This window comes from Schistocerca americana, chromosome 8 (assembly GCF_021461395.2).
Source record: "Schistocerca americana isolate TAMUIC-IGC-003095 chromosome 8, iqSchAmer2.1, whole genome shotgun sequence".
Classification (NCBI taxonomy): domain Eukaryota; kingdom Metazoa; phylum Arthropoda; class Insecta; order Orthoptera; family Acrididae; genus Schistocerca; species Schistocerca americana.
The window spans coordinates 347,677,873-347,749,961 of record NC_060126.1 but is presented as its reverse complement, the minus strand read 5'-3'; positions in this window follow the sequence as shown (position 1 = coordinate 347,749,961).

The window sequence follows — 72,089 nt, the reverse complement described above, 5'->3', positions numbered from 1 at the left end:
TCACGTATTATTCTGGCGATGTCATTGCCGTTCTGTATAGGTCTCACTTGTGCTAGCGTGTTGCACAGCAGTGTGAAATGTTCTGGTGTCCCAGTTTCTCCGCATACGCATACTTCATCGTTAGTTAGTCCCATACGGTTTAGATGTACCGGATAAGGCCCGTGGCCTGTCAGTAAATGGACCATCCCCCGGCTTGGGTCGACATGTTTCGGCTGTAGTGTTTCGTGTACATCAGGAAATGAAAAGTGTACTCGGTGACCGTTGTCGAATGCGTCTCGCTCTCTCCGCCATGTCTGAATCCACCATTGTTTCATTTGTGTTTTGTTCATAATGTTGGTTCCCGCAATCTCGGTGATTTTGTCGAGCCTGTCCCTCTTAAGCCAGTAAAGTGCAGCTCTATAACGTTATGTCTATAGGGCAGGTCCCCATCATAACGCAAAGTGCCTCTAGTGACGTGGTCTTGCAATTGTCTTGTTAGACCGAATGTTCAGTCTGTGAGCCCAAGCACTTGCGACGAATAGGCGCGCAGTCCGGAACCGCGCGACTGCTACGGTCGCAGGTTAGAATCCTGCCTCGGGCATGAATGTGTGTGATGTCGTTAGGTTAGTTAGGTTTAAGTAGTTCTAAGTTCTAGGGGACTGATGACCACAGATGTTAAGTTCCATAGTGCTCAGAGAAATTTGAACCATTTGAACTCGCGACGAAGCATGCGATGGATTCAAATATAGCAATGTGGCAGGTACTTATCGTCTTAATACAACTACCACAGCACTGATAAGAAATTTAGGAGCCCAGACATGTCAACGCGAACTGTTGTGAACAGGTTATTGTCAGTGAGACTATGGACACGCAAGTCTCTAACCCGACTTCCACGCACGCCACAGCATCGCGGCTCGACCCATGCGGTCAAAGGATCACTTGGAAGCTGGAATGGCGCGCCACGGTCTTCAGCGAGGAAAGCAGATTCTGCCTGCATGCAACTGATGGTCATTTGAGCGTATCACGTAGACCTGATGAGAACTGTCTCGTAGAGTGCATTCGTCCAAAACACACGGGCCTCATCTCATGCCTTATGGTCTGAGGTGCGATAAGCTACGACTATCGTTCACCTCTGGCGTTTCTGGAGATGACGTTAACCAGCACTCGGTACATCCAAAATGTTGTTACACACATTCTTTTGCCGTTCTTGGTACAGGATGTGTTGTACCAACAGGGTAATGATCTCCCACACGCTGCCGTGAAACTCAATGTGCTCTGAAAGATGTCAGCATCTTATCTGGACAGCACGATCTCGGGATTTTTCTCCACATGAGCACATGTGGGATGCGATCGGACGAGAAGTGACTCGTGCGACTCTTCAAACAACAACTCTTACAGAACTACGGCAACAGGTGGAGGAGGCGCGGCATGACGTATTACGCCATTTGTACGATCGACTGAGTGCCAGAGTTAGCGCCTCCATTGCTGCCCGTGGAGGCTACAACGGGTACTAGTATCGGTATTTCACCATGGGCCGATACCTGGTACCTCACAACTGCTTGAGCTATTGATCTGACATTGTAAAAATCGCATGTACTCCATATCCATTGTTGGAACAATAAATGTTGAGTGTACTGGAAAGCTCTAAAAGGGTGTACTATTTTTCCGTGAGTATATCTATACGCGGACATCAAAAATTGACCTACCGATTTTTAAAATTAATCAAACAAGGAGGCCAATGAAACTTAAATAATTCGAAATGTACATTACAATAGACATTCACAAAAAAATACGGCTGTGCTAGCCATTAAGAGAGGTAAAAGGAAGTAGACACACACACACACACACACACACACACACACACACACACACACACACACACACACGCACACACACAGACATATGAGGAAAGTTTTCCTCTCTTCCTCTCACACTGCTACTAACTTCTACTCCACCTACCAGTGAGGTGCTATCGTGGAAATGCTACACGAAAATAACGTTTCGTGAAATCGCATTCTAGTGACGTTTATGTTTAATTTTTGCAGATGGTTCATTTTGCAGTAACACACGCATACCGGGTAGCTAAAATGCCACGACGCTACCTCGTTAATGTTGTCAGCAGTGGAAAACAAAACATCTTAGTAACGAAACCCAAGGTCGCAAACACAGACAGCACTTAACGTTGTTTATTGGCGAAGTTTTTTTAGCTTACTTTTGTCTAAGAGGAAATGGAACTAGATTTGAATTCATTTGCCGCTGATACGAGAAACTTTGAAGTAAGTTCCTAGTATTCAGTTTCTTGCTTTATTACACGGAATTATATTTGTTTTAATCTTTGTCTCGAAGAAGAACACTAACGAGTAGGACTGAAAGACAAAGAGCTAGAGATAGAGACTTTTTGCATTGACACGCTAATAGGAATAACGTGCACACACTGGACGTAATTGTAAGTAATTTTAAGAGTTATAGTTGTGGTTTGATAAATTTACAGTGCAGATCTAAACGTTTCACATCTGAGGTTGCTTTAGGTGATACAACGGAATTCACATTCCACACACATCGAAAAAAGTTTTGCATCACCTCGGTTCCGAGAGTTCCGGACCTTTACAGAAAAGTGGAATAGAGATCAAGATAAACATCATTTCCGCCCGTTTCGTTGGTCATGAAAACCGCACACAGCATGTTGTACCACCATATAGCGAGACCTCCAGAGGTGGTGGTCCAGATTGCTGTGCACACCGATATCTTTAATACACAGTAGCACGTCCTCTTGCATTGATGCATGCCTGTATTCTCGTGGCATATTATCCACAAGTTCATCAAGGCACTGTTGGTCCAGATTGTCCCACTCCTCAACGGCGATTCGGCGTAGATCCCTGAGAGTGGTTGGTGGATCACGTCGTCCATTAAGAGCCCTTTTCAATCACTTCCAGGCATGTTTGATAGTGATCATGTCTGGAGAATATGCTGGCCTCTCTAGTCGAGCGATGTCGTTATCCTGAACTAAGTCATTCACAAGACGTGCACTATGGGGGCGCGGATTGTCGTCCATGAAGACGAATGCCTCACCAAAATGTTGTCGATATGTTTCCACTATCAGTCGGAGGATGAGATTCACGTATCGTACATCCGTTATGGCACCTACCATGACCACCAGCGGCGTATGTTGGCCCTACATAATGCCACCCCAAAACAGCTGTAACACTCCACCCGTCACTTATCTGGTTTTGGTGTGTGTCCATCCCAGTTAATTGACTAACAGATCAACAGAGAGTGCAAAACTGCCGCAATGTCGGATAACGTGAAGAAGGTAATAAGGCCCTGTCACTCCTGATTGAACTGTGGTGGCAGTGTTGACATTAACTGATACAGAATTGATTTCTTTTAATTAAAAAGGGGTGCACATTGATGTTATATTCAGCTATTGAACATCAGATGCAAATGTTGAACACAAAATTTATTAAGAAGGTGACTTGGGAATTCAACCACTTGATTGAAAACAGATGCAGTCGATTAGCACAGATTTATTTTAATTCACGGCCTTCAATCATCACATTACATGACTCTACTAACTGGCAGTGGTAATAAATTGCGTTTGCGTGGAGTAAAGCGCAATAAATCTAAAGTAATCCCTATTGACTGACACCAGGCGTAATGCGAAGTGCGAGAAGAACTCTACAACACACGGCCCATGAAACCCTCGTGGAAACTTTGCCGACGTGATGCAACAAATTAATCAGTGGCCGGAGCGGGCGCAATATCACCGATTTCAGCGTGGCGGCGCGGCGTCGTTATGCGGACGTCGGCCGACCTCGTGGTGCAGCAAGGCTGCGCTCGTCTATTCACTTCTAGCTATCTTGCTCAGTACATAGCTGAACGAAAACTTTCTAAGCTTAATCGTTCCGTTAGCTAAGTCCTAAACTGCAGAGATGCTCACTCTCTCTCAGGCAAGTTGAGTAAAGAACACCACGTCCGCACTCTAGGCAAGCTGGGAACGGAAGACCATTATAGGGACTTCTCCCAGTCCGCTCTTCGCCTCAGTTTCCCCTCCAGCAAAATCACTTACGCCAATTGCAGCGCAAGTCGCGTTAATTATGTGCCGCTTCCCAGCGCCGACCAATGCCTGCTCTGGGAAGTGAACAAATTCCCACAAAATTTCCCTTCCTCTCAACTTCTGCTATTTAGCTCCTCCCAGGCCACCCATCAAGGTTAGCGTCTGCACAAAATACCAAATTTTCCTCAATTCTGACTCCCAGGAGAGTACTTCAGATTCCTTGGTCCTATGTTCCCATCGGAGGCCAGCGTATTTCATTCTGTCGCTCTTCACCTGATTTACTTCAGACTCTGCAGACCGTGAATTCAGCGTGAAGTTCCTATAGTAATGAACACGCACATTTTGGCCTCTGTTGACCGCTCCACCATAGCTTTTCGTGGCTTACTCGCATGTTTCACTGAAAACGAGTCAACGGACATTTATCAACAGGCGCACAAGTTCTCCGTCTGCTTCCCGGTACACCAGCATGGGGTCAACCACCCACTCACTGTCACTCATCTTAAGGCAGCTGGAGGCCGCACCCCGTTACCGCTTTCTCAGAGCTTGAGCCGCCCTAAGCTGCCTATTGTCGCTTCCCATCGGCGCTCCCCAGCCGGCCACGGTCAACTCGAATACTTCCCTGTGATAAACTAGCCTCCAGTGAATCGATGCGTTTCCACAAAGTTTTCATGTTGTATGAATTACTTTAAAAGCATCACCTGACATTAATTATTCCAATGCGTCCATACTGTACCCTCTACAAGATGCATTGTGCCTTGTCAGTCATTTTTGTTCAGCCCTACTGTTCGCTCAACATGAGTTAGCATAGTTCTTGCCATCTTACACAGCAGCGAACCTCCATCTGGACAGTGCATCTAATTCGTTCAGCCTGATCGGATTGCCTCCAAACATGTCTCCAACGTTGAAGGCATATGTGACACTCATTGGTGAAGAGAACGTGATGCCTGAGTGGCCCATTCGGCATGTTGTTGGGCCCATCTGTAACGCACTGCATGGTGTCGTCACTGCAAAGAGGGACCTCGCCATGGCCGTCTGGAGTGAAATTGCTCCTCATGCAGCCTATTGAGCACAGATTGAGTCGTAACACGACGTCCTGTGGTTGCACAATAAGCATTATTCAACATGGTGGCATTGCTGTCAGGGTTCCTCCGAGCCAGTAGCGATCATCCAGCGCAGTAGTGGCCCTTGGGCAGCCTGAGCAGGGCATGTCATCGACAGCTCCTGTCTCTTTGTATCTCCTCCATGTCCAAACAACACCACCTTGGTTCACTCCGAGACGCCTGGACACTTCCGTTGTTGAGAGCCCTTCCTTGCACAAAGTTACAATGCGGACGCTATCAAACCGCGGTATTGACCGCCTAGGCATGGTTGAACTACAGATAACACGATCCGTGTACCTCCTACCCGGTGGAATGACTGGAACTGGTCGGCTGTCGGCCCCCTCCCTCTAATAGGCGCTGGTCATGCATGGTTGTTTACATCTTTGAGCGGGTCTGACATACAATGTTTACAGTTAACGTCTATCTTCAGGAGTTCTGAGAACTGAGATGATGATAAACCTTTTTCTGATGTATGTATTTTCATAAGGGAAAGGTTAATTTGCCACCATTAATGCCAAATTTACTTTTCGACGCACCATATTAAGGACTTACTTCAAATAATCGAACGACTGAAGATAAATCAACGAACAATTCTAACAATATTCATAGCTACAATGCAGCATTTGTTAAGTTAGTTCTGAGGCTAATCTGTGTTTTTAATCCCCTTCCGCTTCTCCCTTTCTTACTCTTTTCCTTAAAGCGTTCAGCTAAGAACTAATAATCTGCATTATGTTCAGGTAAGAACTAATAACATGCATACGACAAAATTCCAGGTAATCATACAAAAGAATTTAAATCCCATTACTTTATAAACAAAATGGGCCGAACTTCGACAACAGCTGATACTCTTACACATTACTACATCCAGCACAATACTACTTCCCATCGGCAAAAATAATTCGATCGTTTATAAAACCTACGCTTACTACAAAATCTAATCATGATGAAATGTCTCTGTAGAGTCGATTCGTAACATTTGTTATCTCATTTTATTGTTTACTTTATCCTCTGCACAGTTTGTTTGGAATATAATTCAATTAACTCGTCCAGAAGGACAGAGCAATGGTGTCGATGAAAATTCGACGTTCATCTGAGTTAAATGCAAGCAGTTGTTCTTCGAAACAGTATGTCAATTATTTGTGTCATACATTTATTTCCCGTATGCAGTCCACACCCATATTTATCATGTCCTTCCTTTACCTTACTTTTTGTGTGCTAGAATGTGAGTGAATGGGTGTTTTCATGTGTCTTTTCAGGTTTGTTTGTGCTTAGTAATTGAGTTGCTTTTCGTCTGCCGGGAGCACAGCTTAACCATCCTTGTATCTCTTACCTGGACAAAGAGGCCTATCTCTTTTGTTGTCTTTGAGGTTGGTGGCGCAAACGACCCCCTGGTTGCTTTCATTTCACGCGAGGGTCTTAGGATGCTCCGAGCGGAGCGTCACTCTGTTGCTAGGTTGTTGGTGAGTGCGGTTCTTAGTTCTTAAGTAAGCCTTATGCTACCAGTGATGAGATAGGTCGTAGCCTTAACCGCGTTATTCGTGTGTTGAGTCGTTGAGATCTAAGTTCTTCAGCCTAACCAGAGTGTTTCTATTAATACTGCAGGACGTGCTATGCATTGCCGATTTTGGGAAACCTTGAGTTCATAATTTTATCCAAAGTGGTCGTTTAGAACATTTGTGCTCCACGAAGTATGTTTAGGCAGAGGTAGGGCGCTTTCGATCTCATGTGAATGTGACAGTAATTGTGTCTTCGTATGTGTCTGACAATTCCTTTCATTTACTGTACCTATCTTCCACCTCTCATAGTGTCTGTTTTGTTATAATTTTCCCATGTGATCTTGATTCTGTGAGCCTTCAGCTCCGTTACCCCATCTCTACATGTTGTCCGTTCTCGTTTAATTGATCAATGCTGGGTGATTTAATTGAGACATTCCGATTTCGTATTTTGTAGGAACTTTTGGCAACTGTCTTTAATTATTGGGGACCATGTGTTTTTCTGAACCATTGGGGTATCAACTCGCGGTCATGCATGATCTCTTCTTTCTTGTAAGCGTGTTCCGTCATTGATTCTACACTTCTCGTGATTTTCCTTTTATTTCTGTTTGGAACGGTTAAATGCGTGACTAGTCCACCGCGTGGCCAGTTCGGTTCACTGTATGTTGTGTCCGTGAATCTCCCCGTCGTATATTTATGATAACAATATGTTTCAATCAGCATAAACCTCTTTGTACGTAGTGCATGCACTTATTGGTGGTGGTTTGTTTCTCTAAACTTGGTCTTTTTTCATGTGAATCTTGATTGGATGAATGAAATCGGGTGTTCCTTTTCCTGTTTTGCCCCTCACCTTTTTCTTTATTTCTTTTTTTATGCGGCCGGCCACGAATTCCTCTCCCATGTCAACCTCTTCATCTCAGAGTAGCCCTTGCAAACTACGTCCTCAATTATTTTCTCCATGTATTCCAGTCTCTGTCTTCCTCCACAGCTTTTGCCCTCTACAGCTCCCTCCAGTACCACGGAAGTCATTCCCTCATGTCTTAACAGATGTCCGATCATCCTGTCCCTTCTCTTGTCAGTGTTTTCCACATATTCCTTTCCTCACCGATTCTGCGCAGAACCTCCTAATTCCTTACCTTATCAGTCCACCTAATTTTCAACATTCGTCTGCAGCAGAACATCTCAAATGCCTCAATTCTCTTCTGTTCCGGCTTTTCCACAGTCCATGTCTCACTACCATATAATGGTGTACTCCAGACGTACTGTCCTAGAAATTTGTTCCCTAATTTAAGACCTATGTTTGATACTAGTAGACTTCTCTTGGACAGGAATACCCTTTTTGCCAGTACTCGTCTGCTTTCGATGTCCTGCTTGCTCCGTCCATCATTGGCTATTTTGCTGCCTAGGTAGCAGAATTCCTTAATTTCATCTGCTTCATGACCATCAGTCCTGATGTTAAGTTCCTCGCTGTTCTCATTTCTGCTACTTTTCATTCCTTTCGTCTTTCTTCGATTTACTTTCAATCCATATTTTGTACTCACTAGACTGTTCATTACATTCAGCAGATCATGTAATTCTTCTTCACTTTCACTCAGGATAGCAATGTCATCAGTGCATTCTATCACTGATAAACTTTCACCTTGAATTTTAATCCCAGTCCTGAAAATTTCTTTCATTTCCATCATTGCTTCTTCGATGTACAGATTGAACAGCAAGGAGGAAAAACTACATCCCTGATTTACACAATTTTTAATCCGAGCACTTCGTTCTTGGTCGGCCACTCTTATTATTCCCTTTTGGCTCTTGTACATATTGTGTATCACCCGTCTCTCCCAATATCTTACCCCTATTTTTCTCAGAATTTCGAAGACCTTGCATCATTTTACATTGTCTAACGCTTTTTCCAGGTCTTTATTTTTCTTTAGCCTTCCTTCCATTATCAACCGCAACATCAGAACTGCCACTGTGTGTCTTTACCTTTTTCTAGAGCCAAACGGATCATCTAACATATCCCCAAATTTCTTTTCCATTGTTCTGCATATTATTCTTGCCAGCAACTTGGATGCACGAGCTGTTAAGCTAATGGTGTGATAATTCTCGTACTTTTCATCTCCTACAGTCTTCGGAATTGTGTGGATAATATTTTTCCGGAAGGGAGATAATATATCCCCAGACCGATACATTCTTCACAGCAACTTGAATAGTCGTTTTGTTGCCACTTCCTCCAACGATTTTGGAAATTCTTATGAAATGTTATCTATCCCTTTTCCTTTATTTGATCTTACGTCCGCCAAAGATCTCTTAAATTCTGATTCTAATACTGGTTCCTCTGTCTCTTCTAAATCGACTTCTTCTATCAGATCAGACAAATCTCCCGCACACAGAGGCTTTCAATGTATTGTTTTCACCCATCTGCTCTCTCCTCTGCATTTAACAGCGGAATTCCCGTTGCACTCTTAATGTTGCCACCCTTGTTTTTAATGTCCCCGAAGGCTGTTTTGACTTTCCTGTATGCTGAGTCAATCCTTCCGACTATCATTCCTTTTTAATCGTAGATTTCCTCACATTTTTCATGCAGCCATTTTGTCTTAGGTTCCCGGCATTTCCTATCTATTTCATTCCTCAGATACTTATATTTGTGTTCACGAGTTTCCCAGAACATTTTTGTACTTCCACTTTCCATCGATCAACTCATCTACGACTAGTGAAATTCTACAAAATAATTCCATTTCCTCAAAGCAGATAAATTTATTTCATGTTCAGTTACCGGTTAAGAATGTTGATGTGATTTTCACTCTGTTTCTTTGTGGATATCTATGAATAAATGTGTTTAACAAAATCTCAAATCAAGTGTCCTGTTACCTCCTTTACAGATCATCAAATAACTAACTAATGTGCAAGTTAACGCTTTTAGTCACTTTGTTCTTTAAAACACTAACCTGGTTTCGCACGCTGCCAAAACACAAATTGTTGGTTAATTTTTGAGTTTATTTATCACTATTACGTTCTCTGTGTTTTTATCTGGTTTACTACAGTTGAATCGATTTCACCCTTTCTTTTGAACAAACGATCTAATAACTTCCAGTTCAGCCTTTCCTCGTATATGGCGAAGGGCTGGCTGGTGGCAACACTATGATGTAATTATGCCTTGTCCCTTGTAGGTGGCTTAACCACTGTTTGTGCGCAAATGTTAAGTGTGCATGCAAACTGGTACTTAACGCACATGATTTCAGTCAAGTACCAGCAGGATATTGACGCGTAGCTTTTAACGTCTGCTACTATTGCAATTGTAATAACATCGATTCTCGTCTGCCTCATTTTACGTTTCTAGCATTTGTAGACTTATAGAAAGCTTTTGACAATGTTAGCTGGAATATTCTCTTTCAAATTCTGAAGGTGGCAGTGGTCAAATAAAGATAACGAAAAGCTATTTACAATTTGTACAGAAACCAGACGGCAGTTATAAAAGTCGAGGGGCATGAAAGGGATGCAGTGGTTGTAAAGGAAGTGAAACAGGGTTGTAGTCTATCCCCAATGTTATTCAATTTGTATATTGAACAAGCAGTAAGTAAAACAAAAGAAAAATATGAAATAGGAATTAAAATCTTTGAGGTTTGCCTATGACACTGTACTCGTAATTCTGTCAAAAACAGTAAAGGACCTGGAAGAGCAGTTGAACGGAATCGACAGTGTCTTAAAAGGAAGGTATATGATGAACATCAACAAAAACAAAACGAGGATAATGGAATGTAGTCTTATTAAATCAGGTGATGCTGAGGTGATTAGATTAGGAAATGAGACACTTAAGATAGTAGAGGAGCAAAATAACTGATGATGATCGAAGTAGAGAGGATATAAAATGTAGACTGGCAAAGGCAAGAAAAGCGTTTCTGAAGAAGAGAACTTTGTTACATCGAGTATAGATTTAAGTTTCAGGAAGTCTTTTCTAAAAGTATTTATGTGGAGTGTAGCCATGCATGGACGTGAAACATGAACGATAAATAGTTTGTACAAGAAGAGAATAGAAGCTTTCGAAATGTGGTGCTACAAAAGAACGCTGAAGATTAGATGGGTAGATCAAGTAATGAGGAGGTACTGAATATAATTGGGGAGCAGAGGAATCTGTGGGACAGTTTGACTAGAGGAAGGGTTCGGTTGGTAGGACATGTTCTGGGTCATCAGGGGATCAGCAAGTTAGTATTCGAGGGCAGCATGGAGGCTAAAAATCGAAGAGGGAGACGAAGAGGAAGGGGTGATCAGTGCCCTTCTCTCAGGTCTTATAATGAAGGATTTTTTTTTTTTTTTTTTTTTTTTTTGAGAAATAAAGTATCTCTTAGGACAAGTTGTAGTCCTGTGTAAAATAAAAGGTCATACCTTTTCGTGTCTAGAATCAAAGAGTAACAGAGGATATCGTAATGAGACACATTACCTAAAAAAAAAAGCAGATTCAGAAGGATGTAGTTTGCATTTGTTACTTGGTGCTGAAGAAGCTTGCACAGGATAGAGTAGCATGGAGAGCTGTATTATACCAGTCTCTGAACTGAAGACCACAGCCACAACAACATCTTTATAATCTGTATAACATATAAATATATGTATGTGATATATAAAGTGGAATCATTGTAACAAAAACTGTTGAATAATTCTTGGCCGATTTACATTTATAAATATTCAGATGAACATTGGTCATAAATTTTTTAAACAAAAATGTTTGGGTTTTCCCTTAAAACTGACTGCGAGAAAGAAAATGGTGTGCTGTTATGTTAAAAATCGTTTTTTCGATTTCTTACTCGCAGTCAGTTTGATTACTATGACAGGAGGGCATGTAAACCATTACACATGTTGCTTATCCTATACATACTCTTTCTCCTTACATACGAATTACAAGCAAAAATTGTGTACACTACGGTGCGCAGTTTTCTTTTCTTCTTGGCTGTTGTTTATTTACAGTAAACAAGAAAGTTGATTAGACTACCACTATAGAATCCGGAACTTTGTAACCCGCCCTTTAGCTAATTAAAACAATGCAAAATACTGCTATTCAAGCTACTACCGCGTATACGAATTTCAGCGTCATCTTCTTCGTCTCCTTCCATGGATTACGTGTTGCAGTCACTTGTTCCGTTCTCTATCATCCATGCAGCGATCTCTGATGAAGTCTACCTAGTTCTCTCTTTCAAATCGGCCGATAATATATTATCTGATTCGGCAATCTGTTTACTGCCATTCTATTAACATGATCTTCCCATTTCATTCTAGTCTCTTATATCTTGCCATTAACTGAAAAGATTTTTAAATATGATCTTCCTGTTTCATTGTTTATTTTATCCATTTTATTACACACAGATGAACTTCATCTCTGCCGCTTGCATACATGATTTTTTTTTCTCATTACTGTACATGGTTCCCAACAGATTTACCCGCTCATTTTAATCGACTTCAATTCCTAATCATGATTTCGATTGCAATAACAATAAACAAGGCTTAAGTCCAGGGGGGTGGAATTGGAAACTAAGGGGAGGGGGGGGGGGGGGCGAGGAAATGGACAAATAGAGGGTCAGGAGAATATGGGCGTAGAGAAGGGAGGGAGAGTTTAGGATTTATATCCAATTCCCATTCATATTTAGCAATTGCGAAGCATTGCCAGGTTCGCTGGTGTAATACAAACGTGAACAGTCGTTTGAAGATGACGTATCGGTTCGAAACCTATAACGGCGTTATTTATATATATAACCAAACTTTTTTTTAAATTTTGTGTTCTGCCTGACGGCAGGTCTTGTCATGGGGGAGGCCTCGTCAGAGAGGTCCACCGCATGAGCGTCTAGGGAAGTTATTCCAGTGGTGGTTTCCCGCTGCCGTCCACTGTGATGATGAAATGATAATGAGGACAACACAACACCCAGTCTCCGGCACACCCGGGAATCGAACCCGGGCCCCTTGGCGTGACACAACCCCGCGCTGACCACTCAGCTATAGGGGCGGGCTATATATATATATATATGTTTCCCGAAAGTTTGGCCGTACCTTTTTGTAACACTCTATATATATATATATATATATATATATATATATATATATATATATATATATATAGGGTGAGTCACCTAACATTACCGCTGGATATATTTCGTAACCCAAATCAAATACTGACGAATCGATTCCACAGACCGAACGGGAGGAGAGGGGCTAGTGTAATTGGTTAATACAGACCATAAAAAAATGCACGGAAGTATGTTTTTTAACACAAACCTACGTTTTTTTTAAATGGAACCCCGTTAGTTTTGTTAGCACATCTGAACATATAAACAAATACGTAATCAGTGCCGTTTGTTGCATTGTAAAATAATAATTACATCCAGAGATATTGTAACCTAAGGTTGACGCTTGAGTACCGCTCCTCCGCTGTTCGATCGTGTGTATCGGAGAGCACCGAATTACGTAGGGATCCAAAGGGAACGGTGATGGACCTTAGGTACAGAAGACACTGTAACAGCACATTACGTCAACATGCTAACACCTTTTTATTGGTCTTTTTCACTGACGCACATGTACATTACCATGAGGGGTGAGGTACACGTACACACGTGGTTTCCGTTTTCAATTACGGAGTGGAATAGAGTGTGTCCCGACATGTCAGGCCAATAGATGTTCAATGTGGTGGCCATCATTTGCTGCACACAATTGCAATCTCTGGCATAATGAATGTCGTACACGCCGCAGTACATCTGATGTAATGTCGCCGCAGGCTGCCACAATACGTTGTTTCATATCCTCTGGGGTTGTAGGCACATCACGGTACACATTCTCTTTTAACGTACCCCACAGAAAGAAGTCCAGAGGTGTAAGATCAGGAGAACGGGTTGGCCAATTTATGCGTCCTCCACGTCCTATGAAACGCCCGTCGAACATCCTGTCAAGGTTCAGCCTAGTGTTAATTGCGGAATGTGCAGGTGCACCATCACGCTGATACCACATGCGTCGACGGGTTTCCAGAGTGACATTTTCTAGCAACGTTGGCAGATCACTCTGTAGAAACGCGATGTATGTTGCAGCTGTTTGGGCCCCTGCAATGAAGTGAGGACCAATGAGGTGGTCACCAATGATTCCGCACCATACATTTACAGTCCACGGTCGCTGTCGCTATACCTGTCTGAGCCAGGGAGGATTGTCCACGGACCAGTACTGCATGTTCCGTAGATTCACTGCCCCGTGGTTTGTGAAACCCATTTCATCGGTAAACAGGTAGAACTGCAACGCATTCTCTGTTAATGCCCATTGACAGAATTGCACTCGATGATTAAAGTCATCACCATGTAACTGCTGATGTGGCGACACATGAAACGGGTGAAAGCGGTGACGATGCAGTATGCGCATGACACTACTTTGACTCAGTCCACCGGCTCTCGCAATGTCCCGTGTATTCATGTGTGGGTTCATGGCAACAGCAGCTAACACACCAACTGCACCCGCTTCTCCTGTGACGGACCTGTTACGGACCCGTTTGCGTGCTACGACCATACCTGTTGCATACAGTTGGCGGTAGATGTTTTGCAATGTGCGGCACGTTAGATGCTCTCTGTCCGGGTACGGTTCTGCATACACCCTGCAGGCTTCAGCTGCATTTCGTCGACACTCGCCGTAGATGAGTATCATCTCCGCCTTTTCAGAGTTCGAATACACCATGGTCACAGTTCCTACAACACTACACTAACGCAGACGTCTGGTAACACGGTGTACTACAGTTGGTCTGCGTGCGGAGACGAATGCAGAATAACAATAGCAGCAAGCGCTACATGCGGACAAATGGTTCAAATGGCTCTGAGCACTATGGGACTTAACTGCTGTGGTGGTCAGTGCCATAGAACTTAGAACTACTTAAACCTAACTAACCTAAGAACATCACACACATCCATGCCCGAGGCAGGATTCGAACCTGCGACCGTAGCGGTCGCGCGGTTCCAGACTGTAGCGCCTAGAACCGCTCGGCCACTTCGGCCGGCTAAATGCGGACACTGCGACAGCTAGACCAAACCACAACAGTGCACTACAGCCACACTCCTAAACACGGTCGTCATCGTAAACATGTCCCTGCAGATGCTGCTCGCCGACCGTGGCCCGCGTTTGTTACAACACGCAACTGAACGTCGGAGGTTTCAAGCGTCAACTTTAGGTTACAATATCTCCGGATGTAATTAACATTTTACAATGCAACAAACGGCACTGATTACGTATTTGTTTATATGTTCAGATGTGCTAACAAAACTAACGGGTTTCCATTTAAAAAACGTAGGTTTGTGTTAAAAGACATACTTCCGTGCATTTTTGTATGGTTTGTATTAAACAATTACACTAGCCCCTCTCCTCACGTTCGGTCTGTGGAATCGATTCGTCAGTATTCGATGTGGTTTACGAAATATATCCAGCGGTAACGTTAGGTGACTCACCCTGTATATCAATATCATTGTTAAAAGTGGATGGTTACTAGAATGAGATTTTCACTCTGCAGCGGAGAGTGCGCTGATTTGAAACTTCTTGGCAGATTAAAACTGTGTGCCGGACCGAGACTCGAACTCGGGACCTTTGCCTTTCGCGGGCAAGTACTCTACCAACTGAGCTACCCAAGCACGACTCACGCCCCGTCCTCACAGCTTTACTTCTGCCAGTACCTCGTCTCCTACCTTCCAAACTTTACAGAAGCTCTCTTGCGAACCCTGCAGAACTAGCACTCCTGAAAGAAAGGATGTTGCGGAGACATGGCTTAGCCACAGCCTGGGGGATGTTTCCAGAATGAGATTTTCACTCTGCAGCGGAGTGTGCGCTGATATGAAACTTCTTGGCAGATTAAAACTGTGTGCCGGACCGAGACTCGAACTCGGGACCTTTGCATTTCGCGAGCAAGTGCTCTACCAACTGAGCTACCCAAGCGCGACTCACGCCCCGTCCTCACAGCTTTACTTCTGCCAGTATCTCGTCTCCTACCTTCCAAACTTTACAGAAGCTCTCCTGCGAACCTGGTAGAGCACTTGCCCGCGAAAGGCAAAGGTCCCGAGTTCGAGTCTCGGCCCGGCACACAGTGTTAATCTGCCAGGAAGTTGGATGGTTACTGTTTTCTTCTTTGTAAGAATCAACGTGGAAACAGTTTCTTACTAACACCTACAATGTGTCAGTTTCGTGGTAACGCACTCAGAACGTTCTTAATAAGGTACTCATTTTCTAATTTGTCTCATTTTTGGGATGCTGCGGTGAGAAGCGTGATTCTGTGGAATCGGAGAAGCCAGCCGATGTGGCCGTGCGGTTCTAGGCGTCTCAGTCCGGAACCGCGTGACCGCTACAGTCGCAGGTTCGAATCCTGCCTCAGGCATGGATGTGTGTGATGTCCTTAGGTTAGTTACGTTTAAGTAGCTCTAAGTTCTAGGGGAGTGATGACCCCAGATGTTAAGTCCCATAGTGCTCAGAGCCATTTTTTTGGACTCGGAGGACCTTTTCAGTTTTTTTGATTACAAATCAGTTTTGTAGAGAGATAATTTTTTTTCGCTCTCCTGACAAATGTAAAATTTGGCGTTTAAGCCTTTCAAATATCCATTCTGCAGTCTCTTCTGTAGCTTTCTGTGTTGTGGGGTTTATTGTAACCCTAGTTTCGTCTTCTGCGGTGGGAGACAGAAGATCGTTCCCAGAAGCCGACAGATAAGGGCCGTGCGGCAGGCTACTGTCCAGGGCCCGGCCGCGATGCACAGGTGTTGAGACAGCGGGTCTCCGCGTGTAGATTTGTGTCTCCGGCGTGTTGCCGCGCGGCCGAGGAATGCGGCGAGCCGGCGGGGAACACGGACGATAGGCCACCAGATAAGCACCCGCCTTGTCCACACAAACTGCCGCCGGAAAGCGCTGCCACAGGCGCCGCCCAGCGGCTCCAAACACCAGAAAAGTGGCAAAGCAGTGCGACAAGTGCCTACAGAAAGACGCGCGTGCCATTCAGACAACGCGACAACACTGGGGACTCTCTGCGACTCGCATCGTACGGACGTTAACCCATAGTCCAGAAATATGACAGTTGCACTCGAAAACTAATATTAATCTTGACCACTTATTTTATCCTGTCTTAGGTGTTCCGGCATTGCACCATTCTCAAAGGCTCTACAAGAGAGAAAACATGAATGGGTATCAGTAAAAATGCATTGGTACAATTACAGGCTCTACAAGAGAGAAAACATGAATGGGTATCAGTAAAAATACATTGGTACAGTTGCACAAAACGTAGTTCGTACATACGGAAGAAGTTAGCACTCAGTGAATAACACTGATAAAATACACGAACTACACATCGTAAGAAAGAGAGGTAGAACTCACCAGAATATCTATAACACATTCGCAAGTAAAATGACCCCCCTCCCCCATGAACCATACACCTTGCCGTTGGTGGGGAGGCTTGCGTGCCTCAGCGGTACAGATAGCCATAACATAGGTGCAACCACAACGGACGGGTATCTGTTGAGAGGCCAGACAAATGTGCGGTTCCTGAAGAGTGGCAACAACCTTTTCAGTAGTTGCAGGGGCAACAGTATGGATGATTGACGTAACACTAACCAAAACAGCCTTGCTGTGCTGGTACTGCGAACGGCTGAAAGCAAGGGGAAACTACAGCCGCAATTTTTCCCGAGGGCATACAGCTTCAGGTTCGCCGATGACATTGTAATTCTGTCAGAGACAGCAAAGGACCTGGAAGAGCAGCTGAACGGAATGGACAGTGTCCTGAAAGGAGCATATAAGATGAACATCAACAAAATCAAAAGGAGGATAATGGAATGTAGTCGAATTAAGTAGGGTGATGCTGAGGGAATTAGATTAGGAAATCACACACTTAAAGTAGTAAATGAGTTTTGCTATTTGGGGAGCAAAATAACTGATGATGGTCGATGTAGAGAGGATATAAAATGTAGACTGGCAATGGCAAGTAAAGCATTTCTGAGCAAGAGAAATTTGTTAACATCGAGTATAGATTTAAATGTCAGTAAGTCGTTTTTGAAAGTATTTCTATGGATTGTGGCCATGTATGGAAGTCAAACGTGGACGATAAGTAGTTTGGACAAGAAGAGAATAGAAGCTTTCGAAATGTGGTGCTACAGAAGAATGCTGAAGATTAGATGGGTAGATCACATAACTAATGAGGAGGTATTGAATAGAATTGGGGAGACAAGAAATTTGTGGCACAACTTGACTAGAAGAAGGGATCGGTTGGTAGGGCGTATTCTGAGGCATCAAGGGATCACAAATTTTGTATTTGACGGCAGCGTGGAGGGTAAAAATCGTGGAGGGAGACCAAGAGATGAATACACTAAGCAGATTCAGAAGGACGTAGGGTGCAGTACGTACTGGGAGATGAAGCAGCTTGGACAGGATAGAGTAGCATGGATAGCTGCATCAAACCAGACTCAGGACTGAAAACCACAACAACAACAACAGGTAAAATGAAACTGAATTTGTCAAACATGGGCACAAAGTATCTGGACTACATTCTTTGATGACAACTGAGTGAAAACTGTCTCACTGAACCAGTAAAACCACTGTTGGCTACTGTTATAACCATAAATAAATGTAGACTACGCTAGAAAATGTAGACTACACAGCCTTGGTCAGTTAAGGCTGTAACAGCGTTTCCTGCGCGTTACGTGTGTTGCATACCTATTATCATAAGTGTAACGTTAAAAATACCCCTGATACACTTTACAAGCAGTGGTCAACAAAGGGTCGCCAATTCGAATTCTACGAGAAATAGACCTTCATTTTTGAAAGCTGTTATGTTTTTAAATGGCTCGACCAGGCTACAGGCTCGCCGACAGTATGAATGGGTGCAATGTCTGCTAAGGCTGCATAATAAACAAGCATACCTATACAAATTCCATACAGCCGGAACACCGGAGCTATTCGCGTACAGCGTTTGGAAATACTTTGGGAGGCACTGAATGCTTCAAGGTCGCTACCACCGTCAACTAAAAACAGCGTCCAACACATCCATAGACGAACTCAAGCTCAGTTATACGTGTAGTTTCACCAATCGTCACCTCCCCATGTAACTTCTGGTTTCGTTGTTGTAGAAACCCTAAACATACTGCTGTCTGCTAGTTCGTATTAGCAGCAGCCAGACAGCAGCCAACATCCATCTATATGATTTGATTTCTATGTATTCAGCTACTCCTATCAGCCAGTACGTCGAGAGTGCGCATGGAATTAGCGGGTAGTACATCCTTACGGTGATACTAATAAACACTTTCTACTTACCGCTACATAATATTTATATTATCTCTCTGACTTTCAGCACTACGGTTTAAGGATGATAAATATCTCAAAATGTACAAAAATAATAATGGTAACGTTATTACCCATCGGATGGTCTAAATAATAGGTTTCAAAAAATGTTGGAAAACGACAATGGTGAACAAATTTTCTGATGATATGAATTTTTACACAAAGTATATTAAAAAATGGGGACAGAGAAACGTAGTAAGCATATTACATTGGTAAAATCGGTAGATGTGATGTACATGTACAGAAAAATAGATGATTACAATTTCAGAAAAATTAAATGATCCATTCAAGAGAAAGAGCTTCACAAACTGAGCAAGTCAATAACGCATTGGTCCGTTTCTGGCACTCAAGCAAGCAGTTATTCGCCTTGGCATTAATTGACAGACAAGCTGCGACATTGTCGCGAATAAAACAGTGACTCGTATATGCAATAAGTTTCTTTTAAGTTACGTCTATGGTCACAAACTTTATGTTAACAGATTACCGGTTTCGGTCTATAATGATCATCATCAGATCTGCAGCAAAAAATGGGAAAAAACATAAATACACTTGCAGATTCTCTACAGCTTAAAAACAATACAGAGACCATAATGAAAAGTACTACTGACAAATATGTGCATTTGTGTGCTGTAAGTATAAAGAGGGATACCTGTTTTATAAGAACAGTGTCCTAATGTCAAACGTCCCCTTAGAAAAATTATATATGACTGTGCTTAAACTGACACACAATATTTTTTTAGCGCAACGCAATCTGACTTTCAATAATCCCTACAAAAGAATGGCTCCGACTAACATTAACCTATACCTTTCACAAATCACTTACTTCACAAAAATCTTCGTTACTCGAACTACTGCAATACAGCGAGCGCCCTAAATAAAAGATGCAAACTACAGAAGGCACTAACTAGTGATAGCCATAGTTAGGAAATGAAAGATTTTAATAGAGAACAAACAATGTATTTACCTTAATAGTCATAATATATATAGCAATTCATGACATCCATTCTTACAAATGTACTGTTTCTGATGGACACACCTCCAGATTATCCATTCTCAAAAATCCGCCATCTCACTTCCCCACATCCACCACTGCTGGCGGCTCACCTCCAACTGCGCAACGCTACACGCTGTTAACATCCAGCTGCCCAACACTACAATGGCAGACAACAATGCAAACTAGCCACAGACTGCACACAGCACAGCCAGTGATTTTCATACAGAGCGCTACATGGCGTTACCAATAGAAAAAACCTAAACAGCCTACTTACATAGCTCCCATGCCCCCCACAAAAAATTTTACAAATTATTTTGGGCAGTGGCCAATAACAATGTGATAAAATTTTCATAATTACAATAACAAATATATCAAATGCACACACTTATTGACACAATGTTGGTTAAAAGCTAAAATTTTCTCACAGTCCATAAAGACAGTCCTGATCATTCATCACAGTAAAATTGCAGTGTTTTTTTTTTCTCAAAGTCTGTGCAGTAAAAGAGAATGCACACAGAAGTAGTGGAATTCCATGCAGTCTTGAAGAAGTAGTGTTGTCCTTGCAATGGAAAGACAGTGCTGACTCTTGACATGCAGACAGGAAATGGGCCACAACAGAGCAAACCCACAGCAGAGTCAGTCGAAGTTGAAGAATATTGGTAGGTAGGTCATCACAGAGCAGACCACTGTAGTCTTGTTAAAGATTACGGTATTGGTGGGCCACCAAAGGTGCAGACCCACTGCAGTCCTTGTAGAGATAATGGTACTGGTGGGCCATCAAAGATACAGACCCAATGTAGTGCTTGAAGAGACGGCCAGCAGACATCCGTTGCGACTGTGCAGGTGCACAATCACCATAGAAAAGTCTTGCGGAGAATATAGCAAGTCCATAAACCACCACTTGTGCACTCACAAAGTTTTTTTCTAATTGTCCTTAGAACCAGCAATGCTGTTAACCAGTCCCTTGCTGAATTATTAACACACGTCCAAACACTAACAGTCCCAACTGCTCACATACTGTGCATATATTATGACCAACAGAAACGTGTGCGGTGAAATGATACTTAATTTGAAGAACTGGTGTCCATACAATTATAAATTTACAACATAATAATACAACTACAAAGGTACGAAATACATCATTAAAGAACATAACAATACAGATAACATTTGTAGTAATAGGTGCTTTACAAAAGAATAGAAATAAGCATATCCGTCAGTATTACAGGAATTATGACATTAGTAAATATATAAAAGGTTGAATAACTTTCGAAACATCAACTTCACACGTGAGTATTGAAACAAAACAGAACAAATAATGTCTAAACATCTTTACAAAGTAAATAACATAGTATTAGAAAAATTCTACAACATAACCACATCAGCTAAACACATAAAGGCAGGAAGAAGAAAAATACACAAGGGTACACAAACACATAGCGAAATAATACAAAAGGGAAGGACAGGGTTTGTTTTACTGCAGAATTTTGCAAACGATACTTTCTTTACTTCTTGGAGATCTCCCTTCATTCATCATTATTCCCAAAAAGTCTTATCTATACCTGCTTTCTGTATTCTATTCATATTTCTTTCAAAATAATTATTTCTCAGTGTACAATACTCATTTTCGCCCAAATCTTTTTCATATAGCTTCCAATTCATCGCAACTCGTTCTCTTATATAGCCTACCCCATCTTAAGCTAACTTAAATCTACTGAGCTCAGATATATATACTAATGGACGAGGCAATGCAGCAGTACAAAACAATTAACACAAACAGTAATGACAAAAAAATGGAAATTTGCAAAGCAAGCAACAATATTACAACTAATATAAGGCAATGAGCAGCAAACAAGACAAATAAATCAGTAGTAAAACTGGCTTAACAGAGTAATGCAAAGTGAAATTGAGTAGCACTATGCCTGGCAAACAGCAGCAGCAAATGCAACAACTTATATCTAAACATGACAAGGCTCAAGCAGAAAAAAATATTACAGTAAAAATGGCCATGTTTAATACCAGTGTCACATCTTAACACTAGAGTGATGCATCACGATAACTTACTCTACCAAAAAAATTACCAAGTAGTTGAAAAGAAAATTATGTATCCAGTTACTGCTATTAATCCCTTCTTATTGTTCTTTCCATTCCAAGTGCTCCTTTTTCGAAGAATATGGATCATAAAATTATTATTAAATAGATCTATTGGCAGAAAGTGTTCACATTAGCAAATGCACTTAATTTAATTTTATAAAACCAATGCTGCAACACAGCTGGAAACCAGATACCAATGAAATAAGCAACTATGTACAAAGTAAAGCATAAAAATATCATTCAATAGTCATGTGGCATTTCATAAGTTGGTAGAAATGCTCTCAACTCTCATAGAAAGACGCTTGTCATAATCAGGTGTGCAGATGTAAGTATCTTTCCAAGTAATGAGCGTGTCGTATTTGCGATGCTTTCTAGAAAGGAATCTCAGTAGCGAGGGTAATGGCCTCTCCTTTTCTTTTCACCTGTGCCTCTGAAAGGCACACACTAATGGCTTTTTTCTAGGCGACTGTCGCGCAGCTGGGTGCTTACAGTGACCTTCCTTCCTTACCGAAATATTTACGACATCAGTTTCCGCTACAATGACAGTCTGATACAAATAAAATTTCACAGTTCGAAATATTTGCGTTACAAATCTGTAGAAATAAAATCCTATAAATATAACAGTGTCCAAAAATTTTTCGCCGGCATTGTGATACATTCACGCATTTACACACATTTCATGACTCTTAAAGTATGATTCTTGGTTTCCAACATCCTTTTTCACAAGTCAGAGTCCCTAACCACTACTCATTATTCCTTACCTTATTACACATATACATATTCATCGACACTTCTTCAGTATTTCATCATAATAAATACATATCATAATAAACATTCTTCAACAGCATAATACACGTTGTCATCGTAATAATAACGTCATAACACCTCAGTCAAATCTCAAATACGTCGTGGCTTTCTGCAATAATTTCAAAACCTAAAAAAAATTCTCTGTTCATTTAAATAGTGTCATCTACCTCAAACGTACTTTAAAAATCATAACCCCATACCAAATGCGACATTCAAAGCTCTCATGGTATCACTATGGTTCCAAAAAAAAAATATGAACAGTTCACATAGTACAGACGAAATACAATTTCATAAGTGTGAAGTTATCCAACTGTGTAATTGCGTAAATATCTGTCACTGATGTAGTAAAAAAAAGTTTGTTTCTCTGTTAAATAATCAGATAGCTGTGTAATTCTGTGTTAGAGAAATATGGTACCGATGCGTAAAGTTGTATAAGCAGATACCATATTAGCTAGGGCTCCTTGTGCTTGCCAAACACATGGTACACAAAGTAAGCATGTACCCCTCTGAGGATTAATATAATTATACCCTCAGGTGTTACAGATTACAGCAATGGAATGAAATGTATCAGGGAAAACCTTTGTATCATTGTAATTCAAAAAGCTTTAAAAATAAATTTTTTAAGTACAAAATTAATCACTAAATACGTGTCCTTTAGCGCTAAATGTGCGTCTCGCTGGAAGATAATTCTGTGGAAGTGTCGTAGTTATCGTCCTCCGAATTCTAAGTTCTGCAGAAGTCAATGTACTTACCTCATCATAAACAAAAGTGAAATGCTATGCATATAGATATCGTAGTTATTACGTACATTACCGTGATCAAGAAAGTACTACACTGTAACATTGTTGTGCTACAAAAAAAGCTGTCTCATTGTAGCTATACCACAAATGTTACTACTAAAACATGTTTTACTTTCCAGAAGAATTCAGAAAAACTGAGCAGACATAAAGCAGATACAGCACAAAAGCAACAATGTAAATTGTGTCGCACATTAGTAGCATCGTGATATAATCGTGTAGATGTCGAAGAAACCAAATGCGAAGTCATCTTTAATCTCACAGAAAGTACTTTAAATTCAGAATGTATTCTCAAGTAAACCAAAATGTTGCATTAAAATCTCGTTAGCAGAAGTGAGCCTTATAGTCGTTACGTAATTGTACAACTAACAAGCAAGAATGTACGCACACAATAACACTGTGTCGTATGTTCACTATAACAATGCATTCGTAATTACTTTCTAAACATGTTAACCTTAAATCATTGTTGCATGTTAACAGTTTCTAAGTGTGACAAAAGGTACTAGAACTGTGAAGTGAAAAGTTTTATGGTAAAGACAAAGTTAAAAAGCAGATTATCTTTCAATAAACGGTTTTACATGTGAAATGTGGTGTAAACCTTTACTCTTCCTAGTACACAGAGTTTCAACTTCAACGCAATTGTCACATGGTATACGTTGGTAAAGAATACTGGAATTTTTCTCAAGGTTAGCTATGTTATTTTCTCCCAGCCAGCCGGCGCACGTGGCTGCCTGGGGTGCGAGTCATTGTCTGTCTCTTTGTTGGCGCGCGTCGTTATTGGGATTAGGAGACCTAACTTCTACAAATTCACCTTGACGAGAATGCCCTGCCCTGTTTGAAGCTCACCAGATCTGATGGAATTCAGGTCTGTCGTTTTGTCGGAAGTTTACATAGTTTCTTGTTTGTCGGTCATGTGGTGGAGAATTTCTCCCGGAATCGTAACTGCGTGGTGGACCGTTGCATCTGAAGTTATTCTGTCCCCCATTGATAATAATTATTTTGGTTCCCATATTGTCTGTTTCTCTCATTGTCTCTGTGATAGCAATTACCGTGGAAAGGTGATCTTTCCCTGTAATTATTACTACTCTGCCAACGGTTGTCATACGGGTGATGTCTGTTTTGGTCACGATTTGTGTTGTGAGAATAGCCTTGTCGTGTCCAGTTATTATTTCTTTCATCGCGAAATTGCGATGGATGTGACCTGTAATTGTTGTGTTCCTGTTTTCGCGTTCCGCGATTGTCAGTGTCAATTTCTAATTCTTGTAAGAGTGCCTGAAAAGCTTCAATGTCGTCTTTGCAACGTCCTGCCAAAATAATATGTCATAAATGTTCTGGTAATTTGATTAAGCAAATGCGGATGAGTTCTGAGGGGCTGTATGGGTTTGATAGGTACTGATTCTTGTGCAACATGTCCTCATAATATTTCACAAGACTGGAAAATTCAGATTGTTCGAAATGTTTCATCATTATGATGCTATGTTTTGCTCGGTCTTGTGTAGCTTGAGGCCAATATGCTGAGAGGAAGGCATGCTAAAATTCTCCTTCACTGTAGCAATCGTGAATGACCGATCACATTCTTACAGCTGGTTCATTCTCTAAATAGCGACACATAAATTCTAATCTGTGCTCTAATGACCAGTTGGGAGGAAAACAATGAGAGAATTGATGAAGCCACGCTTGTGGATGAATGTCGTTGCCAGAATTCTTAAATCTTTTGAATTTACGTGTAGTAATAAACAGCTTATAGACAAAATCATCATGTCGGCGAGTCGCATGTCGGTCATTGTTACGTCGTTTCGGCGGTTCCATCTCAAAATTCGGTGTAACTTGCCAATTTCTTACATAATTTCCGAAATGCCCTGTGTTATTATTTTGTGGCTGTTCCGTATTTCTATGTCCCTCTTCCCGTATTGGAGCGCGAGTGTCCTCTGAAATACGTAATTCTCGAATTACCTGTGTCAGCTGATCTTGTACTTCCCGGATTTCTTTCTGGTATTGCGTATTAATTTGATTCTGATTTTGTTTGAATTTCCTAATTTGTTTGCACTCTTCTGTGTCATTAAAGGTGGTGGTGGTGGTTAGCGTTTAACGTCCCGTCGACAACGAGGTCATTAGAGACGGAGCGCAAGCTCGGGTTAGGGAAGGATTGGGAAGGAAATCGGCCGTGCCCTTTCAAAGGAACCATCCCGGCATTTGCCTGAAACGATTTAGGAAAATCACGGAAAACCTAAATCAGGATGGCCGGAGACGGGATTGAACCGTCGTCCTCCCGAATGCGAGTCCAGTGTGCTAACCACTGCGCCACCTCGCTCGGTCTGTGTCATTAAAGAATACCGGTTTTATGTCATTCAGATTATCATCTACCTCTGTAGATAAATTATTTAGCTGATCCGAAAGTTCAACTACTTTCTCTGATAATGAAGTAATTTCCTCCATATGTCTTTCTGAACCAATTTTCAGAGTATCTACTGTGTCCTTTAAGTTCTTCTGAGTTTTTGCAAGTTGCGTAACCAAATCAGTAGATGCAACTGAGTCAATTTTAGCTTGCAAGGCTCATGATTTTCATGAACAATAGCATGCAGTTCTTTTATGGCTGCTTCGTGATTCTGTAATGCATTTTCAGGCTGCGAAAAAATAGGTTGAAAATGCACACAAATTTGTGTTTTTACGCCATTACAGACTTTTTGACATTTCGATTCAATGTCATGTAGCACAGTAGTTAAATCTTCACGTGTTTGTTCAAGCGTGGTGTCTAACTTTTGAAGCTTTTGCTGTGTTTGTCTCTGATTGTGTTCCATTGCGTCTAACTTTTGAAGCTTTTGCTGTGTTTGTCTCTGATTTTGTTCCATTGTGTCTGACTTTTGAAGCTTTTGCTGTGTTTGTCTCTGATTTTGTTCCATTTGTTGCATTAATTGCTTAGTGCAAATCTACGTGCATGCCACAGCTGTTTTACTGTACAACAGTGAAAGACTGCAACTACAAAGGAGATTCTCTCTACAATTGCGCGCTAGCAAGAAACAAAAGCTACACTAATTACACAAACTGCAAGAAAAAAATCAGAAGATTCCAGTGAGGTATCCTGGCAGGGTCGCCATATGAAACGTCCCCTTAGAAAAATTACATATGACTGTGCTTAAACTGACACACAATATTTTTTAGCGCAGTGCAATCTGACTTTCAAAAATCCCTACAAAAGAATGGCCCTGACTAACATTAACCTATACCTTTCACAAATCACTTACCTCACAAAAATCTTCGTTACTAGAACTACTGCAATACAGCGAGCGCCACTACTGCGAGCTAAATAAAAGATTCAAACTACTGAAGGCACTAACTACTGATAGGCATAGTTAGGAAATGAAAGATTTTGGTAGAGAACAAACAACGTATTTACCTTAATAGTGTTCAAAAGTCATAATATATAAATCAGTTCATGATACCCAGTCTTACAAATTTACTGTCTCTATCCAGATCATCCGCTCTCAAAACTCCCCCATCTCACTCCCCACATCCACCACTGCTGGCGGCTCGCCTTCAACTGCGCAACGCTACGTGCTGTCAACATCCAGCTGCCCAACACTACAATGGCAGACAACAATGCAAACTAGCCACAGACTGCACACACCACAGCCAGTGATTTTCATACAGAGCGCTACATGGCGTTACCAATAGAAAAAACCTAAACAGCCTACTTACAAATGTATTGCAGCAAAAGTGGCATCGTCAAATGTTAAATGCAGAATCAGCACCAGCATCGACAAATATATATATAAATAACATCATATACAAGAGTAATGTTGTCAGTAGCACTACTGTTCAAAACAAGCTGCCGTACAGCAGACACAAGCTGTTTGTGTTGTAAGTTCACCAGATGTCGCTAATGTCGGCGTACACTAGTTTTCAATAATTAATTGAACAGCGAAAATAAAGGGGGATACAATAGTTGAAGTCTGTAATGAGCTTATAACGTGTTAAAGGCATTACTGTAATAAAAAGCAATGAAAAAGAACACGACAAAAGTAAGACTGTGAAAAAGAGGAAGAGTTAAGAGACAGTAGTTGACATATGCTCTAGTGCCCATTTGTAGATAATGACATAAATAATAAACACCGTTGATAGTGCACCGGATAATATTAAACAACCATAAAACAAATCGCTAAGGAAGCCACAACGATAGAAAACATAGCGCTGCACATAATCAGCGCCCTCTGTTAGCGCAAACACCAGACTTTCGCATAGGCGGGAAGTGATTGGAGGAACGTGACAGCCAGAGGGCCCCTCGTACCCTGCGGCACTCCGTTGCAAGAAAAGAATGATAAAATTCCGTAACAGTGCGCTGAGATTCAGCACCGACGTAGCCTTAATTATTACGTTTATTCATAGTAAAAGAGTTATTCTAAAATATAGCAATAATGGTCGTACATGGACAGTCTGTCTCGTCATGCTAGAATTTTTAATTGCGGGTCGTTGTATCTCGAGATAAGATCAACCTTTGAAGACATGTTAAAGCATGGATGATCCACCATGAACAGGCTGGACTACGTCTCAATGCGAAGAGGACAAAAAAACCGTCAACAGATGCAAATAACATTAACGCTATCAATATGCTTCCACCAACATCAACGGTATCGATCGGTCATATATTGAGTCTCTGAATGTCGCAGCACTCAGAGATTGGAGGTTTAGGACTGCAACGCGAATGAGTAAAATGTTTCAACCATCACGAATTCATCACGAAGTACGCCACTGCGTCCAAATCTTCAAGTAAGCTGGCTCAAACATTTCTGTGCTGGCTTATTCGCTCCCAAAACGCATTACCAATGCTTGGTTTAAACGGCTTTGTGGTAAGACGTATAGAAAACATATCGACCAGTAGCTGGCCTACTTGGACTGTACTGAGTAAAACATTGACCCGCAACGAAATAAGCAGAGCAACGACTTGCTCTAATGGCAACCAAAACTTTTCGGTGCACAACTGGCTTGACACTTCACGATCATGTGGCAATGATGAAATTCGCAGGCGGTAGCAGAATGGCAGATATCTCTGAGAAGAAGAGAAAAACCATCTGCCGTGGGATGCTGCTCAGCAGTGAAACTCGGGTTTTCGTTGAGAGACTATGGTAAACGAAGTATTGGGAGAAAGAGGTGATATTGCCTACATACACGATGACATCACTCTTCCGCTTCGATGGGATCGACCTCCGTCTTGCATGAACCAAATTGTCGAAATCAGGATTACTTTGGATACTGGGGATGAAATCATCTTCCAAAACCTTCACGTGCCGCTGGGTAGTCAACGTGCCATCAAGGAATACATCACCGATTACTCTGTGACTGGACACTGCACACCACACAGTTATCCGCTGAAGGTGAAGAGACTTCTAGATCGCGAAATGCGGATTCTCAGTTCCACAAATGCCCCAATTTTCCTTCTTGACGAACCCATCCAAATGAAAGTTTGCTTCGTCGCTAAACCAAACCATATTCACATCAGAGTGCTGTTCGTCAGTTCTGTGGTCATTAGTGTTGGCGGAACGGTACCGCTGTTCCTTGGCCCTGGGTCTTAATGGCTGATGGGTTTGAATTTTGTATTGGACGGGACGCAGGTGTTCAACAACAATTTGTTGCAGTGTCTCTCAGTTGATTCGCACCTGTTGTGCAGCTCGTCTGGTCAATTTCCTGGGGCTGATTTGAAACACAGCGCGTGTCTTCTCGATGTTTTCAGGCGTTTTCACCCTTTCTGGACGACCGACATTGACAACACTGTCATCACGAACACTACCCGTTCTCACAAACTTGCGAATCAAATTCTTGACTGTTAACACACTTGGACTGGTCGGACACGGTCGCAAACTTCCTTTGAAGCACAGTTGGGCTGTTATTGGTCGCATAGTAGGCCTTCACAAACGCTATACGCTCAGGCACGCTGTACCGTGACATTTTCACGTGCAGATGAGCGACAAGGCGCGTGCCCAAGCACATACTAATTCTCATCATTCCCCATGATCAACCATGCAGTTTGAACTTCCTAACGCAAACCATTCAGAAGCTATGACGATTTTATTTCACATAGTTCAATAATTGTCACCCTGTGGCCTGTACCTACCACACATGCCTCAAGCCTTCACTCAGACCAAGCACAATATAGCTGCAAGTGGAGACAGGGACCCGAAATGGTGAACCACGCTACACTGCGTAAAAAAACTAAATGGGAAAGGTAAACAAAGAATGTCGCAGTACTCAGAGATAGCAGACATACGAGAGGCGTTCACTAAGTGATGCTACACGTTATTTTCTTTCTAAAAATGAGGAACTTGTTATGAGACATCGTGGCATGTTCCCACTGCAGACCACATAGTTTCATAAAGTTTCAACAGGTAGGCGATATGAATTGAAATGCAATGACCGTATGGCACTGCTGGCCGCGAGGTCCCACTCGGTTTCGGCCGCCAAGTGTATTATTTCAAACGGCATCACAGTGGGATAATTGAGGCCGATGATGAGGACGAAATGATCTACATCTACATTTATACTCCGCAAGCCACCCAACGGTGTGTGGCGGAGGGCGGTTTACGTGCCACTGTCAATATCTCCCTTTCCTGTTCCAGTCGTGTATGGTTCGCGGGAAGAACGACTGCTGGAAAGCCTCCATGCGCGCTCGAATTTCTCTGATTTTACAATCGTGATCTCCTCGGGAGGTATAAGTAGGGGGAAGCAATATATTCGATACCTCATCCAGAAACGCACCCTCTCGAAACCTGGACAGCAAGCTACACCGCGGTGCAGAGCGCCCCTCTCGCAGAGTCTGCCACTTGCCACACCTCTGTAACGATATCACGCTTACCAAATAACCCTGTGACTAAACGTGCCGCTCTTCTTTAGATCTTTTCTATCTCCTCTGTCAACCCGACCTGGTAAGGTTGGTTGGTTGTTGGGGAAGGAGACCAGACAGCGAGGTCATCGGTCTCATCGGATTAGGGAAGGACGGGGAAGGAAGTCGGCCGTGCCCTTTGAAAGGAACCATCCCGACCTGGTAAGGACCCACACTGATGAGCAATACTCAAGTATAGGTCGAACGAGTGTTTTGTAAGCCTCCTCTTTTGTTGAAGGACTACATTTTCTAAGGACTCTCCCAATGAATCTCAACCTGGCACCCGTCTTACTAACATTTAATTTTACATGATCATTCCACTCCAAATCGTTCTGTACGCATACTCCCAGATATTTTACAGAAGTAACTGGTACCACTGTTTGTTCTCCTATCATATAAGCATACAATAAAGGACCCTTCTTTCTATGTATTCGCAATACATTACATGTGTCTATGTTAAGGGTCAGTTGCCACTCCCTGCGCCAAGTGCCTATCTTCTGCAGATCTTCCTGCATTTCGCTGCAATGTTCTAATGCTGCAACTTCTCTGTATACTACAGCACCATCCGCGAAAAGCCGCATGGAACTTCCGATACTACATGAGGAATAGAACACAACACGCCGTCTACGAGCGGAGAAAATCTCCAATCCGGCCGGGAATCGAACCGAGGCCCAGCGCATGGGAGGCAAGCACGTTACCACCGAGCTCTGAAGGCGGACTGGTAGGCCGTGGCGCTTTGTGTAGCCTTCAAATGGCATCTGTAACGGAGGCGCGTTACAAGCAGAACACTGTCATTGAGTTTCTTTTGGGGGAAAGCAGAGTATCACAGATATTCATAGACACTTTGAAACGTCCCCTTTGAACAATTTTTACAAGACTGTGCTTAAACTGACATACAATATTTTTAGCGCAACGCAATCTGACTTTCAAAAATCCCTGCAAAAGAATGGCCCTGAGTAACATTAAACTATACCTTTCAGAAATCACTTACCTCACAAAAATCTTCATTACTGGAACTACTGCAGTACAGCGAGCGCCACTACTGCCAGCTAAATAAAAGATTCAAACTATGGAAGGCACTAACTACTGATAGGGATAGTTAGCAAATGAAAGATATTAATAGAGAACAAACAATGTATTTACCTTGATATCATCATATATAAATATAGCAGTTCATGACAAATTGCAAAACTCCGCCATCTCTCTCCCCACATCCACCACTGCTGGCGGCTCACTTCCAACTGCGCAACGCTACGCGCTGTTCACAACCAGCTGCCTAACACTACAATGGCGAGTATTACAACAATGCAAAGCAGCCACAGACTGCACACAGCACTGCCAGTGATTTTCATACAGAGGTGGCGTTACCAATAAAAAAACCTAAACAGCCTACTTACAACTTGCAGAACGACTGCGGAGACCTGGCCGTGAACAAAAGCGTGATAAGTCGTTGGACGCGGCGTCTGCAACAAGGTCACGCAAACCTATCCGATCTCCCCCGTGCCGGCGCACCGCACACAGTCCTGACTCCAGTGTTGGAACGTGCGGACACTCTCATTCAGCTTTCTCGTAACCACAAAAGTGCAAACGAACTTCTCTTTCTCCGGGACAATTCGAGGCCTCACATAGGTCTGCGCAACAGCTCACAAAACTTCATCGAGCTGTTCTTGCTCATCCACCAGGTGTCGCACTTTCCGACTGCCATCTGTGTGGCCCAATGGAGGATGCGCTCTGCTGGAAGCAGCTCTTTCTGATGTCCCTTCTGGAATGCATAGGGGTGTAAGGAATGTGAGAGAGGGCGGAGGCGAAAAGTGGGACAGGTTTGAAATTTCAAACCTCTTCCAATTATTGTCGTAGAATGTAGATTTTAGTTCTGTCTTGGTTACAGCACTGCGTTAAAGAATTATGGTTTGCCTCACTATCTAAAGGGCAATTACAACCGACAGATAGCGTTTATGCTGTGGCGGGGCACCTGAGGTGCAGCGGAGGGGGTCCGAGGACCCCCCCCCCCCCCCCCCAAAGGGCAGTCCAGTCGAGCGCGGGGACTGCGCCGGTAGCCGGGCGGGCGGGCGGGCAGAGCAGCTCGGTATCTACCGCTAATGGAGGCGCGCTGTCGCCGCTATCTGCCGGCGCCTTTTCTCTCCTCTCCTCCGCTTTGCTCTCTGCTGCGCCCGCCCCACGACAATTGTGTTAGCCGCGCGGGCGCGGGCGCCGGCTTCCTGCCGCTTTTGAGGCCACCGGCATGGCGTGGCGCCCCCACATCCTGACAAACTGGTCCGACCGGCAGTCGCGCTGCCCGCTCATTTCTCCCGGCAAAGCGACACGGCGCGACGATACTCGTGGCCACGACACGCCACCATTTCCTGTGCCCGAGCGTCCACAAGCCGGTGGCCACCACTGTCGTCGGCAAAAGAGGGGCTGAGAGGGCGACGGGTGAGGGGTTGGGACAAGATAAATGTGCCCCACACTAAAATCTGGTGATACACACTGAGGCGACAAAAGTCATGGGAGAACTACTAATATCGCGTCGGACCCACATTTGATCTACGTACTGCAGCAGCTCGACGTGGCATGCACTCAACAAGTCTTTGGAAGTCCCCTTCAGAAATCTCGAGCCTTTCTGCCTCTGTACCTGCCCCTCATTACGAAAGTGTTGCCGGTGCAGAATTTTGTGCACGAACGCACGTCTCTTGTTGTTGTGGTCTTCAGTCCAGAGACTGGTTTGATGCAGCTCTCCATGCTACTCTATCTTGTGCAAGCTTCTTCATCTCCCAGTACCTACTGCAACCTACATCCTTCTGAATCTGTTTAGCGTATTCATCTCTTGGTCTCCCTCTACGATTTTTACCCTCCATGCTGCCCTCCAATACTAAAATTGGTGATCCCTTGATGCCTCAGAATATGCCCTACCAACCGATGCCTTCTTCTAGTCAAGTTGTGCCACAAACTCCTCTTCTCCCCATTTCTATTCAATACCTCCTCATTAGTTATGTGATCTACCCATGTAATCTTCAGCATTCTTCTGTAGCACCACATTTCGAAAGCTTCTATTGTCTTCTTGTCTAAACTATTTATCGTCCACGTTTCACTTCCATACATGGCTACACTCCATACAAATTCTTTCAGAAACGACTTCCTGACTCTTAAAGCTACAATCGATGTTAACAAATTTCTCTTTTTCAGAAACGCTTTCCTTGCCATTGCCAGTCTACATTTTCTATCCTCTCTACTTCGACCATCATAAGTCATTTGCTCCCCAAATAGCAAAACTCATTTACTACTTTAAGCGTCTCATTTCCTAATCTAATTGCCGCAGCATCACCCGATTTAATACGACTACATTCCATTATCTTCGTTTTGATTTTGTTCAAATGTTTCAAATGGCTCTGAGCACTATGGGACTTAACATCTGTGGTCATCAGTCCCCTAGAACTTAGAACTACTTAAACCTAACTAACCTGAGGACATCACCCACATCCATGCCCGAGGCAGGATTCGAACCGGCGAACGTAGCGGCAACGCAGTTCCAGACTAAAGCGCCTAGAACCGCACGCCCACACCGGCATTGCTTTTGTTGATGTTCATCTTATATCCCCCTTTCAAGACACTGTCCATTCCGTTAAGCTGCTCCTCGAGGTCCTTTGCTGTCTCTGACAGAATTACAATGTCATCGGCGAACCTCTTTTTATTTCTTCTCCATGGATTTTAATTCCAACTCCGAATTTTTCTTTTGTTTCCTTTACGGCTTGCTCAATATACGGATTGAATAACGTCGGGGATAGGCTACAACCCTGTCTCACTCCCTTGCCAACCACTGCTTCTCTTTCATGCCCCTCGACTCTTAATAACTACCATCTGGTTTCTGTACAAATTGTAAATAGCCCCTCCCTCTCTGTATTTTACTCCTGACACCTTCAGAATTTTAAAGAGAGTATTCCAGTCAACACTGTCAAAAGCTTTCTCTAAGTCTACAAATGCTAGAAACGTAGGTTTGCCTTTCCTTAATCTATTGTCTAAGATAAGTCGTAGGGTCAGTATTGCCTCACGTGTTCCAACATTTCTACGGAATCCAAACTGATCTTCCCCGAGGTAGGCTTCCACCAGTTTTTCCATTCGTCTGTAATGAATTCTCTGTTATGTCCCATAAATGTTCGATGGGCGGGCGATCTGGGAGGCCAAATCATGTGCTCGAATTGTCCAGAATGTTCTTCAAACTAGAAGCGAACAATTGAGGCCTTGAGACATGGCGCATTGCCATCCATAAAAATTATATTGTTCTTAGGAAATATGAAGTGCATGAATGGCTGCAGATGGTCTCCAAGTAGCCGAACAAAACAATTTCCATTCAATAATCGGTCGAGTTGGACCAGAGGACCCATTCCAGCCGTCTAGGGTCCAGCCGATATGCTATCCAGCCTCTAGGGTCACGAGTACACTAGCAGGCACTGTAGGCAATGTCGTGCTGTTAGCAAAGGCACTCCCGTGATCGTCTGCTTTCGTAGGTCCCATTAGTGCCAAATTTCACCGAACAGTTGCTCGCACGTCCCACATTGATTTCGACGGTTATTTCACATAGTTTCCCTTGTCTGTTAGCACTGACAAATCTTCGCAACGCCACTGCTCTCGCCGGCCGCGGTGGCCGTGCGGTTCTGGCGCTGCAGTCCGGAACCGCCGGACTGCTACGGTCGCAGGTTCAAATCCTGACTCGGGCATGGGTGTGTGTGATGTCCTTAGGTTAGTTAGGTTTAAGTAGTTCTAAGTTCTAGGGGACTGATGACCTCAGATGTCATGTCCCATAGAGCTCAGAGCCATTTGAACCATTTTTTTTCTAGCATCACTGTCTCAGATCCTAATAAATCGCAGATTTAGTATTACCGATCGATATGAGAAACGGTTTTTTGAAAAGTTTGTTCATATTTCTCCACTTCGAGAAGCTTAACGGATACGTTGCTCATACGCCTCACATTGATTATTGCGGTTATTTCACGCAGTGTTGCTTGCCTATTAGCACTGACAAATCTACGCAACGCCAATGCTCTCGTTCGTTATTCTGTTGCTCTCCAACAATATTTTCTCAATTGTTCTTTGTTTTCTATTTCATATTTTTAATTTTTAATGACACCTAAAAATACTTGTATGAGAATAAAAATATATCTTCTGAATATGGTTTTAATTATACTAGATTTAATCGCAACGAGAGTAATTGGTAATCACTGAATTAAAATGATCTATTTTAATACTAGCGTCGAAACCCAGTGTTGCCCAGGTATTTATTTACGGTTGTGCGTCCTAGCCCGTACCGCACTGTGTCTTGCCTCTTGCAAATGGTTCAAATGGCTCTGAGCACTATGGGACTTAATTTCTAAGGTCATCAGTCCCCTAGAACTTAGAACTACTTAAACCTAACTAACCGAAGGACATCACACACATCCATGCCCGAGGCAGGATTCGAACCTGCGACCATAGCAGTCGCGCGATTCCGGACTGAGCGCCTCAACCGCGAGACCACCGCGGCCGGCTTGCCTCTTGCAAATTGCTTATGACTTCATATCTCCTGAACTATATCTCGTACAATAATGTAATGTCGTAGGTGCATTCAGCGGGATATGTGGATAAGGTCTGCAAAATGTGTTGCCAATGGAGTTAGTAGCAACGAAGTAATAAGTTTAAACGTTATGCACGATGCGGGAGTTTTTCAGGCATCACTTTGTCTATGATATCATATCTCCTGAACTATGTTTCGCTCAGCGATATAATTTAGCACTTACTCTGTGATATATGTGCATATTGTCCGTAAAAATGTATCGCGAATACAGTTAGCAGCAAAGAAGTAATAAATTATTACGTCATATCTCTTGTGATACTTTTACTGCATGAAAAGTGGAAAAGTAGTAAACGATTAACATCTTTCCTTTAATCATTTTGAGGGGTTATAAGTGATAAAAAAGTTCGTAAAGGGCCAAAATTATGTGTCAAGTGTTTTGTAAGTAGGTAAGTGCTCTAATTCACAAATGCTGGGTGAGTAAAGTCTGGGAATTCAAGCATCACAGACTACACGTTTCTTCACACATCCACCCCCCTCCCCTTTTTGATAGATTGGTGGCTCTCATCCCCACAGCAATTTTTGCCTGATAATAAGGTATGTTTCTATCAATTTTTTGGTTGAAATCGGCCCAGCACTTTAGGAGACGACGCGGAACATACATACATACTAACACACACCAATTTTGTTGACTCACAGTATATCAGTCTCGCCACCTTAGTGTGAAATGGTACTGTCGACTCAGGCTACGTTGATACTGAAGTTATGGTTGACCTAATGTATTAATGATCTTGTTGGGTTACAGTCGTCAGGCAGTACATACTTCTACATAATCCTATATTATTAATCCGTACATATTATACACCCACACACACATTTTTATTGTATGTATTGATTAATAATATAGAAATATGTACTGTCTGGCGACCGTAACCCAATAAGATCATTAATGCATTAGGCCAAACGTAACTTCAGTATCAGTATCAACGGAGCCTGAGTTGACAATACCATTTCACCCTAAGGTGGCGAAACTGACGCACTGCGAGTCAACAAAATTGGTGAATCTGCTGCCAAAAAATTCGATGCATTTCGAGTGGTCGAAACTTTTGTGCCCTAAAATGGTGAAATATGTAGCCTAATGTGTCGAAATTTGTGCGCCCTGAGACTTTGGAATTGTGGCACCCCACGACGACGATCGTAAGTGATGCTCTCTGAGATTGCGAAATTGGCGCAAAGAGGGATGGTGAAATTGTTGCAACTCTTTATGGCGAAACTGATGCGCCTTGAAATTCTTTTCTTTAATAACCATGATCGAGTGCCCTAACCGATATTACCACAGTTAAAGTCATTATTATTGGTACGTACACTTCCCACTGAATGGAAAAATGTTCAATAATTAATAGTTCAAATCAAGTTTCATGACGCATTTGGCTTTCATTTTTATGTATTACTCTCTATTAATTTATTTCATATACTTACACTTTTGAAAATATAGTACTATCTTTCATTATTCATATGTAGATTATCAGCAATTGTTCTCCCACTGTAGAGTATCAGCTTGAATATCTTTGAAATAAGCGCACACCGCACGCCGATAATACAGTCCCCTTCTAGCCATACTCCACACCGCTCCTTCAGAAAATACCCATGCCCACTCTGTGCGCCTGATCAAAGCGGACCAATTGCGGCAGACAGGATATACTGCCCCTAGTTCAGGCCAGGTAAGTGGTATGCTTACAGTGTTTAGGCAGCTCCTCTGTGTTGTCACAGTTTCATAGGTGACTATTGTTTTCGCCTAAAGCCGTTTGTGACTTACAGTCGAAAGCTGGCAAAAGTGCTGCCAGCTTCAGGTATTTCCTTCAGCCAAAGCTACTACATGGCGAAACTGGTGCACTCCGAGATTGCAAAACTGGTGCATCCTGAGATTGCGAAACTAGTGCATCCCGAGATTGGGAAACTGGTTTCCATTGCATTGGTGAAACTCGTGTGGCTCGTGATAGTGAAATTGGTGTACTTTCAGATGGTTCACTCCGGTATGAGGAAACTGGCGCACCCCAAGATGTCGAATCTGGTTCACCTCGAGAGAGTGAAGCTGCTGCGCCCTGTCATGGACTTATCCACCCTAAGATGGCGAAATTGATGGCGCCTGAGACGTCGAAACTGGTGCACCTTGAGAGGACGAAACTGATATACGCCAAGATGGTGAAACAAGTGCAACTTGAAATGGCGAAACGGGTGCATCCAAAGATGCCGAACAGATTTATCCTGCTAAGACTAAACTAATCCGACTAAGATGGCGAAACTGGTGGCCCTGAGATGACGAAACTAGTGTGCCCTGAGATGGTGGAAGTAGCGCACATTCCGATGGTGAAACTGGCGCGCCCAAGATGACGAAAGTGGTTTGCTTCAAGACAATGTTACTGGCATGCCTCGATATGGTGAAACTGGTATGTCTCGAGGTGGTGAAACTTTGGGCTCCTGTAGATAGGGAAACTGGTGCATCCCAAGACGACAAAACTGATGCATCCCGAGATGGCGAAACTGGTGCACGGTGAGATGACGAAACTAGTGCACCACAAGATGCCGAAACTGGTGTGTGTCGAGATGGTAGAACTGGTGTGACTCAAGTCGGTGAAACTGGTGTACCTTCAGAAGGCGAAACTGATGTGCCTCGAAATGGTGAAAATGGTGGGCCCCAAGACGTCGAACCTGAGACGACAAAACAGGTGAAGTTCAAAGCAAGCAAGCAAAACTTTGAATTGCAAGGCCACGAAACTGCCACACTCTGAGGCGGCTACAACATCTTGTCCGCAGACGACAAAACGAGTGCGTTCTGAGGTGACATAACTGGTGCACATCGGGATGACAAAAGTTGCTCATCTGATGGCGACGTAACTGGTGCATTCTGAACCAGCAAAACTGGTGAATCATAATGACATATTGTAACTAACCTGTTTCTACGGGTTATTACGTTATTATTGGGAATGGAAATGCTTATTGATTGTGAAATTAACATGAGAAGATTAGGGTCGCCACCGACTCTAACCATACAACTAATCAAATTGAAACGTCCCCTTTCAACAATTATACACGACTGTGCTTAACCTGACACACAATATTTTGTTAGCGCAACGCAATCTGACTTTCAAAATTCCCTACAAAAGAATGGCCCTGACTAACATTAAACTATACCTTTCACAAATCACTTACCTCACAAAAATCTTCGCTGCTCAAGCTACTGCAATACAGCGAGCGCCACTACTGCCAGCTAAATAAAAGATTCAAACTATGGAAGGCACTAACTACTGATAGGGATAGTTAGCAAATGAAAGATATTAGTAGAGAACAAATAATGTATTTACCTTGATATCATCATATATAAATATAGCAGTTCATGCCAAATTACAAAACTCCGCCATCTCTCTCCCCACATCCACCACTGCTGGCGGCTCACCTCCAACTGTGCAACGCTACGCGCTGTTCACAGCCAGCTGCCTAACACTACAATGGCGAGTATTACAACAATGCAAAGCAGCCACAGACTGCACACAGCACAGCCAGTGATTGTCATACAGAGGTGGCGTTACCAATAAAAAAACCTAAACAGCCTACTTACATAGAGAAAACATAAACAGCCTACTTACATAGAGAAAACATAAACAGCCTACTTACATAGAGAAAACATAAACAGCCTACTTACATAGCCCCCATGCTCCCCACAAAAATTTTGACAAATGGTGTTGGGCACTGGTCAATACAGATTTGACAAAAATTTTCCACAATTACAGTAACAAAGATATAAAATGCACACACTTATTAATATTATGTTGGTCAAAAGATCAAAATTTCTCACAGTCCATAAAGACAGTCCACATTGTTCATCACAGTAAAAATGCAGAGTTTTTCTCAAAGTCCAAGCAGTAAAAGAAAATGCACACGGAAGTAGTGGATTTCCATGCAGTCTTGAAGAAGTAGTGTTGTCCTTCCAATGGAAAGACAGTGCTGACTCTTGATATGCATACAGGTAATGGGCCACAACAGAGCAAACCCACAGCAGAGTCAGTCGAAATTTTGAAGAGTATTGGTAGGTAGGTCATCACAGAGCAGACCCACTGTAGTCCTGGTAGAGATTACGGTATTGGTGGGCCATCAGAGGCGCAGACCCACTGCAGTCCTTGTAGAAATAATGGTACTGATGGATCATCAAAGATGTAGACCCACTGTAGTCCTTGTAGAGATAATGGTATTGGTGGGCCACCAGAGGTGCAGACCCACTGTAGTCCTTGTAGAGATGACCAGCAGCCATCTGTTGCGATTGTGCAGGTGCACATTCACCATCGAAGAGTCTTGCGGAGAATATAGCAAGTCCATAAACCACCACTTGTGCACTCACAAAGTTTCTGGAATTGTCCTTAGAACCAGCAATGCTGTTATCCAGTCCCTTGCTGAATTATAAACACACGTGCAAACACTAACAGTCCCTACTTCTCACATATTGTCCATATACTATGACCAACAGAAACGTGTGCAGTGAAATGTAACTTAATTGGAAGAACTGGTAACAATTACAATTTGATAACATAAAAATACAATAACAAAGGTACAAAATACATCATTAAAAACATAATAATACAGATAACATCTGTAGTACAGGCTTTACAAAAGAATCGAACTAACATATACATCAGTGGAATTATGACATGAGTACATACATAAAAGATCACAATAATTTTTGAAACATCAACTTCACACATGAGCATTAAACAGAATAAATAATGTGTAAGCATATTTATAAGGTAAATAACATATTATTAATGCCAATTATATTCGAGGATAACAGTATTCCTCATCATAGTGAATGTAGCTTAATATTAAAAGAAAAAAAAATTCTATGAAACTACACAGAGACAGGAAGAAAACAAATACTCAAGGGTACACAAACACATAGTTGGATAACACCAATAGGAAAGGACAGGGTTCGTTTTCAGTGTAACATTTGGTACTGCAGTCCAACCCAAAACTTCATATATCTTTCCTCTTATTTCATCCTTTGTTTCCACCAAAAAAAATTCTAACTAAGCATGCTTTCTGTGTTTATATGTTCACACATCTCTTACCTCATTTTTATTTTCCATTATCTTACCTCATCATTTATTTCCAAGAAAATCCTACCTAAAATACTTTTTTTTTTTTTTTTTTTTTTGGCCAAACCATTTTCTTATAGCGTCTAAATGCATTTCTTCCAATTCATCATAGTTAGTTTCTTATATAGTCTACCCCTCTTAAGCTAACTTAAATCTACTGAGCTCAGATGCTAAACTAAGGGACGAGGCAATGCAGCAGCACATAAAACAATTAATATAAACAGCAATGAAAAAAAAATGCCAATTTGCAAAGCTAGCAGCATAAATGAGCAAAAGTCAAATTCAATAACACTATGCCTGGCAAACAGCAGCAACTTATACCTAAACATGACATAGCGCAAGCAGAAAAAATATTACACTAAACAACAATGCAGATAAGGGAAATGTATATTCACATCTTAATGTCTATGTAATTAAAGTGGTGCACCACAACAACTGATTGTAAAAAGAAATATTACCATGTACTTGAAAAGAAAATTATGTGTTACTGTTACTAGATCCTTCTTATTGTTCTTTCCTTTCCAAGTGCTCCTTTTTTAAAGAATGTGGATCATAAAATAATTATTTAATAGATCTGTTGACAGAAAGTGTTCACATTAGCAAATGCATTTTATTTTATAAAAGCAATGCTGCAACACAGCTGGAAAACAGGTGTCAAATGAAATAAGCAACTATGAAAAGCAAAGCATAAAAATATCATTCAGTAGTCATGTGACATTTCATAAGTTAGTAGCTCTCAACTCTCGTAGAAAGACGCTTGTCGTAATCAGGTGTGCAGATGTACGAATATTTCCCATCAATTCATAAGCATTTCAGTAATTAGCACAAAGTGCGAGTAATCATATGTTTTCAAGTAACGAGGGTGTCGCATTAGCGATGAAAGGCACACCCTAATGGCTTGTTCTCCAGGTGTTTGACACGTCCCACGTCCCCTTTTTTTTTCTACCTGTGCCGCTGAAAAGGGCTCGCAATAATGGCTTTTTCTCCAGGCGTCTGACACAGCTGGGTGCCCGCGACGCATTACGTGCAGGTGGTCACTTAACTTTCGTACGGAAATATTTACGACAGCAGTTTCTGCTACCGTTGCAGTCACATTTAAAAATATTTCACAGGTCAAGAATTAGCGTTGCAAATCTGTAGAAACAAAATCCTATAAATATAAGTGTCCAAAAAAAAATATTCGTCAGCATTGTGATACAGTCACACATTTCATAACTCTTAAAGTACGTTTCTTGGTTTCCAACATCCTTTTCATAAATCAGAGTCCCTAAACACTACTCATTATTCCTTACCTCATTATACATATACATATTCGTCGACACTTCTTCAATATTTCATCGTGAGAAATACGTAGCATAATAAACATTCCTCAACAACATAATACACATCGTCGTCGTAATAATAACATCATAACACTTCAGTCAAATCTCAAAATCGTCGTAACTTCCTCCAATAATTTCTAAGCCTAAAATAATTCTCTGCTCATGTCAAAAGTGTCAGCTGCCTCAAACGTACTTTAAAAATCATGATCTCATACCAAATACATCATTCAAAGCTCTCATAGTATCACAATGATTCCGAAAAAATATGAACAGTTTACACAGTACAGACAAAATACAGTTTCATAAGTGTGAAGTTATCCAACGGTGTAATTACGTAAACATGTGTCTCTGACGTAGTAAAAAACATGTTTATCTCTCAGTTAAATGATCAGATAGCTGTGTAATTTGTGTGTTAGAGAAATATGGTACCAATGTGTAAAGTTGTATAAGCAAATACCATATTAGCTAGGGCTCCTTGTGCTTGCCAAACACATGGTACACAAAGTAAGCGTGTACCCCCCTGAGGATTAATGTAATTATACCCTCAGGTGTTACAGATTACACCAATGGAATGAAATATATCACGGAAAACTTTCTTTGTAATTCAAAAATCTTTAAAAATAAATGTTTTAAGTATAAAATTGATCACTGAAATGCGTGTCCTGTAGCGCTAAATGTGCATCTTGTTGTAAGATAATCTCTGTGGAAGTGTCGTAGTTATTTTCCTCCGAAAGCTAAGTTCTGCAGAAGCCAATGTACTTACCTCATGATAAACAAAAGTGAAATGCTTTGCGTAGAGATATCTTAGTTATTACGCTTATTGTTGTGATGATGAAAGTACTGTGCTGTAACGTATTGTTGTGCTATGGAAAAGGCTGTCTCCTTGTAGCTATACCACAAAAGTTACTAATAAAACATGTTTTGATTTCCATAAGAATTCAGAAAACTGTGCAGATATAAAACAGATACACCGCAAAAGCAACATTGTAAATTGTCACTCATTAGTAGCGTCGTGATAAAAATCGTGTAGCTGTCACATAAACTAACCTCTGTGTCATCTGGTATCTCTCAGAAAGCACTTTAAATTCAGAATGTATTTTCAAATAAACCAAAATGTTGCATTAAAATCTCATTAGCAGTACTGGTAAGTGTTCTAAGTATGTAAGCCTGATAGTCGTTACGTAATCGTGCAACTAACAAGCAAGAATGTACAAATACAACACTGTGTCGTCTGTTCACTATAACAATGCATTCGTAATTTCTGTTTTAAAAATGTTCCCTAGGTTCTAGACTGGATATTTAACTTCAAACATTGTTGCATGTTAACAGTTTCTTAAGTCTGACAAAGCATACTAAAAATGTGAAGTGAAAAGTTATATGGCAAAGACAAAGTTAAAAAGCAGATTATCTCTCAATAAATGGTTTTACATGTGAAATGTGGTGTAAACCTTTACTCTTCCTAGTACGCAGAGTTTCAACTTCAACGCATTATCATGTTGTATACATCGGTAAAGAATGCTAAAATTTTTCTCAAGGCTAGCGTCTTATGTTATTTTTCTCGGAGCCAGCCGGCGCAGGTGGCTGCCTGCGGTGCGAGTCATTGTCTGTTTCTTTGTTGGCGCGCGTCGTTATTGGGATTAGGAGACCTAACTTCTACAAATTCACCATGACGAGAGGGCCCTGCCCTGTTTAAATCCCGCCAGTTCTGATGCAATTCAGGTCTGTCGTTACGATCACATCGTCTGTCGTCATGTCGGTAGTTCCTGTAGAGTCTTTCTTGTCGGTTAAGTGGTGGAGAATTTCTCCCTGAATCGTAACTGCGCGCTGGTCCATTGCGTCTAAAGTTATTCTGCCTCCCTTGATAATTATTGTTTTGGTTCCCATATTGTCTGTTTCTCTGATTGTCTCTGTGATAGTCATTACCACGGAGAGGTGATCTTTCCCTGTAGTTATTACTACTCTGCCAACGGTTGTCATACGGGTGGTGTCTGTTTTGGTCACGATATGTGTTGTGAGAATAGCATTGTCGTGTCCAGTTATTACTTCTTTCATCGTGGAATTGTGACAGATGTGACCTGTAATTGTTGTGCTCCTGTTTCCGCGTTCCCCGATTGTCAGTGTCAATTTCCAATTCTTGTAACAGACCCTGAAATGCTTCAATGTCATCTTTGCAACGTCCTGCTAAAATAATATGTCGTAAATGTTCAGGCAATTTGAGTAAGCAAATGCGGATGAGTTCTGAGGGGCTGTATGGGTTTGAAAGATATTGATTCTTATGCAACATGTCTTCAAAATATTTCATAAGACTGGAAAATTCAGATTGTTCGAAACGTTTCATCATTATGATGCTATGTTTTACACGGTCTTGTGTGGCTTGAGACCAATATGCTGAGAGGAAGGCATGGTAAAACTCTCCTTCACTGTGGCAATCGTGAATTACCGATCGCATTCTTACAGCTGGTTCATTCTCCAAGTAGCCACACATAAATTCTAATCTGTGTTCCAACGACCAGTTGGGAGGAAAACAATGAGAGAATTGATGGAGCCATGCTTGTGGATGAATGTCGTTGCCAGAATTCTTAAATGTTTTGAATTTACGTGTAGTAATGAACAACTTATAGTCAAAATCATCGTGTCGGCGAGTAGCATCTCGGTCATAGTTACGTCGTGTCGGCGGTTCCATCTCAAAATTCGGTGTACCTTGCCAATTTCTTTCATAATTACCGAAATGCCCTGTGTTATTATTTTGTGGCTTTTGCGTATTTCTAAGTCCCTCTTCCCGTGTTGGAGCGCGAGTGTCTCCTGAAATACGTAATTCTTGTATTACCTGTGTCAGCTGATCTTGTACTTCCCGGATTTCTCTTTGGTGTTGCGTATCAATTTGATTCAGATTTTGTTTCAGTTTCCTAATTTGTTCGCTCTGTTCTGTGTCATTAAAGACTACCGGTTTTGCGTCATTCAGATTATCATCTACCTTCGTAGATAAATTATTTAGCTGATCCGAAAGTTCAACTACTTTCTCTGATAATGAACACATTTCCTCAGTGTGTTTTTCTGAACCAAGCTTCAGAGTGTCCATTTGTGTTGAAATCGAATCTACTGTGTCCTTTAAGTTTTCCTGAGTTTTTGCAAGTTGCGTAACCGAATCGGTAGATGCAACTGAGTCAATTTTAGCCCACAAGGTCTCATGATTTTCATGAACAATGGTTTGCAGTTCTTTTATGGCTGCTTCGTGATTCTGTAATGCATTTTCATGCCGCGAAAAAATAGGTTGAAAATGCTCACAAATTTGTGTTTTTACGTCATTACAGACTTTTTGACATTTCGATTCAATGTGATGTAACTCAGTAGTTAAATCTTCACGCGTTTGTTCAAGAGTTTGTTCCAATGAGTCTAACTTTTGAAGCTGTTGCTGTGTTTGTCTCTGATTTTGTTCCATTGTGTCTAACTGTTGCTGTGTTTGTCTCTGGTGTTGTTCCATTGTGTCTAACTTTTCAAGCTTTTGCTGTGTTTGTCTCTGATTTTGTTCCATTTGTTGCATTAATTGCAATAATAATGTACTGGTGTCTGAAATCTGTTTCTCTACGCTTTTCGGCAGTGCATTTGCACCGGCAACATTCACATTTTGACAAGCAGAAAATGCGTCTTGACTTATTTGAGAAAACGGTGATAACCCAAAACCTGAATCTACAGTATTTGCGAAATTGTGTCCTGTCATTTCGGATTCCTGAGGCGAGCTGTTGCCGACCGATCGATCGATAATGCTTCCCTGTTCACTACCTGTTTCACTGTCTACACCATTGTTTGCAGCCCGCTCCATTTCCCTATGCACAGTTACCAAATTACTACTTTGAATGTCTGTTAATTCATTACTCTGCGGCGCTAACACACTGCTTTCGTCTTCACTGTCATTTCTCAGTTTACTTTGGAGCCTAGTATTACGTTTTTCACACGCCATTATTGTCACAATATTTCACACGACAACACAGAAAAGCACAATTTGAAGAGCAAAAATAAAATAACATAGCAATGGAAATAATGTCTACTTAATTGCCAGCGCAGCTGCGAAATACTTGGTGCAAATCTACATGCATGCCACAACTGTTTTACTGTACAACAATGAAAACTACAACTACAAAGGAAATTCTCTCTATAAGTACGCGCTAGCAATAAACAATAGCTACACTAATTACACAAACTACAAGAAAAATCAGAAGACTCCAGTGAGGTATCCTAGGCTAAGGGTCGACATATGAAACGTCCCCTTTCAACAATTATACACGACTGTGCTTAACCTGACACACAATATTTTGTTAGCGCAACGCAATCTGACTTTCAAAATTCCCTACAAAAGAATGGCCCTGACTAACATTAAACTATACCTTTCACAAATCACTTACCTCACAAAAATCTTCGCTGCTCAAGCTACTGCAATACAGCGAGCGCCACTACTGCCAGCTAAATAAAAGATTCAAACTATGGAAGGCACTAACTACTGATAGGGATAGTTAGCAAATGAAAGATATTAGTAGAGAACAAATAATGTATTTACCTTGATATCATCATATATAAATATAGCAGTTCATGCCAAATTACAAAACTCCGCCATCTCTCTCCCCACATCCACCACTGCTGGCGGCTCACCTCCAACTGTGCAACGCTACGCGCTGTTCACAGCCAGCTGCCTAACACTACAATGGCGAGTATTACAACAATGCAAAGCAGCCACAGACTGCACACAGCACAGCCAGTGATTGTCATACAGAGGTGGCGTTACCAATAAAAAAACCTAAACAGCCTACTTACATAGAGAAAACATAAACAGCCTACTTACATAGAGAAAACATAAACAGCCTACTTACATAGAGAAAACATAAACAGCCTACTTACAAAATGTTTGGCCTAGTCGGAAAATACATTAATTTGATCACAGACCAAAAACTCATAAAAATGCATACGTCGTGATGTCGCTCATAGGAGATGCGATGTAATTAATAGTATTTCCCGTGCACTGTTCACGAGAATCAACCATTTAAAATAAAATAGCATATGCATGAACACTGTGCAGAAGATCAGCTCCCAGCAACACACCTGAAAATAAGATTTAATCTAAAGCATTTGTTTTAAAATAAAAGGGGAAACTAATCACTGAACCTGTGCGTAAGGAAACGCGTTGGAGGTGCTAAAGGGAAAGCTACGAGGTGAGTGGCTTAGGTGCAAAAACGTAACCTCGGAACACAAGAGAAAATTGTAGATAAAATCATTTATTACTAAGATATGGATGTGAGGCACGTACACAATTACTGATCACATTAATTCGTAAAACATTAAAGAAAGGCATCGATACATTCACCGTTATAATCTACACCTAAAATCATTGGTGTGAATCATTCATACAACTGCTGTTGCCTGATAATTGATCGCAATAACTCGTGAAACGGTACACGTTTCGCAGTACACCCGCGTGCCCACGTTGTTTGTGGAGACGCAATTTCTAGGTATCGTGGCCAAGTTGCAACAATGTCACATCACACAATCACGGACAGTTAACATTCTTTAAAACAAACATGAGATCGGACAGTTAGTGATGACGGTAGCCCAACAAACTCTAATGTTCAACCACGTGGTTGGCTTCCCACGGACGAAAGATACATGAAGCAAGGAAATTTTACGAGAAGGCGAAGCTATTAATATTTAGGAAAATAAAAGCTTATACATGCACAGCTGAAGGCAAACAGGCATTTATACAGGAGCGAGTGCTCACTTCTTATCGACATCTTTGTGTGGCGCTCTTCCGGCGGATCCAAGCCTGCTATAGAAATTTTCTACAAGAAAAATCTGCCAAAGTTTTGCATTCCTTGCTGCGACAAGGCAAAGCAATCTTTCAGAGTTGAAAAGCGAGACCAAAAGCTAACAGCTTCCTCTCGCCAAGTAACAACGCGCCACGCGGTCAGTCAAACTCACCCTTCTTCGACTGGAGCACAGCTGTGGACGCTTCCCGTACCGGCTGCAGACTGCCTCCCTTTTTCTTCTCCAGCCTCTTCCACGCTCCGCGTGGCCCGGAAAACCTAAAGTGCTATTTCCGCCACCAACCTAACGCAGGTGCATTTCTCACATGTAGCGCAAACCTCTTTGCCTACTTGCCCACTACCAGAGTTGGCTATTCTGTACAACTGCTGCTGAATCTGTACGACTATCGCAGACTTTCTGCTGCAGACTACGCCACCGTCTAGCAACGTGACACACAACCACATTCATTCAATCATACCACTACGAGAGATGAGAAACAAGGAAAAGAAAGAGAAATGCTAGTGAAAATGGGCTACCGGACTAATGAAAGGTGGCTACAGGACCCTTTCACTATAACTGGAGCATCGCGAGGACTAGAGCAGATAAGAACGAAATGCCTCAAAGCTGAAGCAAATGGTTCGTCCTGAACTGACAAAACTGTGGATCTCTAAATGGTAAGATCTGATTTCGTTGCTCTCGCCGGAAAGGTTGCCTCATATTTCATTATCATACTGCAATGTGTACAAAGCCTAAAGAAATGGCAGACAGGGCAACAAGACGGACATTGATTCCTACCACCGCAGCCGTCGTCCATTAGTTTGCTGCAATTTCCTCAGCCCTTAGCGAACGGTGACATCTTGTCTGGCCTTTGCAGGCACCGGCACGCCAATACCGGCTGTGAATTGACAGGTGAAGTATCCGGCGGCGCAGTGCGGCTCAGGAGCAGAGACGCGGCGAGGCGAGGAGGCGGCGGCGAAATGTGCAGTTCTGTGCCGTGCCGGGATCAGCTCGCAATTACCGCGTCTGCCGGAGCGTGACCGCGCTGTTAATCAACAGAGGCGTGGCCGTTCATGGAAGAGGAATGAAATCGGCTCGGCCGGTGACAGCTGCGGGCCGTGGCTTCATTATCAAACGCGGCACGCCGGGGCAGCCGCCGCGCCGCGCCGGGAGGCGTGTTTTTGCGCCCATTCTTTCCGTGAAACGCTGAAACGCTGCTGCCGCGCCGCCGCGTGTAACTCAGTTGCTGATCTCACGCCGGGGAAAAACGCCGCGTCAGCCGCGCACAAAAGAATCTGACCGATTCTCGGAATAAGAGTATGCGTGTCTCTATGGGCGTCTACGCTGTATTTGGCCGCTGAGATCTAATTGTAATTATCGGGACCGGCATTGCTACACTTTCTCTTCTAGGTACGATGACGGAAAGTAGATCACGCTTCAAGTGACAACTGGTTGGCCGCCTTACAAGCTGACATTAAGATTGGCGCCGGCCGCGGTGGTCTCGCGGTTCTAGGCGCGCAGTCCGGAACCGCGCGACAGCTACGGTCGCAGGTTCGAATCCTGCCTCGGGCAAGGATGTGTGTGATGTCTTTAGGTTAATTAGGTTTAAGTAGTTCTAAGTTCTAGGGGTCCGATGACCACAGCTGTTAAGTCCCATAGTGCTCAGAGCCATTTGAACCATTAAGATTGGCAGAAAATCAGAAACGGCCGATGGTGAAAAACAAGCTATGAGACAGTTATTTGATTTTATGTACATAGACTAGAGCGGCGAGTGAAAATGTGTGCCAAGGTCGGGAACCGAACCCGGGTATCCTGCTTACTAGGCAGGTAAGATTTTTTTTTTTTTAACCCGGATCTTCTGCATTCTGGGCAATTGCGTTAACCATTTTTTCTTAATTTTTTCTTTATTTTCATTGTTACTTGTTTTGTGAAAAGAAAACTTGATAGATAAAAATTCTACAGCTCTGAGATTCAAAAGAGAACAAACTTTTTCTGTAGGTCCCCTAGGAAGAAAATAATGAAAGCTACCGAATTTCTTGGCGATGAAAGACAAGGTGCTACATATTTGCAAATAAAGCACTATAATTCGGAAGCCTGCGCCACTTCCAATGAGCATTCACCATATACTGGCGAAAAACAAGGGGGGTCGGGATCCTTGTCACACCCGACTGCCACGCGGGATTAGCCGAGCAGTCTTGGGAGCTACAGTCATGGACTGTGCGGCTGGTCCCGGTAGAGGTTCGAGTCCTCCCTCGGGCATGGGTGTGTGTGTTTGTCCTTAGGATAATTTAGGTTACGTAGTGTGTAAGCTTAGAGACTGGTGACCTGAGCAGTTAAGTCCCATAAGATTTCACACACACAAATCCGACTTCATAGTGAGCGTAGCGTCCGAGGAGTCATACCATCGAATTAGTCTTGGTCCGAAGGAGAACGGGAAAGCCTAGACATATAAGAAGTTCAACCGACAAAGCAGCTTCAACTGATCGGGTAAGGAAAGCCAGTTATCGGCGAAGCCAGTGCCAGTTTTCTCGTCCACAAGAGACAAACCTGTGTGGTAATGTACCAGGTTGATGACAAGTGCGGCAAAGACCAGTCGGAATAAGACCAATGCGATGGAGGCGTTCGTGGGTCGGGATCAAATTGTGAATGACCCTACACCACGATGACGTAGCTTCCACAGGGAGGACGGGAAGGCTAACGTGAAACCACACTGTTTTCCAGGATACCAACGTCGCGGCCATTTCAGTTGGGGAGAGAGGTTTTTGTGTTCCATAACGACAAAGCAAAGACCTGGTGGTAAGGTGTGTCACTGATAAAATCTCAGCTCCCAGAAAAGTTATTCTAATGTAAAATTCACGTACGTGCCGCAATTTAGACTTGAACCGGCTAATATCGGCAGGCGGAGTCAGTCTGCCTGGTCGAAGAAGCTTAAGTAAGCGAGATGTAATGAAATGAGTTGCTCGATTACATGTTAAAACGGTATGCCCTACAAACAATACTGAAGCCTTCACTTTGATACCAGGAAGTCCCAACCTTCCAGGGGACGGGACCTTGCAACCACTTCATACCGAAGTCGAAAAATATGACTTTTCCAAAGGAAACGACCGGACATTTGTATCAATTTGCGCGCCATCATTGCGGGGAGAGGGAATATTTCTGCAACCACTAAGCGACAGAGGTTCACACAGCTGCACGATATACCCTGGCACGCCTCCCTCCTCGTCCCAAATTCTTACTGTCACCTCATTCTATTTTAAATTCCACCTTTCACTCGCAGCTTCCGCCTAAATACCGTTTTACTTCGAAAAATTGCCGCCAAAATTCATGTGCGTCTTACGCTTGAAATTAATATAAAAATGTGCAGTGTTTGATTAAAATTCCCGCCAGTCTTAAAGACGTCCATATCTGTATCTCTATCTGCCAACGCTGGATTCAACTAGCAGCAGCAATGCACCGAAGCGACGAACGTGAGTTTAGGAGATTCACAACTATCTCCCACCAGCCCCATCAGCACAAGCCCATAACACTCTCTAGCCTATGATGCGTCATTGCAGTCTACGGCGAAAGTGGACTTGAACTGAAAGTGATTTGCGTTATCAGTAACAGTACAATGTTTTTGTTAGCAGCTAGTTCCGTATTAGAAAAAAATAAAAAGTACGCATATGATGCGGACTAAACAATTGAAACCAATAACATAAGTCGAAGAACTTGTAACTGAAGAACCGAGCAGCATTTTGGCCCTCCACCAACAGAAAAAAAAACCATTGGCGGGATAGCAAAGAAGGACAGAAAAAAAATGAGGAAGACTAAATGTGCAAATCGAAGACTGAATGCAAAATGGCCAAAACTAGAAGATGTACTGAAATGGTTTCAAGGACACCGTCAAAATGGCATTGGAATTAATACAAAAATGGTTCAAATGGCTCTGAGCACTATGGGACGTAACTGCTGAGGTCATCAGTCCCCTAGAACTTAGAACTACTTAAACCTAACTAACCTAAGGACATCACACACATCCATTCCCGAGGCAGGATTCGAACCTGCGGCCGTAGCGGTAGCGCGATTCCAGACTGTAGCGCCTAGAACCGCTCGTCCGCTACGGCCGGCAGGAATTAATACAGAACTGATTCAAATACACAATCGTGGGCTGGCGCTGCAGTGGAACTCAAGAGACCTTAAGGGTGGAGTTGGTTGGTGCTACAGGTTTATGAGCCATCATGGACTGAGCATGCGAACCAAAACCAAAATATCTCAGAAAATGCCACAAGAATATGAAAAGAAAATATTACCTTTCCATCGCTTTATTAATCAACAGCGAAACAAAACCAGTGTGCAACTGAGAAAAATAACGAATATGGACGAAACTCCTCTGACATGTAACGGCCAGAATAACAGAACTGCTTCCAAGTAAAGTGTTAAAACTCTAACTGTAAAAACAAATGGACATGAAAAAGGCACTGCACTGTTGTCTTTTTATGCTGTGCTGACGGCACTTAACTCCATCCAGTGGTCATTTTCAAGTGCAAAATACAGTCGGGTGTTATTCACGTACATGACAATGGTTGGATGGACGAGGCTGGTATGAAGTTGGGATTAACAGAGTGTAGGAGAGAAAGAAAGGTGCTTTAGTCAAGAAGAGTTCTCTTCTTGTGCTGGATCTGTTTAGTTCTCATTTGAACAACTCTGTGAAAGAGAAACTGAGACAGGGAAATACAGAGCGTACTGTTTTTCTGGGATTACTTACTTTGCAACTGCAACCTGTTGATGTCTCAATAAAAAAGAAATTAAAGTGTTTATGAGAGAAGAATGGGACAAATGGATGGTGGATGAATGTCAACAAGAATTAGCGCTGAAGGGAGCTTTGAAACGATCTATAATCAGACAAGTGTGCCAGTGAATAAAACAAATGTGTTCTAGAGTGAGAGAAGACATTATTGTTAAATCTTTCAAGAAGTTCGGTCTAAGTAACGCTCTCTATGGCAGTGAAGACCATCTTATGTATGAAGAAGACAACTATGACGACGAAGAGAAAGAAGTATAACAAGAACAAGAAGAATTTCAGATGACGACTTTCAGGGATTTCGAAAGTCAGTTCGGATTTATAAACTAAGAACTTTTATTCTGGCTTTGCAATCCGCCAATAAAAAATGTTAGTTTAAAAGAAATCTGCTTAAAAGTTAAGGTACGTCTTGTAATCTGTAGCGTCTTATAGTCTGTAATATACGGTACATAAAATCATATCTGTATGACACCAGTGAAATCTCCGAAATAGTGTCATTTCATTTGTACAGTTATCTGGCACATAAAAAAGGCCTAATAAAAGAAGCAGAGAAAATGTTTTTTAGGAGTTGACATTACCTACTTCCTCTATGCAAGACCCCATGGGGCAGATACAGCCACCCTATGAGAAAGATATTTCTCAGTTCGTGCGTATTGTCATCTCTTCTGTGGGTGGTGTGACTAGTTTTGAGTACACTGCATGGTCTTACAACCACTGTGCAAAAGACCTATGTTGAGTGTGTTTATTTTGAGGATGATGAGAAGTGGAAGTTGTCTAAAGATGCACAGCCTCTCGGCGATAACACTGAATAAAATGTTGTCCGGTTTCCAGTGACTGAAACAACACGGGCTTCCGGCCAAGCACTCCTTGGCCATTGTCAATGGGCTGCTGGTATGTCCCTTCTCCCACAGCCAATGAGACCACATACTGCTTATGTTTTACAGAATATCCACAAAGATGGACGGTATTCCGCGTTATTGTACCCACCACTGATTCACCAACATTTAAGCTGGCGAAGTACTAGGCCAATCTTTTCGCTCCACATGTCGGACATTGCGAACATCATTAAAAAGTCAGCAGATTTTAACAGCCTAATTAACCGTCTTTGATTTAGTGAGTGTGACATTATGGTCATTTTTGATGTGGTAACACTGATTACGAATGGAGCTATCAAAAGCTCTTTGGATCTAGTATCCCAATTCTTTGTAAGTAACTTGGCCGAGCTACTCAGGCACATTCCTACGTCTTTTTATTTTCTGTATAAAGTCCAATTTTACGACCAGATGGATAGCGTTGCAATGGGTAGCCAGTCAGTTCCAGTTGTTGCAAAGCTCCTCGTGGAGAATTTTGCAGACATTGCTTTCGACACGGCGCTATTAGAACCTTGTTGGTTCTATCGATATGTTAACATCACATTTGACATGCCCCCCAAGGTCATTATAAACTCCAGGAGTTCTTGGAACATCCCAACGGAATTAATAATACAAGCAATTCACCGTGTAGATAGAAAAAGAAAATACATTGCCCTTACTCAACGTCTTCGTCCGCAAAAATAGATGCCTACACCCCAGCGACTACATGAAACCTACCCACACCTCTCTGCACTTGCACACCGTCAGCAATCATCAACCACCACAGAAGCGCACTGTGTCATAATGATTCGTGCATCGCGCAAGAATGATATGAAACGCTGATAACCTGCCGCATGAGCTGAGACACCTACGCAAGATTTTTAGGAGCAACGGCTATAACGTTCGCCAAGCAAATGAAGTGATTTCAAGCAAGAATCGCAATACGACGACCCACGAGGAGCAGCAAAAGAAACTTGCTTTCCTACCGTTCTATGGCTCTGTGCCAGGTAAGATACGCCTTATGTTGGAAAGACACAAGTTCATATCGATCTTCAGGCCTCCAACAAAAATCAGGCATTTACTGAAATCAGTTAAAGACGCAGCACGTTTCAGAACACCGGAGGGTCTACAAAATAGATTGCGAGAATCGGACGAACAGTACGCGCGGTGGCTTCTGTGACTCTCTAATTATAGAAGAGAAAAAAATAAATAGACTACTGGCCATTAAAATTGATACACAAAGAAGAAATGCAGATGATAAACGGGTATTCATTGGACAAATATATTATACTAGAACTGACATGTAATTACATTTTCACGCAATTTGGGTGAATAGATCATGAGAAATCAGTACCCAGAACAACCACCTCTGGCCGTAATAACGAACTTGATACTCCTGGGCATTGAGTCAAACAGAGCTTGGATGGCGTGTACACGTACAGATGCCCATGCAGCTTCAACACGATACCACAGTTCATCAACAGTAGTGACTGGCGTATTGTGACGAGCCAGTTCCTCGGCCACCATCGACCAGACGTTTTCAATTGGAAAGAGATCTGGAGAATGTGCTGGCCAGGGCAGCAGTCGAACATTTCCTGTATCCAGAAAGGCCCGTACAGGAGCTGTAACATGCAGTCGTGCTTTATCCTGTTGAAACGTAGGGTTTCGCAGGGATCGAATGAAGGGTAGAGCCACGGGTCGTAACACATCTGAAATGTAACGTTCACTGTTCAAAGTGCCATCAATGCGAACAAGAGGTGACCGAGACGTGTAACCAATGGCACCCCACACCATCACGCGGGGTGATACGCCAGCATGGCGATGACGAATACACGCTTCCAATGTGCGCTCATCGCGATATCGCCAAACACGGATGCGACCATCATGATGCTGTAAACAGAACCTGGATTCATCCGAAAAAATGACGTTTTGTCATTCGTGCACCCAGGTTCGTCGTTGAGTACACCATCGCAGGCGCTCCTGTCTGTAATGCAGCGTCAAGGATAACCGCAGCCACAGTCTCCGAGCTCATAGTCCATGCTGCTGCAAACGTCGTGCAGATGGTTGTTGTCTTGGAAACGTCCCCATCTGTTGACTCAGGGCTCGAGACGTGGCTGCACGGTCCGTTACAGCCATGCGTATAATATGCCTGTCATCTCGACTGCTAGTGATACGAGGCCGTTGGGATCCAGCACGGCGTTCCGTATTACCCTCCTGAACCCACAGATTCCATATTCTGCTAACAGTCATTGGATCTCGACCAACGCGAGCAGCAATGTCGCGATACGATAAACCGCAATCGCGTTGGGCTACAATCCGACCATTATCAAAGTCCTTACACGAGGCATCACAACAACGTTTCACCAGGCAATGCCGGTCAACTGCTGTTTGTGTATGAGAAATCGGTTGGAAACTTTCCTCATGTCAGCACGTTGTAGGTGTCGCCACCGGCGTTAACCTTGTGCGAATTCTCTGAAAAGCTATTAATTTGCATATCACAGCATCTCCTTCCTGTCGGTTAAATTTCGCGTCTGTAGCACGTCATCTTCGTGGTGTAGCAATTTTAATGGGCAGTAGTGTATAGTCGATAACTGCTAAACAGAGACGGTGGCTTGCAGTTCAGCAAGGCGTGAAATTCAGCGACAGTGAGATGAAGAGGGCAGATCGAGCGCCGGGTCACTCTGTGCCCATATAAGGCGATCCCGCGAGCATCAGTGACTTCACAGCCGGTAGCTGGCGTATATAAAAGGCTTGCCAGCAGCCCATTCACAGTCATACGACTTGACAATGCCCCAGGAGTGCTTCACAGAAAGCCAGTGTAATTTGAATCACCTGTCGCGGCCAATAGAAACAAGGACAAGAAGGAGAAGAAGACGAAGGTAGAGACTGACAAGGAGATGGGGAAGGAGACAGAAATGATGGAGGTGATGATGATGATGATGATGATGATGATGATGATGATGACTCAAAGGGCGCAGTGCCCACAGTGTACTGTGAGACGCGCGTTTTGAATAGCGTTAAGCTGAGGAAAGTAACGGGCGGTATGAGGGAGGCGTGACCTCGCAGTGGGAGGCGCTCACCGACAGCGCCCAGCTCCCAGCTTCCCAGCTCCTGCGCGGCGCCGTTTCCTGATTTACGGGTCGGGGTGCTCGTTGGCGGCCGGCACTGTATATTTTAACGTTTTGTCCGATCGTCATTAAAATGTGTGCTTTCTCACTAGGCGGCGCTGCTGTCGCCTGTCGGCGGTGACGGATGGCGGACAGCGCAGGTAGAGGTGGAGGCGGCGGCCCAGCCCCCGCCACCGCCGCCGCTTCTTGCCGCCGCTGCTCCAGCGGTCGTCGATCCCTGCTGCCTCCAGCACAGCAGTAGTCAGTCGCTGGGGGCCACTTTCACGCCACGGAGGCCCTCACACTTCCGGAAGCCAGACTTTAGTCGGTCATACGTGCTACGACGATACCCAACAACTTTGTGATGTGGTCTTCGCCTCCATGCATGTCTCTGTACTCTGACATGTACACGCACTGCCAAAACAAGTTAATACACTACTGGCCATTAAAATTGCTACACCACTAAGGTGACGTGCTACAGACGCGAAATTTAACCGACAGGAAGAAGCTGCTGTGATATGCAAATGATTAGTTTTTCAGAGCATTCACACAAGGTTGGCACCGGTGGCGACACCTATAACGTGCTGACGTGAGGAAAGTTTCCAACCGATTTCTCATACACAAACAGCAGTTGACCGGCGTTGCCTGGTGAAACGTTGTTGTGATGCCTCGGGTAAGGAGGAGAAATGCGCACCATCACGTTTTCGACTTTGATAAAGGTCGGATTGTAGCCTATCGTGATTGCAGTTTATCGCATCGCGACATTACTGCTCACGGTGGTCGATATCCAATAACTGTTAGCAGAATATGGAATCGGTGGGTTGAGGAGGGTAATACGGAACGCCGTGCTGGATCCCAACGGCCCCGTATCACTAGCAGTCGAGATGACAGGCATCTTATCCGCATGGCTGTAACGGATCGTGCAGCCACGTCTCGATCCCTGAGTCAACAGATGGGGACGTTTGCAAGACAATAACCATCTGCACGAACAGTTCGACGACGTTTGCAGCAGCATGGACTATCAGCTCGGAGACCATGGTTGCGGTTACCCTTGACGCTGCATCACAGACAGGACCGCCTGCGATGGTGTACTCGACGACGAACCTGGGTTCACGAATGACAAAACGTCATTTTTTCGGATGAATCCAGGTTCTGTTTACAGGATCATGATGGTCGCATCCGTGTTTGCCGTCATCGCGGTGAACGCACATTGGAAGTGTGTATTCGTCATCGCCATACTGGCGTATCACCCGGCGTGATGGTACGGGGTGTCATTGTTTACACGTCTCGGTCACCTCTTGTTCGCACTGACGGCACTTTGAACAGTGGACGTTACATTTCAGATATGTTACGACCCGTGGCTCTACCCTTCATTCGATCCCTGCGGAACCTTACATTTCAGCAGGATAATGCACGACCGCATGTTGCAGGTCCTGTACGGGCCTTTCTGAATATAGAAAATGTTCGACTGCAGCCATGGCCAGCACATTTTCCAGATCTCTCACCAATTGAAAACGTCTGGTTAATGGTGGCCGAGCAACTGGCTCGTCACAATACGCCAGTCACTACTGTTGATGAACTGTGGTATCGTGTTGAAGCTGCATGGACAGCTGTAGCTGTACACGCCCTCCAAGCTCTGTTTGACTCAATGCCCAGGAGTATCAAGGCCGATATTACGACTAGAGGTGGTTGTTCTGCATACTGGTTTCTCAGGATCTATGCACCCAAATTCAGTGAAAATGTAGTCACATGTCACTTCTAGTAAAATATATTTGTTCAATGAATATCCGTTTATCATCTGCATTTCTCCTTGGTGTAGCAATTTTAATGGCCACTAGTGTAACATGGAAGGAGAGAAAGAATTCATATGAACCCTCGCTTTTTGCCGGATTGTAACTTTATTTCAGCGATTGCAACAGCGAGTTAACTGAACAATAAAATTGTCAGTACGAGCATACCTGGTGATGCTTTCTAAGGACCACGTGGTTGCTATTAAGCTGCAGCTACACACAGTGGTCCAGTGTGAGCTGCAATTTTCGTATGGCTGCGAAACATAGTAGATGTGGTAATGCGTTGATGGGGAACACATTTACGCTAGAAAAAAAAAAATGTTCCGCTTTTAAACACCAGCTGCAAATATGGCGCTGTCATTGTTAGAAAGTCGTGTAGAAATGTTTCACTATACAGGGTGTTTTAAAAAGAATATACGTATTTCGAATGCATGTATTTATTAAACTTCAAGACATACGAATACGAATCTTTAGACACATATCTACGAACTCTCAATTTCAGATTACAGATGTTGAATATGTCCTCCATCAGCGACTCGAACAATATCACATCGATACTCAAATTCCTCCCACACTCGGGCACTGATGTTATGGCAGTGCGGATCCGTTTCTTCAACTCTTCCTGGTTCTGTGGGAGTGGTGGTACATAAACGTGGTCTTTAACGAAACCCCACAGGAAGAAGTTAGAGGGTGTCAAATCCGGTGAGCGTAGAGCCCAACTCAGACATGCTAAGTCGCCAGCTCCTTGACAACCAACCCAACGATTCGGTAGAGTTTCATTCAGTTATTCACGCACTTGGCGACTCCAGTGAGGGGGTGCCCCGTCTTGATGAAAAATGAAGTCGTATTCGTGCAGCCTCGGAAATAATCAGTTTTGTAAAATAGCGTGATACTGCTGACCGTTAACCGTGTTTCCATCAAAGAAGAATGGGCCGTATACAGATGATCGGGATATTGCACGAAACACATTGACTTCGGGCGAATCTAGTACATCTTCAATGGCTGCATGTGGGTTCTGTAGGCCCCAAATTCGAACACTGTGTTTGTTTCCCTGGCCACTAATATGGAAAGTAGCTTCATCACTGAACACGATGCGTTGTATGAAAGTGTTATCATTGTCAACAGCATCAAGAATCTCGTTACAAAATGCCACACGTTTGCGTTTCTCATCAGGACGCAGGGCTGGTAACAGCTGTAACTCCATTGAGGGGGTGCCCCGTCTTGATGAAAAATGAAGTCGTATTGGTGCGTAACCAACAGAAGTCTCAAAACACGCGAAATTGTTGTTGTAGGCAGCTGCAACTCCCGACTGGAACGACGAGTTGATTTTGAAGGACTGCGTTGGAAAGGATTTGAATTCATGCAACATTTCCTTCAGGAACACGAGGGCCGCCAGCACTCTTTCCCTTGCATACACGTCCTGTATCTAGAAGCTGTCGTCACCATCTTCGAATGTTCCACCCATTCGGAACATCAATTTGGTACCTCACACTGAAACGTCATTGAACTGTAATCGCGGAATTGCACTCCGCAAACTCGACAACACAAAATGATTTCTGCTACGGAGTAGTCATTTAAAACACATGACAGTTACGAAGCAAGTCAAAAGACAACTGATATCTAGCGGCTGTTAATATAAACTAGACCACGTATTCGTTTCTCCAATAGTGGAGCCGAGGCTCAGTGATCGATAGTTTGGACAAAATAATACTTTGTAGTAGGTATATTCCTTTTGAAACACCCTGTGTAATGGATTTCGAACGGGATGTGGGTAGAAAAGGCAAAATAAATGAGAAAGAAAATAGAAGATGTGTTAGATGATGATCACTTTGGCTTTAGGAAAGGTAAAGGCATCAGGGAGGCAATTCTGGCGTTGCAGTTGATAGTGGAAGCAAGACTAAAGAAAAACTGACGTACATTCATAGGATTTGTCGACGTGGAAAAAGCGTTCGACAGTATAAAATGGTGCAAGACGTTCGAAATTCTGAGAAAAATAGGAGTAAGCTACAGGGAGAGACGGGTAATATACAATTTGTACAAGAACCAATAGGGAATAATAAGAGTGGATGACCAAGAACGAAGTACTCGGATAGAAAAGAGTGTGAGACAGGGTGTTGTCTTCGCTACTACTGTTCAATCTGTAATCGAAGAAGCAATGATGGAAATAAGATTCTGGATTTCAATTAAAATCCAAGGTGAAAGAATGTCAGTGATACGACTCGCTGATGATATTGCTATCCTGAGTGAAAATGAAGAAAAATTACTTGATCTGCTGAATAGAATGAACAAACTAATGAGTAAAAATATGGACTACGAGTAAATCGAAGAAAGACGAAAGTAATGAGGGGCAGCACAAATTAGAACAGCGAAAAACTTATCATCAGGATTGATGGTCACGAAGTAGATGAAATTAAGGAATTCTACTACCTAGGCAGTAAAATAACCAATTAGAGACGGAGCAAGGAGGACATCAAAAGCAAACTAGCACTGGAAAAAGGGCATACCTGGCCAAGAGAAGACCACTAGTGTCAAACGCAGGCCTTAATTTGAGTAAAAAATGTCTGAGAATGTACGTTTGGAGCACATTATCGTATGGCAGTGAAACATGGACTGTGAGGAAACAGGGAACAGAAGAGAATCGAAGCATATGCTACAGACGAAAGTTGACAATTAGGAATGAGGTGGTTCTCCTCAGAGGAAAGGAATATGTGGAAAACATTGACAAGAAGAAGTGACGGGATGATAGGATATCTGTTAAGATATCAGGGAATGACTTCCATGGTACTAGAGGCAGCTGTAGAAAGCAAAGACTATACAGGACGACAGAGGTTTAAATATATCAAGCAAATAATTGAGGATGTAGGTTGGAAGTGCAACTCTGAGACGAAGAGGTTGGCACAGGTGAAGAATTCGTGGCGGCCGCATCAAACCAGTCAGGATACTGGTGACTAAAAAAAAAAAAATCTGAGAAAAGCATAATGATGATTTTATTATTAACTGCCGTTTCATTACTAGCACCCAAGATATCGACGAGACGTTACACCCATAAAAATGCTACTCAACAGTTGAGTTCAGCAGCGTTCTTTCAGCTGTAACTAAAAATCACACGGACTCATCTTGCAGGCCATGCATCTAGAAACTCCCTGGAAATAACATTCTCTTGTAAGGTTGCATTATACAGATCTTTCAGTGGGCGAGTGACATGAGATGTTGCATCTTGCTTGAAAACAGTGGTTGCCGGACGGTTGCGCTCTTCCAAAGCAGGAATCATATGCCATACAAGCAGTCCTCGATAACTAGCAGACGTCACGGTACACCTGACAGGTTCTCTGGGTGCGGCAGGAAGGGCATCCAGCCACCTCTAAAACTAACATTGTCAAATCCGTTGTAACCCTGCGATCGCTGCAGAACTACTGTAAGGCGTAAGCGAAAGAAGAAGTCACTTGTTGAAATACAGCAACCAGCAACTTTTTATACAGCTTTATTTATGTCAAGCCGCGTTTAGGGCTTTCACGTGGCTCCTGTGGCGGAATACACTCACATCATCAAAACAACTTATTGTTATTTTACGCCAACTGAATATTGGTGAAAACGCGAAACACATCTTGGCATAAATAGATCTACAGTGAAAGTGGCTGACGGCTGTATTTCTTCTTCTAATTTAATTTATAGTGTCGTAACTCAGCTACCATTATCATGCTTTGTCAGTAGGATGTTAACCGCCCTTTGAGTCTGTATGCTTGCACTGATTAGACTTACAGGGCTATCATGCAGCCATTGTATCATCTCCTGAGGCTATCTAGGACGGATCGAGGGGTTCTGCCACACCAGGGAGCAGTGAGTCAGTGCACAGAAGCAAGTGCCGCGTGAGGTCGAGTGTTCTCCTGTTCAGATTTGGTAGCAGGATACTGTACCTTTCAGAAGTAGCACACAGAGAACACAGTATGTCTCTCACGTACTGCTTTGACTTCGAAGATCGCTGAAACACTACCAAATGTGAGCTGAAGTCACAGCCGATGGATACGCAATCCTGTGACATTACGTGTAGTCGGTCCACGAAGCCTGGGCTCATGTGGGAAGAGGACCTGAAAGGTGGGGGTTAATGGCCGGGCGTAGCTGGTCTCAGGTTTAAGCACAGTGACCGGTGGACGCAGGATTTTCGCCGGGGGCCCACTGAAGAGTACATTTGCTTTGTATCTCACTGATATTGAAATAAAATTAATTAAGATCTAAACGTCAGGTGTAATCAGTACTTATTGCACTAATTTTAGCTGCCCATTACGGTTAAGATATGATATGTGGTGAGCCTCATAGGTAGTGGTGTACTAATAATAAGACAGAAAGCGCAGGTGAAACGTGATGGTTATTATTTATTTATTTTTTCGATTTAGCTGCGCGTACCTATTATTATGTTTGTGGGTCTTGGTATAGAAATATGTTAGTCACAGACATAAACGACAGAATGCGCACTGGATAAATGCAGCTGGATGTTAAGCAACTTGAATCTTCCGTATTCTAGATAACACTGCCAGGAGCATCAAAAGCATCACATTCAACTGGAAATGCAGGTTTCTTCCATGCATGCTTGATCATGTTGTTGAATATGAGGGCTCTGAACTGACTATGTATAAGTGCGTGAAGACTGATGATAGCGTTACGACTGCGGAGTTCAGTATCTACGTCCCCACTTGTTCAAGAATACGGTTGTCCACTTTGGCTGATTTTGAAGTCATTATGTGTACGTTTAGAGGTCGGCTCGTTTTCATTTGCGCAAAGGGACGAAATGTACCATCACGGAAGACAATGAGTAGTCGCGAAAGGTCTACATCCCATGGAAATAATTAGCTAAATTGTGGTATTCCAGACGCTGATTCATTCCGACAATCACGTCTCGTTCACACATGCTAGACAGCGGGCCGTCTCTGTGAATGTCATAATTTAACTGGGATTGGTCGTTATTTAGGGTTTCAGCTGCTGAGTAAGTAGGAAGTATAGAACCTGTGAATTCAATAGCATATGCAATCGCAGAATCCTCTCTCTTCTTGTGCTTGAGCATGTTTGTACGTTACGAACTTCGTACCTCTGCGACACACAATATTGTGAACTGCCTTAAAATTCCACACCTTGGAAATACGCCAGCCCAAGCGCTCTAGCTTTCGTACATGCCCTCCGCCTTACGTTAACATTATGCGCGGCCATGGAGTTAGCCTGTGCTTCTTCAAAAGGAGGTCAAATGTGCCCTGATATGACCTTGAGTTTCTCACGTTTTGTGCCTTGTTGTTCATAAATTCTCTGTAATGAGTTAGACAGTTCCTCTCCTCGACCCTTCTGAAGTGATGCATAATTGTTTTCACTGATCAGTCTTTATTTTCTATACTTCTATTACCTTCTTGACATAATCGAAAGGAACACAGTCATTGGCTACATCATGAGTAAAAGGCTCATAAATCGACTCAACCCCAGTAATGTCCTCGGAAGAAATTTGCGGCAGTCTTTCATTTTCCAGGGTTACAATGATACTGACATCTTCAAGTTACTTGATCATCGAAGATAGTGTTTGTGCGATATCTCCTTCCTCTTCATGTACTTTACATGATGAAGACGGTAATTCAATTTGATGCAAAACTTCCAATATCATGTTTCCGTCAATTCCCATCGCGCACGATACAAACACAAATACAATATGTGCACGTCCGGTTCACTATATAGCTCACACACAAATTCTATAGAGTCAAAATGTACATCTCTTGCTCTAACAAGGTACTATGCTATCGCTCGCACGGATTACCTGCAACTGATGTTCCGTTACGAAAATGTTAGAGTGGGCACTAAAATGTGGATCGGTTATGCCTACGTACAAAACATTAGTTCAATGTCCACGAGACACTTCCAGAAAATACCTAATCAGACATGGGTGAGGTAGCTGCATACTACACACTTTCTTCAACCTTTAACCAATAAATAGGGTGAGGATGAACGTGTTTAATATGTCAGAAGAGTTGAGCTACAACATGGCTATCTCATCTGAGATTTTTTTGTAAGTGCAGGTGTAACACCCCACCTGTCACTTATCTGGTTTTGGTGTGTGTTCACACCAAGTAATTGACTAACACATCAAGAGAGAATGCAAAACTCCCGCAATATCGGATAACGCAAAGAAAGTAATAAGGCTCTGTGACTCCTGATTGAACTGTGATGGCAGTGTTGACATTAATTGGTTCAGAATTGATCCCTTTTAATTAAAAAGGGGTGCACATTAATGTTATATTCAGCTATCGAACACCAGATGCAAATGTTGAATATAAAATTAATTAAGAAAGTGACTTGGGATTTCAACTACGTGATTGAAAACAGATGCAGTCGATTAGCACAGATTTATTTTAACTCACGACCGTCAATCATGACATTACATGACTCTCCTAACAGGCAGTGGTAATAAATTACGTTTGCGTGGAGTAAAGCGCGATAAATCAAAAGTAATTCCTATCGACTGACCCAGGCGTAATGTGAAGTGCAAGAAGAATTCTACAATACACAGCCCATGAAACCCTCGTGGAAACTTTGCCAACGTGATCCAAGAAATTAATCAGTGGCCAGAGCAGGCACAATATCACAGAGTTCAGTTGGGCAGAGCGGTGTCGTTGTGCAGATGTCGGCCAACCTCATGGTGCTGCAAGGCTGCGCTCATCTGTTCACTTCTAGCTATCTTGCACAGTACATAGCTGAACCAAAACTTCCTATCTCCAAGCTCAATCGTTCCATTTGCTAAGTCCTAAACTGCAGAGATGCTCACCCTTTCTCAGGCAAGCTGAGTAAAGAATGCCACGTCCGCACTATAGGCAATCTGGGAATGGAAGACCTCTACAGAGACTTCTCACAGTCCGCTATTCGCCTCGGTTTCTCCTCCAGCAAAATCACTTACGCCAATTGCAGCGCAAGTCGCGTTAATTATGCGTCACTTCCAGCTCCGACCAGTGCCTGCTCTGGGAAGTGAACAAATTCCCACAAAATTTCCCTTCCTCTCAACTTCTGCTATTTAGCTGCTCCCAGGCCACTCATCAAAGTTAGCGTCTGCACAAACACCAGTTTTTCCGGAATTCTGACTCCCAGGAGAGTACTTCCAATTCCTTGGTCCCACGTTCCCATCGGAGGCCAGCGTATATCGTTCTGTCGCTCTTCACCTGATTTACTTCAGACTCTGCGACCGTGAATTCAGCGTGAAGTTGCTATAGTCACGAACATGCATATTTTAACCTCTGTTGACCGCTCCACAATAGCTTTGCGCGGCTTTCTCACATGTTTCACTGGAAACGGGATGACGGACATTTATCAACAGGCGTACAAGTTCTCTGTCTGCTTCCCCATACACCAGCATGGGTCAACCACCCACTCACTGTCACTCATCTTAAGGTAGCTGGAGGCTGCACCCCGTTACCGCTTTCTCAGAGCTTGAGCCACCCTAAGCTGCCTATTGTTGCTTCCCTTCGCAGCTCCCCCGCCGGCCATGGTCACTCGAATACTTCCCTGTGATAAACTAGCCTCCAGTAAATCGACGCGTTTCCACAAAGTTTTCATGTCGTGTGAATTACTTTAAAAGCATCACTCGACATTAATTATTCTAATACGTCCATACTATACCCTCTACAAGATGCATTGTGCCTTGTCAGTGATTTTTGTTTAGCCCTAGTGTTCGCTCAACGTGAGTCAGTTGATTTTTAATGACTTCATGTAAGGGGCATAGTTCTTGCCATCTTACATAGCCCCTCTCTTCAAATGAATTTTGTAGTACAGGTGCCAGCCGCGGTGGTCTAGCGGTTCTAGGCGCTCAGTCCGTAACCGCGCGACTGCTAAGGTCACAGGTTCGAATCCCGCCTCGAGAATGGATGTGTGTGATGTCCTTAGGTTAGTTAGGTTTAAGTAGTTCTAAGTTCTAGGGGACTGATGACCACAGATGTTATGTCCCATAGTGCTCAGAGCCATTTGAACCATTTGTAGTGGAGGTGATGACTCCTATGGTGTTACCACCTGTGGTGCAAAATTAATATCTCCATAATTGGTATTTTAATCCGTTCGCATGATTAGTTACGGGCGATTGATTACCACTGCCTCCTCTCTGATGCAAACTCCCACTCATTCCTAGGGTACCTGCCTTCAATGACTGGATTTACTGGTAAATCCGTGGTCATTATTTAGTCGTAATTTTACTTTAATCTCTGCTGATTCCTGAGACAATTATTGGTCTGAGTACTCAAAAGAAAACCACAATTATATTACAAGGAAACACGTCACAAAGGGCAAATACACCTGTGTGCTTGTCATTTGAATGGCAAGACCCGCAATTATAACTTATGGTCCATTCACTCTCAGTTATCCATCCCTACCCGAATTAAATTACTAAAAACATACATGAACAATATTCGTGTAACATTTTGTGAAGTTGATAGTGGTTGCTCTCATTCAATTATATGTGAATGCCTGTTTGACATTTCATAAATAAAGGTGTTTTTTGTGTTACGAAAAGGTACTGCCAAATTTTCAGGAAACGTTCCTCACACACAAAGAAAGTATAAATATGTTATGTGGACATGTGCCCGGAAACGCTTACTTTCCGTGTTAGAGCTCATTTTGTTACTTCTCTTCAAATCACATTAATCATGGAATGGAAACACACAGCAACAGAACGTACCAGCGTGAATTCAAACACTGTATTACAGGAAATGTTCAAAATGTCTACATCTACATCTACATCTACATTTATACTCCGCAAGCCACCCAACGGTGTGTGGCGGAGGGCACTTTACGTGCCACTGTCATTACCTCCCTTTCCTGTTCCAGTCGCGTATGATTTGCGGTAAGAACGACTGTCTGAAAGCCTCCGTGCGCGCTCTAATCTCTCTAATTTTACATTCGTGATCTCCTCGGGAGGTGTAAGTAGGGGGAAGCAATATATTCGATACCTCATCCAGAAACGCACCCTCTCGAAACCTGGCGAGCAAGCTACACCGCGATGCAAGGCGCCTCTCTTGCAGAGTCTGTCACTTGAGTTGGTTAAATATCTCCGTAACGTTATCACGGTTACTAAATAACCCTGTGACGAAACGCGCCTCTCTTCTTTGGATCTTCTCTATCTCCTCCGTCAACCCGATCTGGTACAGATCCCACACTGATGAGCAATACTCAAGTATAGGTCGAACGAGTGTTTTGTAAGCCACCTCCTTTGTTGATGGACTACATTTTCTAAGGACTCTACCAATGAATCTCAACCTGGTACCCGCCTTACCAACAATTAATTTTATATGATCATTCCACTTCAAATCGTTCCGCACGCATACTCCCAGATATTTTACAGAAGTAACTGCTACCAGTGTTTGTTCCGCTATCATATAATCATAAAATAAAGGGTCAGTTGCCACTCCCTGCACCAAGTGCCTATCCGCTGCATAACTTCCTACATTTCGCTACATGTCCTCCGTTAGCTAGGATACATGCATCCACCCTCCGTCGAATGGAATCCCTGATGCGCTGATGCAGCCCTGGAGAGTGGCGTACTGTATCACAGCCGTCCGCAATACGAGCACGAAGAGTCTCTACATTTGGTACCGGGGTTGCGTAGACAAGAGCTTTCAAATGCCCTCATAAATGGAAGTCAATAGGGTTGAGGTCAGAGCGTGGAGGCCATGGAATTGGTCCGCCTCTACCAATCCATCGGTCACCGAATCTGTTGTTGAGAAGCGTACGAACACATCAACTGAAATGTGCAGGAGCTCCATCGTGCATGAACCACATATTGTGTTGTACTTGTAAGGGAACATGTTCTAGCAGCACAGGTAGAGTATGCAGTTTGAAATCATGGCGGTGAATCGAGGAAGTACAGTACATACTGACGAAACTAAAATGAGCTCTAAAATGGAAATTATGCGTTTCCGGACACATGTGCACATAACATCTTTTCTTTATTTGCTATATATATATATATATATATATATATATATATATATATATATATAAACACAACCAAAATAACAAGAATCGTTTGTATTGAGCAACCACTGTTGTGTATTTGTAACATAAGTATGAAATCTTATTCTAACACAAAGAGACGTGGCATGACAAATATATGACGGTTTAACACATGGCACATTTATAAAATCATAACCTTCTCATAACATAATTCATAAACAGAACAAATGAGTACTTTACGTTCCTTGAGGTGCATGTCATTCATTTTGAATCCACACTGACACGCTCACACACACGGCACAAGTTTCTTGCACGAACAGAAGTGACATTAGTTCTGACTAGCAAGTTGAGGGATGGCTAACGGCTGAGAAGAGACCAACGCCGATTACCGAGATGGCGCCACAGGCACCCGCATCTTCTTGAGGCAGGATGGCTCTTACCTAAGAGCTCGCTGTTGACATCTTGTCCGACAGGCACAAGACCCCATCGGTGCATCTATGATCGGTGACCTCGCGCAGCTCAGCCACAGGTCATTGCTCCTTCTATAGACGTTTTGGGGCAAGGGGAGGACCGTGATCAGACGAGAGCCTATTTTTAGCTCAGATCCTCAAAGTTGGTGTCATTAAGCACAAAAGGTCAGCTGGGCTGCCGCTCCACCTGACGTGGCGAGCAACAAATATAGAAACCTTCTTGGACCTCTTCATTGCTGCCCCCGATGCGCACCGTGTACAGAGACCAGGACTGACCTCTTTGTCATACACAGAGGTGTTGGATCTCACCTCTCCTTGGCTGCTGAGTTGACCACCGTCCCCGTCGATTCAGGGCGTGGTCTGCATGCCATCACCATCGTCAGCTGTGTGCTCCCCTCATTGCTGTCGTCCTAGTTCCTTGTCAGCTCGTGTGTGGTGTGCCAGGTGCCGTAGCTTCATTTCCCTCTCGCTCAATTACGCCACATTTTAGTACATGGAAAGAGCTCATGTTTAACCATCAGTACCACACATTTTTTTTAAAGAAATGACATTGTCTAATTACTAAAGGAATGATTTTCTTGTTTGTAAATCAACTTCAGGATCAATTAAAATTGAAATGTAACAGAACTTTTTTTTTTATACATAAACATAAAAAATGTACAAGACAACTTGCTTCACAGTCATTCACACACATACAATCAAGGGATAGGGAATCAAGATTATCTGGACAGGACACCATCACCATTTCTAACTACCAATTCCTACGACTAACACGGTGTTGGCCAACCCGACTACATATTTACTATTTACTACTTTTTATCTCTGATCTTGTTTTTTCTTGTGAATTCCCTATGTGGCAGACGTCCCTCTTATTGTGCCTGCGAACATGTATAAAACACAACAAACTTAGACATGTGTCAGTCTTATCAAGATTTATGTTGGAAGTTTGGATACCGTCCGTCATCGTGTTCTATTGCGACACTTCTCTCCTCTATTTTCTTCCCGTTTTCTCCTTTTGTCACGAATGGTTTTATAAGGCCTGTGAACATGTTTCGGATTAGTAATGTCACAATGGCACAACACAAATATAGCTCACTGCTCACACTCGCAGTTGTTACACTATCTTGGTATCAACAAGTATTTCTGGCGTATTAATGCTACTGTTTGCTCTGTGTATGATTACATCCGGTTCTTTTTAACATGCACTAGGTGCGCTAATTCACGCAAGTGCGCATATCTGTCCACCTCTTACGTATTCAGGGGTAGCCGACCGGAGTGGCCGTGCGGTTCTAGGCGCTACAGTCTGGAGCCGAGCGACCGCTACGGTCGCAGGTTCGAATCCTGCCTCGGGCATGGATGTGTGTGATGTCCTTAGGTTAGTTAGGTTTAATTAGTTCTAAGTTCTAGGCGACTGATGACCTCAGAAGTTAAGTCGCATAGAGTTCAGAGCCATTTGAACCATTTTTCATTCAGGGGCATACGAGATGTGTCGGTGCGTCCTCATAACGACCTACGCGACTGGCCACTTTAAATATGTTCTCCAATGACGGAGATACAATTACGGTGAACCATCCTTTAACTTACACAGTCTCTAATCCATCTTTTTCTAGGGTATGCCCAGAAATACTTGTTTTCCATTCTTTAATCATGTGTTTTTACAAAATAATCTAGTGCACTTCCTCCACATCTAGTGGCGAGATATCATTATTAATAATAAACATAAGATATCGGCACATATCAACAAGACATTCTACCACTAAGATCAGTATATACGCAAACAAACAAGACACTTTAACAAAAATCCTTATTCTAAACCTATATTTACTACGTCCGCCCTCTGGTCTAGTCATTCGTAATCCTGCTCCTTAAGGTGGGATGGACCAGGCTTTGGAGGGCGGACTTCGATCTCTTCCTGGTTGTTATTTTGGTAACCATTATTCCTGTTTCTTCCCGATTGCTGATTACCTCCCCAAGTCCTTTGTGATTTATTATGTCACACCGGAGAGTGCCGCTCTTCTTCCGTGTACCTTCTTTTCGAGTTGCCATTACTCTTATCTTGATTGTGGCCGTTGTTGTTCGGTACTGGCCCACTATCCCACTGGGGTACATTATTGCGACGGTTGTTATTTTGTTTACGCTGTCGGCGTTTCTCCCGCGCCTGTTCCTCTTGAAATGCGGATTCCAGTTCGCGCAGAATGCCCTTAAATACCTCAGTATTGCTACCACAGCGACCGGCAAGTGATTGTTGATACAAGATGGGAAGTTTCATGTAGCATAATCTGATGATTTCCGCACCGCTACATGGCTTGTTTAGGTACTGGTTCCTTTTTGTCATATTTTCAAAAAATTTCACCGGACTCCGGTACCCTGCCCCTTCCATATCTCTGGACATCATAATTTCTTGTTTGATCCTTTCTTGGGTTTCTTTAGACCAATACTTGCCCAAGAAGGCATTCTTGAATACTTCGAACGAGACGCTCGTCTTCGCTACATTTCTCATGTATTCAGCGGTCGCGCCCTCCATGTGGGAGCACACAAAATCCCGTGTGGGAGCAAAGATAACTCGAATTGTCCCATAAAACTTTTTGGATGCAAGCTATTACCTTCGTCCTTGTAGTGATGGAACCATCGGACTGATACAAAATGCTTGTAGTCAAACCGGTCATCATTCCAGTTATCATTTCCCCCGTTCTTACGATTCGTATGAACTTCGGGACGTAGAATAATTCGTTCCGACACGCTATCGTCATCTCTCCCCCTCTGTATGTTCGACAGTTGTTCGGTACATCTAATCAGCCGACAGCAGTTGTGCTCACTGGACTGCTGCGCGCTGTCCGTGTTTACCTC